General features: G+C 37.8%; 6 protein-coding genes across 16 annotated transcripts in view; 5 read left to right on the top strand and 1 right to left on the bottom strand.

Moving 5' to 3' along the window:
- LOC107596749 (tumor necrosis factor receptor superfamily member 16-like) overlaps positions 1-7486 on the top strand; it is a 23645-nt gene extending 16159 nt beyond the window's left edge. Inside the window, exons 5-6 of the mRNA XM_016287546.1 lie at positions 6840-7071; positions 7251-7486. Coding sequence (XP_016143032.1) covers positions 6840-7071; positions 7251-7422 — 404 coding nt within the window. The 3' untranslated portion in view covers positions 7423-7486. The remainder of the gene's footprint in view (positions 1-6839; positions 7072-7250) is intronic.
- Positions 7487-13412: 5926 nt separating this feature from the next.
- Positions 13413-38914, bottom strand: LOC107596709 (histone-lysine N-methyltransferase SETD2-like). Its single transcript, XM_016287507.1, has 20 exons — positions 38611-38914; positions 35414-35537; positions 34198-34219; positions 30119-34077; positions 29834-29965; positions 29047-29175; positions 28839-28962; positions 28668-28745; positions 28159-28256; positions 27905-28049; positions 27175-27309; positions 26928-27056; positions 25518-26681; positions 25091-25139; positions 24744-24990; positions 20980-21709; positions 19751-19876; positions 16391-16483; positions 16178-16279; positions 13413-14804 (listed from the first exon to the last, which is right to left on the bottom strand). The coding sequence occupies exons 2-20, from the start codon at positions 35440-35442 to the stop codon at positions 14643-14645; spliced, it is 7653 nt and encodes a 2550-aa protein (XP_016142993.1). The 5' UTR covers positions 35443-35537; positions 38611-38914; the 3' UTR covers positions 13413-14642.
- Positions 38915-38995: 81 nt separating this feature from the next.
- On the top strand, positions 38996-47414 carry rbm12bb (RNA binding motif protein 12Bb). Of its 2 annotated transcripts, XM_016287390.1 has the most exons (3): positions 38996-39317; positions 40622-40798; positions 45079-47414. In XM_016287390.1, the coding sequence occupies exons 2-3, from the start codon at positions 40788-40790 to the stop codon at positions 47006-47008; spliced, it is 1941 nt and encodes a 646-aa protein (XP_016142876.1). In that variant the 5' UTR covers positions 38996-39317; positions 40622-40787; the 3' UTR covers positions 47009-47414. The 2 variants fall into 2 exon arrangements, with proteins under 2 accessions (XP_016142876.1, XP_016142877.1); XM_016287391.1 differs by lacking the exons at positions 38996-39317; positions 40622-40798 and adding an exon at positions 42632-42703.
- Positions 42654-52166, top strand: LOC107596633 (uncharacterized protein C8orf88-like). Of its 10 annotated transcripts, XM_016287398.1 has the most exons (8): positions 47698-48026; positions 48230-48283; positions 50082-50158; positions 50287-50327; positions 50451-50526; positions 50659-50768; positions 50908-50963; positions 51095-52166. In XM_016287398.1, exons 3-8 carry the CDS (start codon positions 50086-50088, stop codon positions 51102-51104), a joined length of 366 nt encoding a protein of 121 aa, XP_016142884.1. In that variant the 5' UTR covers positions 47698-48026; positions 48230-48283; positions 50082-50085; the 3' UTR covers positions 51105-52166. The 10 variants fall into 10 exon arrangements, with proteins under 10 accessions (XP_016142890.1, XP_016142887.1, XP_016142884.1 ...); XM_016287404.1 differs by lacking the exons at positions 47698-48026; positions 48230-48283 and adding an exon at positions 42654-42703; XM_016287401.1 differs by lacking the exon at positions 48230-48283 and having other exon boundaries at positions 47697-48047.
- A 2028-nt stretch (positions 52167-54194) lies between these two features.
- Positions 54195-58781, top strand: upp1 (uridine phosphorylase 1). Its single transcript, XM_016287392.1, has 8 exons — positions 54195-54487; positions 54606-54656; positions 55031-55142; positions 55230-55388; positions 56190-56304; positions 56469-56678; positions 56754-56900; positions 58101-58781. Exons 2-8 carry the CDS (start codon positions 54619-54621, stop codon positions 58247-58249), a joined length of 930 nt encoding a protein of 309 aa, XP_016142878.1. The 5' UTR covers positions 54195-54487; positions 54606-54618; the 3' UTR covers positions 58250-58781.
- Positions 58782-68204: 9423 nt separating this feature from the next.
- The window catches only part of stmn2a (stathmin 2a), a 6368-nt gene continuing 2900 nt past the window's right edge, over positions 68205-71672 (top strand). Inside the window, exons 1-2 of the mRNA XM_016287389.1 lie at positions 68205-68455; positions 70605-70700. Of these exons, the coding sequence (XP_016142875.1) occupies positions 68437-68455; positions 70605-70700 (115 nt within the window). The 5' untranslated portion in view covers positions 68205-68436. The remainder of the gene's footprint in view (positions 68456-70604; positions 70701-71672) is intronic.

The raw sequence follows: 71672 nt of genomic DNA, 5'->3' as shown, positions 1-71672 counted from the left end.
GGGCTAGAGTGAGCAGAGGCGGCGGATTCGACGAAGGAGCGTCCGGAGGGCTTGCGGCAACCACATGTAACGACCCCAGGCTGGACTCTGCTTTGTCCACGGTGAAAGCCGATCCGGCGATCCACAGCGCAAAGTTGTTGTATTTCCTCAGCGACCAGCACGGATCAGCTCCAGGCATGACGAAGCAGATATCGTCCTCTTTTGGAAGGCCAAACAAAGTAGTTTCACTTTCACAAAGAAACACACAGCGCCTTCATGACGTGGCGGCGGCGGCAACAATACTACAGCGAGAATAAAAGTTAAGCCTTCTTTCTTTGCGTGAACATTTGGGCGGCGTTATGCAAATCTTGCGGGGGCGTGTTAGGAGGAGCCGTTTTAGGTAGGCGTGGCTGACTCTTAACTTTTATAAAGAATATCTCTTTGGATTTGAGACTTTAGTCTTTGCAACTTTACAGATCTTCTTTATGCACCAAGAGCTTGTAACACTCCAAAGGGAAAGGAACAATTTAAATCGCATCATATGACCCCTTTAAGACTGGTTTTGTGGTCCAGAGTCACACACACACACACACACACACACACACACACACATATATATATATATATATATATATAGAGAGAGAGAGAGAGAGAGAGAGAGAGAGAGAGAGAGCAATATGAATAATATATAGTTTACTATATACTTACTTGCTATATATATTGTATACTATATATACTAGTTTAAATTTGATTGATTTTAAAACATTTTTGAAAATAATTATGTGTGCTCTTACATGTATTCAAGGTGTAAATTGGAATTGTCATTATTTTCATTCATTAAATTTAAGCTTGTTAAAAATGGTATAAGTGTTTTAAAACCCATTTGAAAACAACATGAATAAAAAGCATGAATTTATTTCTAAGAACTTAGCCCATACTTGTTGAACTAGGTTTTGAAAAAAATTTAAAAGTAATATCCTGGACCCTTTTACTTGTCATTGATTTGACACACCTGTTAGTAAATACGGTTGTCAATTCCAAACACTGACTGTGTGAGCGTAACCCGAGATGCATGTGTGTCTTGGATGAAGATTGTGCCAAGCTATAAATAATAACATTTATGCATGTGTGTGTGTGTGTGTGGTTAGATTGTTAACATGTGGCAGACACTTGTGTTCAGTCAGAGAGTAGCTTGTGAGAAAATACAGCTCTCACTTTGACTTCAAATGTTCTTCTCATTCTTCAGCGAGCTTAGCAACAATCCAGTCATGATCAGATTAAGAAGACAAACACTTTACATAGATTTTGTCTGATCTCTAAACAATTAAATGTATCATTTTAAAACCGTTTTTAGTGTAAACTGTCATTTAAAAAGCACCACATCTTTAATTGATTGCATCTTAAACTTTGCCCTGAGGTGTGTTAAATGGGTTTGGAGGTTAACCAGATGGCCAGTGGGTCGCATCCCACGTTGCCCTCTGTTCTCTGTAGGGTGGCATCCCCAGTTAGAGCACTCGACCTGCCGAGGTCAGGGCAGCCACACAGAGTGTTTGATCCACACAGGCAGCCTGTGGGGTGTGTGAGAGAGTGAGTGGACAAAAGAATGCACGCATCTGTGTGATAGTGTGTGTGTGGGGTGGCCTGCATGGTCTATTTCAGGATGAAGGGTGGGGGGCATGAATCCTCTTGACCATTCCACACCGTTCAGCATTTCGATCTGGCATTTAGTCTGTCAGCTGTGCTGCGCCCACTGATGATGTGTTAATCAGACTCACAGCAGATGTGTGTCAGATGTGGGTTCATGTGAAAGCTAAAAAGAGCATTTCCTTTTTTTGCAGTCTAGGTGTTTAAGTGCTTCAGAGTGTACTTGAGTGTGTTTCAAATGTCTGGTCAGAACTAATGTGAGTCTAATGACTGAATTTATAAAGATAGCACAACTACTAGTATTAATTTTCAGATTCATATATATATATATATATATATATATATATCAGGGCTGTCAGTCGATTAAAATTTTGAATCTAATTAATTACAGGGTGCTGTGATTAATCTAATAGCGCTTTTCCACTGCATGGTATGACTCGGCTCGGCTCGGTTTGCGTTTCCACTGTGTGCTCGTTCAAAACAGTTGCGTTCGATCCTTTGCTGGCTGTGCTGATTTAAATCTAGCAGTTCTGTTGTGTTTGTGTCACAAGTTCAGTGACGCAGGTAGTGACGATTCTCTCCGACCAATCAGTGATCGGCAGAGTTTACACGTCATGTTTTGGTAACGGTACGGTTCACTTGGAACCTCAACCGAGGTGGTACTAAAAAAATTACCAGGTACCAGGTACTATACCCAGTGGAAAACCCCCAAAAGTGAACCGTGCCGTACCATGCAGTGGAAAAGCGCCATAATTAATCGCAAACTAAATTTGGCTGTGAAAATACCCTCAAAAGATCATTTTAAGCTATTATTGTGTTACATGTTTAAGCTACAACGGCCTAACATAGACTATGGAACATAAACGAAGATAATTTGAGAAACATATCAGAACTTTTTATTCATGCAATGAAAGTCACTGGTAAGCAAAACAGCTTTGTTACCAACAGTCTTCAAAATACCTTCTTTTATGTTGTGCAAAAGAAAGTAAGTCATTCAGGTTTGAAACAACATGAGGGTGAGTAAATGATGACAGAATTATTTATTACTTTATTTATTGATTTTTTTAATTAATTTTTTTAATAAATTAAATGATACTCTAAAGAAGAAACTAAAACTACCAACAGGTGGCGGTAAATGTCTTTATTAAAATTTGTAATATTTTAAATCATTGGTTCACACGATTCGTTCACGTGAATTCATTCAGAAACTAAACACTGCTGTGTTGCTCACAGACGCACAACAGTTCTGCTGTGGCTTTATAGGTAATATTTTCGTTGGCAATATTAAATAAAACAAATATAACACAATATAAACTTCTTGTTTACTGAACTGTTGTAATCTATATGTTTATATATGCAATCTCTATGTTGATATCGCTTATCATATGATATAATATGAGACAAAAACTCATTTTTGCCCCAGTATCTTGAATTTTAGGGCATAACTTCGTTTATGGGGTTGTTGCCCTGCATCATATTTGTCAACAGTCAACTGTATGAAATGTAAAATGATGTGCAGGTCTGGGGGCAGGGCCAGTGCGTGTATTTCCTCAGCGACCAGCACGGATCAGCTCCAGGCATGACGAAGCAGATATCGTCCTCTTTTGGAAGGCCAAACAAAGTAGTTTCACTTTCACAAAGAAACACACAGCGCCTTCATGACGTGGCGGCGGCGGCAACAATACTACAGCGAGAATAAAAGTTAAGCCTTCTTTCTTTGCGTGAACATTTGGGCGGCGTTATGCAAATCTTGCGGGGGCGTGTTAGGAGGAGCCGTTTTAGGTAGGCGTGGCTGACTCTTAACTTTTATAAAGAATATCTCTTTGGATTTGAGACTTTAGTCTTTGCAACTTTACAGATCTTCTTTATGCACCAAGAGCTTGTAACACTCCAAAGGGAAAGGAACAATTTAAATCGCATCATATGACCCCTTTAAGACTGGTTTTGTGGTCCAGAGTCACACACACACACACACACACACACACACACACACATATATATATATATATATATATATATAGAGAGAGAGAGAGAGAGAGAGAGAGAGAGAGAGAGAGCAATATGAATAATATATAGTTTACTATATACTTACTTGCTATATATATTGTATACTATATATACTAGTTTAAATTTGATTGATTTTAAAACATTTTTGAAAATAATTATGTGTGCTCTTACATGTATTCAAGGTGTAAATTGGAATTGTCATTATTTTCATTCATTAAATTTAAGCTTGTTAAAAATGGTATAAGTGTTTTAAAACCCATTTGAAAACAACATGAATAAAAAGCATGAATTTATTTCTAAGAACTTAGCCCATACTTGTTGAACTAGGTTTTGAAAAAAATTTAAAAGTAATATCCTGGACCCTTTTACTTGTCATTGATTTGACACACCTGTTAGTAAATACGGTTGTCAATTCCAAACACTGACTGTGTGAGCGTAACCCGAGATGCATGTGTGTCTTGGATGAAGATTGTGCCAAGCTATAAATAATAACATTTATGCATGTGTGTGTGTGTGTGTGGTTAGATTGTTAACATGTGGCAGACACTTGTGTTCAGTCAGAGAGTAGCTTGTGAGAAAATACAGCTCTCACTTTGACTTCAAATGTTCTTCTCATTCTTCAGCGAGCTTAGCAACAATCCAGTCATGATCAGATTAAGAAGACAAACACTTTACATAGATTTTGTCTGATCTCTAAACAATTAAATGTATCATTTTAAAACCGTTTTTAGTGTAAACTGTCATTTAAAAAGCACCACATCTTTAATTGATTGCATCTTAAACTTTGCCCTGAGGTGTGTTAAATGGGTTTGGAGGTTAACCAGATGGCCAGTGGGTCGCATCCCACGTTGCCCTCTGTTCTCTGTAGGGTGGCATCCCCAGTTAGAGCACTCGACCTGCCGAGGTCAGGGCAGCCACACAGAGTGTTTGATCCACACAGGCAGCCTGTGGGGTGTGTGAGAGAGTGAGTGGACAAAAGAATGCACGCATCTGTGTGATAGTGTGTGTGTGGGGTGGCCTGCATGGTCTATTTCAGGATGAAGGGTGGGGGGCATGAATCCTCTTGACCATTCCACACCGTTCAGCATTTCGATCTGGCATTTAGTCTGTCAGCTGTGCTGCGCCCACTGATGATGTGTTAATCAGACTCACAGCAGATGTGTGTCAGATGTGGGTTTCATGTGAAGGCTAAAAAGAGCATTTCCTTTTTTTGCAGTCTAGGTGTTTAAGTGCTTCAGAGTGTACTTGAGTGTGTTTCAAATGTCTGGTCAGAACTAATGTGAGTCTAATGACTGAATTTATAAAGATAGCACAACTACTAGTATTAATTTTCAGATTCATATATATATATATATATATATATATATATCAGGGCTGTCAGTCGATTAAAATTTTGAATCTAATTAATTACAGGGTGCTGTGATTAATCTAATAGCGCTTTTCCACTGCATGGTATGACTCGGCTCGGCTCGGTTTGCGTTTCCACTGTGTGCTCGTTCAAAACAGTTGCGTTCGATCCTTTGCTGGCTGTGCTGATTTAAATCTAGCGGTTCTGTTGTGTTTGTGTCACAAGTTCAGTGACGCAGGTAGTGACGATTCTCTCCGACCAATCAGTGATCGGCAGAGTTTACACGTCATGTTTTGGTAACGGTACGGTTCACTTGGAACCTCAACCGAGGTGGTACTAAAAAAATTACCAGGTACCAGGTACTATACCCAGTGGAAAACCCCCAAAAGTGAACCGTGCCGTACCATGCAGTGGAAAAGCGCCATAATTAATCGCAAACTAAATTTGGCTGTGAAAATACCCTCAAAAGATCATTTTAAGCTATTATTGTGTTACATGTTTAAGCTACAACGGCCTAACATAGACTATGGAACATAAACGAAGATAATTTGAGAAACATATCAGAACTTTTTATTCATGCAATGAAAGTCACTGGTAAGCAAAACAGCTTTGTTACCAACAGTCTTCAAAATACCTTCTTTTATGTTGTGCAAAAGAAAGTAAGTCATTCAGGTTTGAAACAACATGAGGGTGAGTAAATGATGACAGAATTATTTATTACTTTATTTATTGATTTTTTTAATTAATTTTTTTAATAAATTAAATGATACTCTAAAGAAGAAACTAAAACTACCAACAGGTGGCGGTAAATGTCTTTATTAAAATTTGTAATATTTTAAATCATTGGTTCACACGATTCGTTCACGTGAATTCATTCAGAAACTAAACACTGCTGTGTTGCTCACAGACGCACAACAGTTCTGCTGTGGCTTTATAGGTAATATTTTCGTTGGCAATATTAAATAAAACAAATATAACACAATATAAACTTCTTGTTTACTGAACTGTTGTAATCTATATGTTTATATATGCAATCTCTATGTTGATATCGCTTATCATATGATATAATATGAGACAAAAACTCATTTTTGCCCCAGTATCTTGAATTTTAGGGCATAACTTCGTTTATGGGGTTGTTGCCCTGCATCATATTTGTCAACAGTCAACTGTATGAAATGTAAAATGATGTGCAGGTCTGGGGGCAGGGCCAGTGCGTTAACTGCATTAAAATATTTTAATTGTGTTATTTTTCAGAACTAATTAAGTTAACGCATTAAACTAACATCCCTAATATATATATATATATATATATATATATATATAAATTGAATAAAGTTATCAAGCACTAAAATCTAAATTAAATATTGATGAATCGTTAAAGCTACAAAAGTGATTGATTTCCTCTTTTTTCTTTTGTTCTTTGATTAATAGACATCACAGCAGCTGGATTATTAGGTTATTTGACTGCTATCACATTAAGAGCTGCCACTGCTGAACGTGACGTGGATCTGACACGCATGCTCGTAGTTTCATTCGCGCTTTAATATGAAATGATACAGGCTACAGCGGGCACCTGTTGCTGAGATGAAGTTGGAGCGCGAGTCTGAAAAGTCTCCTGTTTAATGTGCTCATAAAGACGTTCTGCGTCTAAATAAATGCAATTCTTGTCAAGAAAAAAAGAGACAGAAGCAGCAGTTGTGAGTGGAGTGGCCAACCCTAGGCTAAAATATGTTTAACGCCGTTAAACTGGAAAAAATTAATCGCCTGTGTTAATACGCTAATTTTGACAGCACTAATATACATATATAATGTTTTTAAAGGCAGTTCAGAATGACCAAATGTGTGGGGGGTTTTTTTCCAGTAAAAGACCTTAACATCCTGTCCCGTCCATCTGGTTCTGATGGACCGCATGAATACCCCCGAAAGCCGACTCTGAATGAGGAAACGGAGAACAGGAGCAGCCCAGCACCAGGGTCTGGATCCCCTCGACTCACTCCACAGGACCAAGGGGGCAACAACAACAACATCTTGGTCTACGTGTCTGTACTGGCTGCGGTGGTGCTCGGCCTCCTGCTCTACGTCGCCTACAAATGGTGAGGTCATGCAGCAATTCAAAGAAGAAAAATACACTCTGCGAGGTTATGCACATGATTTACACAGAAATTCATTCAACTTGTATATGCTAGATTTAGAATACCATAACGTGTCTGTGAAGGGAAATATTATTCTTGTATTTACTTGATGATAAGCGTGTGATTTGGTGTGTGTCCAGCTGGAGGTCATGTCAGCAGAAGCAGGCTCTGGTGAAAGCACGGGTTGGCGAGTTGAATAATGTCGGGGAAGGAGAGAAGTTACATAGCGACAGTGGCGTGTTTCTGGATTCTCACAGCCTTCAGGAAAGCCAGCCTAGCAAAGGTATGAGAGAACAGCTTAAACAGAGATAGGGTTGGCAGTCCATACAGATTTCCTGATCATAATTTCTACTATTTATTCGTCTGTTTAAACAGTTCATAGCTCATAAGAGTCATGTGTTCTATTTCATTCATCTTTTGGAACTGTTTATTAAAAGAACTGGTTTATAAGAGTAATTTTGTCTATTCATTTTCTTTTTTAACCGTTCATTTGAAGAACTAATTCATTTGCCTTTTTTAACTCTTCATTAAAAAACTGGCTCCTAAGAGTCACTTGTTCTATTAATTCGTCTTTTTGAACGGTTCATTAAAAGTATCGACCCATACGAGTAACACAACCAAATAAAGAAACGCACTGCAAATGCTCACAACACAACCAAATAAAGAAACGTGCTGCAAATAGGCACAGACCACATCGGAAATGTTTAAGGGTACCGCAAAGTGACGAACATGGACATATTTATCAATGTTTGCTCTGAAAGGTGAGATTTTTGTTTATTTTAACATCCTGATTATTCGATTCCTTTGCTTCTTCTTCTTCTCGGCACTGTAGTCTACTCTCCCAGGATCAGGAAACAGTCCTCCATAAAATGCATTGCACACATCTGAATAGTTGGGTTGAACTGTTCTGGAACAGTGTTGTAAATACAACTTAACCACTGATTTCTAGTCATGTCCTCTTTTAGAAGGCAACGAAAAACACACAGTGTCTTCACAGCATGGCGGCGGTGGCAGCAACAATAAAGTTACACCTTCTTTCTTTGCGTGAACATTTGGGCGGTGTTATGCAAATCTTCCCACATCGTGACGTCACGATGTAATCAGTAAATTTCACATTACAGTAATTCAATGATACCACTGTGTCTGTAGCTACTATTCTCTCTAGTCTACAGGTGCATCTCAATCAATTAGAATGTCGTGGAAAAGTTCATTTATTTCAGTAATTTAACTCAAATTGTGAAACTCATGTATTAAATAAATTCAATGCACGGAAGTAGTTTAAGTCTTTGGTTCTTTCAATTGTGATGATTTTGGCTCACATTTAACAAAAACCCACCAATTCACTATCTCACCAAATTAGAATACTTCATAAGACCAATAAACATTTTTAACTTTTATTGAGATGCACCTGTACAGTACAATAATGAAACCTTAATCACACATTTTGTACAACTATATTTAATGATTGTACTAACAAATACACAGTGAAACTATGGGTATCTTGTGTGTGGGGGATCTAAAGTAATGTTCCTATGATATTTCATAATAAATTTGTTTGTTGAACCAATGCTTCTGCAAATGCAAGGCTTCTTTAAAGATATGGACGCAATATGCAACGTTTTGAACATTGGACAGCCTGTGTTACAAATATAATGACTGTTTTGAGTTTTGTGTCTAGAGTTTTGAAAAATGACATGAGGGTTCTGTTATTAGTGCAAAAATGATTTTATAAAGAATATCTCTTTGGGTTTGAGACTTTAGTCTTTGCAACTTTAGGGATCTTATCTATTCACGAACAGCTTGTAACACTCCAAAGAGAAAGGAAAACTTGAAATTGCATCATATGACCCCTTTCATTTGCTGGTGCTTTTTCTATTTGCATGTGTTTTCTGAAGTTGCAGCGCGTTGAGCTTTCTCGGCCACCGTACTATGACTTTAAAAAGACAAAACTAAGAATAATGCTTTAATTGAGAACTTACCATTCAGGCCAGAAACTTTAAGCAAACACGCGCTATTATCATCATTTAGCAAGAGAGACACCGGTTTTAAGATATTCACACTTACTATTCATGTTACACTATAGTAGCCTAATACTGTTTGTATGTACTAACAGAATTGTTTTGCACACAATTTTAAACATAAGTATGCCTAATTAAAATAAACGATCTGGGGTGCATTTCCCAAAAGCATAGTTAGCTAACTATGGTCGTTAATTCCATTGAACCCTATTGGTAACGACGGAACTTGCGACCATAGTTGCTTTTGGGAAACACACCCCTGAAACAATTAGCCTACACTTCTAACAATTACATTTGCAGAAAACACGAGTGATTCTAGAATTGCAGGTACATTTGGTGTCTGAAGTCATTACTTTTTTTTCAGCTTTTTTCAATTGGTTATATTTTTAATTATTTGAATGAATTACAAGATGTTACAGTCCATATAATATTTTTTGCAAAAAGTGTCTTAAATAGCTGAAAATCATGATTTCTTGTTGTCCGAATTAGTCAGTGCATTTTTTCCCATCATGTATCATTGTGTAATCAAAATATTTTATTGTACTTTTCTTTTTGTAATATTTCATTCATTTTATTTATAAAAGCCCTAAAGAGTAATTTACCTAATTCTACAACATTATTATATTTTTTTAAATAACATTTTTCTTATAAAAATGTGTGTCCGTAAATCTTGTCAACTCTGTTACCGTACCATACTTTGCCTTTAAATTAGTGGAATTATCTCCCACAACTATGTAAAATAAGGGAAATTATGTCACTTTCCCTCACTGTTAAGATCTGAAGCACTGAAAAGTCTATGTGCCCTCTCTAAGAAAATATTTTAATCTAAAAGTTCTTACACCAAGAGTTATTCTATAAAGTGTCAAATCTGTTACCACAATATCAAAAGGAAAACAGATTTTTTCATTGATCACACTTTGTGTTATTTAAAAGTCTTTTAATCATGATTTCATTAGTGCCATGTGCTCTTATCATTTATGCTAGCAAGTGGAGTTTTTGGCAAAAAATAAAGAATATTGTCAATTCTGTTACTGTCAAACTCTGTTACCAAGGTAGAGTAACAATGCGGTAACAGAACTGACAGTCCATCAGACAATTGTCAATTCTGTTACTTTACAATTCTGTTACATAAAGGGTCAACTCTGTTTATGAACTATTTTCACAAAAACAATACATTTGTTGTTTAAAATCCTAATAAACATGATTGATTTATTTTTGCACCCTTATAATATGTCAACAACATTTCTTTTTTTAAACTGGATATTGTATATAATACATTTTCAGATGAAAAATATTTGCTCCAAGTGGACGGTTCTGTGAAGACATAGGTATTTTTTTAATTTTAAAGGAATGCATAGGTGAAATATTATCTCAGTTTCAAGTGATGGAATGTAAGGACTGTTTGTCTAATGAAACAAGAAGGGTTTTTCCTGTTATGATTTATTGTTATTTCTACACATTGGCTAATTTGTCCGTAACAGAGTTGACAAACAATACCATAAAGACATCTGTTTTTTCATTCAAAGTAAAAAAGGAATTAACTTGTGTTTGGCAAGCACTGAATTATTAAAATTAAATATGTTTTCAATAAGACACTGAAAAAAAATCTGTTAGTGAAAAGGTTTTTTCCTGAACTTTCTGCAATGACCAATGTATCTCCAATTAGAATCACCCACATACTTTGTGTTCAAAATGTACCTAAGTGCAAAGTATTAAGCCAAGATGATGCATTTTCAAAAAGCACAAACACAAAATAACATTTGAAAATATAAAAAAAGGTTATAATTGCAGTATACAATATATTCAATTTTTTTATGACATTCTCATATTTTGTTATATTTTTGTAAAGTTATAATTTTGTTATAGTACTGTTATGCAATAGGCCTACTATTTACTATTTTTCATAGTGTGGTTTTGGTTAATTGTATTAAACGAGGGTTATTTTGATCTAATGGAACCACAAACAATTAAAAAACAAACATACAAAAATGTGTTGTCTCAGTTTTTTTTTTCACAGATAAGTGAGATTTGAGTAGTATTTTTTGACCATTGAACTGAGAAATGTTCCTGGTTTCCATTTCAGAAATCTGGTCACCTTAGTTGACACCGAGAATGCAAAGCCCTTCTAGCAATCAGGGATAAAACTCAAGAGCCATGCTTCTGAAAGACACTTCTGGATGTGGGCAGAAAGGACAATTGGCCCTGCTGTCACTGTACAACGTTTTGCAGCTCAGGTGTGTGGATTTCCTAGCGCTCTCTCTGTTCACGTCTCGCTGAAATATGTTAATGATTTCTGTGACTGCTCTGGTAAGTGAGAGCAGAGGGTTTGCAGGGACTTGGGCGGCTCTGCATGCCGTCACGTTCTCCAGACGGAGCTGCTTAACTGCGGTCTGGAGCAGCCCAGCGGAATGCCCTGGCCCTGGGAGAAGGGCTCTGCAGAGGGGAGGGGAAAACCAGCTCTGCTCAGATGGTTTCAGCACCATGTAGGCAGAGTCTGAGCCCTGGAAGAGCCTCTAATGAAAGCATTGCACAACTTTGATTATATGATTTAATACAGCCAGATCTGTGCTGTGGTGGCAGTCACCCCATAGGGTTTAAAGTCAACATGTATTTACTTTAATATACATTCTTAGTTATATTGTACATAACCCATCAGGGTACATTACTTAAAAAGAAAAAGAAATTCTGTTACGTAATTGTGATTTGTTGAAATGCTAATTACTTGCCCAGCCTCTGAAATGACATTCCTTTTTGGCTGACTTCACCTAGGACCGCCAAATATGATGATAAATTTGTGAGGGAACCACTTCCTAAAATATGAGGGCAACTAACTTTCATGAATTAATACAACCTACTGTATATTAAAATAGCATGTTTTTCAAAGTTAAATGGGCTTTTATATTGTCATTGTACTGAAGCCCCTTCCAAAAATACAAAGGTGTATTAGCATTTATGCATATTAAAATAAATAAGTGTGATATAAAACAATTGTTTCCAAATTGTGGCTTTTTTTAAACATTATACAGCCAAAAGAAGTGATTGATGTATTAATATATATATATTAGTGCTGTCAAACGATTAATCGCGATTAATCGTATCCAAACGTTTTTGTTTACATAACATATGTGTGTGTACGGTGTATATTTATTATGTATATCTAAATACACAAACACATATATTTAAGAAAAATATATATTTGTATATTAAATATATTTATATATACATGTAAATAAATACATGTGAATATTTTCAAAATATATACTGTATGAGTGTGTATTTATATAAATATACACAATACACACACATATTACGTAAACAAAAACTTTTATTTTGGAAGCAATTAATCGCGATTACTCGTTTGACTGCATTAAAGTAATGGCTGATGAAAATTCAGCTTTGCATCTCAGGAATAAATTGTGTTTTAAAGCAAATAATTTAATAGAAAACTGTTGTTTTAAATTGTAATACTATTTCACATTACTATTTTTGATCAAACAAATGCAGCCTTGATGAGCAAAAGATACTTCTTTAAAAAAAAAAAAATCTTGCTGATCCCAAACTTTTGAACAGCAGTATATCCAATCAACAACCAATGGAAGCTGATGAAAATTCAGCTTTGCATCTCAGGAATAAATTGTGTTTTAAAGCAAATAATTTAATAGAAAACTGTTGTTTTAAATTGTAATACTATTTCACATTACTATTTTTGATCAAACAAATGCAGCCTTGATGAGCAAAAGATACTTCTTTAAAAAAAAAAAATCTTGCTGATCCCAAACTTTTGAACAGCAGTATATCCAATCAACAACCAATGGATAGAACTAAGACTCTGCCCTACATTTTTTTTATTGAAATGTGCATCACAATATGGAGGATCTGTTGCTACTGTATATTTATCACAACTTAATTTTTTATTTTAATCAGCTTACTCATTTATTTATTTTTCTACTGTTTTTACTTCCAGACTCCCTTTGTGGATCCCAGTTTAAAAATACCCACTTTTAGGCTACTGTAGCAGTTAATGCATCCTCTCCAAAACCAAGGATGAACCCTGATGACCATCATTCTCCACGTCAAAGGATGAAAAAGCCTCTTTGGAAGCAGTAGGTGCCATTTTTGTGTGTTCGGCACCAGCACATTTAATCTCAGTCATCCAGGATTAAACACAGTAGTTTACGCCACACACAGGCATAAGGCGACAAGACAACCAAGACTTATTTTTAGAAAACAGTTTATTTTATCTTAAAATGTTTTTACACTCAGTATGACAATGTGCTTGCACAGTACTTACAGTGGAGTGGGGCGAGACTCCTATTTGTACATAAAAAAAAGACCCAAAGTCTTTCCACAGAGAGAGCAAAGGAAACGACACCCCCACCTTTAAAACCCAACCCAACATACGGAGCCGTGGGAGAGTGCGGAATTCTGCCTGATGTAGGAACACCGAAATCACGCCGACGGGACGGAGGACTCTGATCTAGTCGTATCCTTCCAATCCCGTTTTACCAGTCTGGCATAATTAGACATATTTACACAAGACATTGTGGACCCCCACAGTCATTTTACAAAGTCTCTGCTAATGGTCTCAAAAACTAACTCTCAATATATTCACATATAAAGCAATATAATACATGTTTGGAAAGAGATTTAATGCAGGTCAATAAGGTGGGGTGAGTTGATTAATGGCCAGAGTTTATGGGATAGTAAACCTGATTAATCCTTACGTGACGGCCACAAAAAAAAAAAAAGCTACAAACTGCCTGGAGGGCTTCACATTTGCCTTTGTGACATGAATAAAAAATGTTAATGTAAAAACAGTGTGAAAGACCTTGATAAAATATCATTGCTACATAGCCTTCCACCCAGTCGAGAGGAGAAACCAGACTAGGGCAAATGGGGTTAGATCACAGACCTGCACACTTCTATTTGAAAGTCTAAAATCCATAAAAACAATGCTGAGATGGGCGACCTATGTTCTGTGGGGTATTTTATCTGATATATAATCCTTAGCATCTGTCTTTCTCCTTCATTCTTTCTCGACTACTATCAGTGAGGGATTGGACCTTTAGCAGAGCAGGCAAGCTAACAAAAGCCCTTGGTAACAACTACAGTAATGGAGTGGGGTGACAAGGGAAAAGGATTTTAATGGTCCACTTATTCTTCACCCCCCCCGCCCCGCCCCCCCCCCATCTAGAACAGAGTTTAAGATGATCCTCTTCTCCCAAGTGATGAGACTTGCTTTAGAGATAATTGGAAAGAGTCTGAGTAGCACCCTTGGTTTGCGTCCTCCGCACTTCATACCGCAGCAGTTTATCTCATCATAAAAGCGTCCCCTGTGCGGGACAGCTCAGTCAACGCCCCCCTCCCAGAGCAGCATTTAGGACATGGTTAGAAGGTCAGTGGAACAAAACAACAGGACTCGAGCTTGAGCTGCCCTGTTCTGACACACCAAAACTGTTCAGGCCAGAGGTGTTCGGTTGGAAAGAGCTGCCAGGAGGTTCCTGGGTTTGCTAGTTAGTCCAGCTCTATGTCTTCCTTGGGCCGGTACACAGCGCCAAACTTCTGCATGTACTTCTTGATGTACTCCTTGGTCTTGTGTTTGACGTTCTCATTGCATTCAAGGTCTTCGGGGTTCTTGCAAGACTTCAGTTCCTTGTTCATCACCCCATGAGTCAGCTGTGAACAGATAGACAGACACGCATACCAAAGGTTTAGAGACGCAGCAACAACATCATAACGAAAGACTTCAGTGACCGCACTGTATTTCAAAAACAACGATTTCTCCAGTTTAAAGGGATACAGACTAGTGTTATTTTCCTTAACGAAAACTGACAAAAAACTTTTGTTGACTAGCTTTTTTCCCCCATGACTAAAGCAAGACTATGACAAGACGAGAATAAAGTCAATAAACGATAACTGTGACTATATCAACATTCAGTATCGTTGATGATAAAAGATGATACAAAAATGTATTTAAAAAAATAAAAACTATACCAAAATGTAATTTGTCAAAAAAATTTGACAAAATATTATTGCGGCCTGCTGTACTACTATGCCAGCTTGTGTGCGATATCAGATATCAAGAGTTCAAACCCCCAAATCAGAGCTTATCTATTAAAAGGACACATTTTCTGCTCGTTGTTTTGCTTAATTTTTGCAATTTGGCAACCATGTGCACACGCTCGCTTGTCATTGCGGAAGCACCTACGATGATCTGAAAACACCGACAAACAAGTAAGCTGAAGTTTAGCGATCTTCATGCGAGACGTTCGGCTTAAATGAAAGTGTCATTCAGGCAGTCTGTATTCTGTCACGAGATCTCGACTTGTGGTTGCAGAATAAATGCACTTAAATAACCGCTGTTGTTTTAAACAAAGCTTTCATTGACTAAAACTAGCCTGAACAAAAACAGGACACGGTTGACTAAATATGACAACTAAAAAGTACATTTGACACAGGACTAAGACTAATTTAAAAGGCTAACCCCCGGTTTCACAGACGAGGCTTAAGCCTAGTCCCAGACTAAAATGTAAGTCTGAGCTCTTTCAACTAAAAGAAACTTGCACTGACTGGTCTTAAAATATATCAGTGCCTTTGTTTTGTCTCAAGATGCACACCAGTAATGTTTTCTCTAAGGCACGTTTATAAAAATGACTTAAATGTCCTAATTGAACTATGGCCTAATCCTGGCTTAGTCTAAGCCCCGTCTGTGAAACCAAGCCTAAGACCAAGACTAAATTAAAAATGGCTGACAAAATGAACACAGACACAGACAGACAGATAATGCAAAGTGGAATGAACCAAGAAGACCCCATCCTATATTTTTTTTCTTTTCTTTTCATTAATCCATTTCACATCACAATACGGAAGAAAAGATCTGTCTCTGCTCCCGTTATATAGTTTTAAAAGACAAGGGGGAAAAAGAAAAACTGCATGATCCAAAGATGTCTGTCTGGGTGCATATGGCTGGCCTTATCTATTTATCTGAGCATTCAACAAGATTACATAAAACAATAACACAAGAATGCTCTTTGTCCATTTTTTGTTACCTTTCTAGCGAGATGTTTGAAGTCTTCTGTGTTACTGATGCGGCCCAGCATGCAGTCTGGCTTGCGGTACGGATTAAGGCATTGCACAATAAACTGTGACATCTGAAAAGATAACCAGGAAAAATTGTAAAGTTAGACGAGTCGGACAAACATGAGCTACTGCTATAATTATTTGGTAAACCCAAGTAAAACCCAAGAGAATCTAAAGCTCACCTCCTTGCGGAAGACTTCTTTGCTTTTTTTGGCCAGCTCACTGGACGTGTCTGCCTCGGCGGTCTTTGTAGAGAACTGTGCAAAGAGGACAAACAAAAAAGCAACACATTAAATTATATACTGACAGTTTATTTGACGTATTACTCATGCATGAGTATATAATCTAGACATTGTTTAAACATTCTTTTCCAAAACATACTTGGGAGTCTAAATTCTACAACAAATAACATTAAACACTGCAACTCCCAGAGTCCCCTTAGGCAGCCGATATGACATGAATGAGACTTTATGTTGAATCAATGCCAAGACTGTCAATACTCATTGTCACAAGGTCCCAGAAAGAAACCCAAAGGCCAAACCAGTGCACATCAGAGGAAATGCTAACATACTGACAACGGACAATAAAACCCTTTGGTAACAAAATCTGTTAAAAGCTTAATAGTTAAGATATTTTGAAGTCTAAAACGAAAGGGCGATTGTTGAAAAGACCAAAGAGATTCTGCACAGTTCCGACTTCCAAATGAGAAACCACATATAAATGAATACAGTTTCAACAGCTGGGTTTGATTAGCATCAAAGAGAGCCAGAGAAAACACCAGCAAAATCCTGAGAGAGAAAGAAAGAAAGGCGGAGTGGGTGATGGGGGAGGGAGGACAGCAGAGAACACAGATCAAGATGGTTATGACCTGTGAAATGACATGACTGTAAAACAATGTTTATTGTCACTTGCTCTTGACTTCATGTTTCAGTTTGGATTGGCCTGGTCAGACCTCTTATGTATTTGCATCATATGACGCATCTTAAAAGCCGATGCCTTTTAAACACCGAGGCAAATTTAAAAAGTGTTTTCCTCCGAACTCCCAATAGCTTTTCTCTATGTGGACGAGCACCAGCTGTGAACCATTCCATCGTAGATGGCTGGAACAACATCTTCAATTATCTAGAGAGGTTGGGACAGTCTCAGACCCTACATGTGTACACCAAAGTGAACTCTAGAATAGGGGTTGTTAAAATGACCAGTGCGCTTTGATACTTATTCAGTACTAAATCAATCAAAAACATAAAAATACCAGTCTTTTTCACATTATTTGGTACGTAATATGGTACCAACACTGTCTGAAAGGCTGCTTCAAACGCTCACACGTGTATGTTCATATGCTGCAAAGGTCACTTGTGCCTCGTGGTAATTTTGCTGCATGCAAGAATGATTAAATGCATGTCTTGGTCAAAATATCCGTCTTGGTAAGGTATTAATGTAAATACAGCTGGGTTTTGTAATAGGAAAGTAAACAGGAATGTGTCTATAACAGCAATATTGTTACAAAAAAACAACAACTATTCAACCTATCCCCCTAAAAAAAAAAACATTGCTTTTTTTTTAATCTAATTTATTTCTTTGTTTCTTACTACTGACAGTTTGTTTTCTTTATTTGGCATTTTTATATGAATAGAATTAATATTTAAAATTAAGAAGAGCATTCATTCCACACATTAGTATTATTTAACATTGTGAACTGCAGGGGGAAAAGGGAGTGATATTTCATATCTTAAAAACATTCCGTAGTCCTTTTGTGTGACCTTTATTGTTACTGTACCTTTAAGATATTTCTATTCAAACGATCGCTGTTCTTAAAGGGATAGTTCACCCAAAAATGAGAATTCTGTCATTATTCACCCTCATGTTGTTCCAAACCCTTAAGACCTTCATTCATCTTCGGAACACAAATTAAGATATTTTTGATGAAATCCAAAAGATTTCTGACCCTGCACAGACAGCAAGCAACTACCATGTTCAAGGCCCAGAAAGGTAGTAAGGACATTGTTAAAATAGTCCATGTGCCATCAGTGGTTCAACCTTTATTTTATGAAACAACGAGAATATTTTTTTGCATGAAGAAAACAAAAATAACGACTTTATTCAACAATTTCATCTCTCTTCCATGTCAGTCTTTGACGCGCATTCACAAGAGTACCACGGCGCATGCGTGTGATGCTCTTCTGGTGTAGAACCCGGATGTACTGCGCCTTGTTTTAAAGCTTAGCAATGTACACGAGGCGGAGACTGACATGGAAGAGAAGAAATTGTTGAATAAAGTCATTATTTTTGTTTTCTATGCGCACAAAATTATTCTCATAGCTTTCAGATTTCATCTAAAATATCTTAATTTGTGTTCCGAAGATGAACGAAGGTCTTACGGGAGTAATTAATGACAGAATTTTCATTTTTGGGTGAACTATCACTTTAACTTCTTTGCATATAAAATGAGGATTACAAATGTCCCAAAATGTAATCGCGGGCAGGCATACGTTAATATGATTAAGGTGGTGCCATCAACATGGTGACAATTTCTGAATTTTTTCGTTGATTTTCATGAATGGGCTGGGTGGACCAGGGTTGAAGCTGTTTTATTTAAGAAGTACTTCTACAGTACTTCAAAGTTAAGGTTGATGAAAATCCTATGATATTGCCCTAAGCCTGATCAAACTTACTTACCTGTGATTTTCTAATGATCCTGAAGACATTGATTAGCATGCTCAGGTGTGTTTGATTAGGGTTAGAGCTAAACTGGATCTCGTGGGCCAGATTTGAGGATCCCTGGTATAGGCCATGTGACCATATTAACTATGCCAATTAATAACATGTAGGTGCTGCATCAGATTTATGTGCATCACGCTGAAAGTGCACCAAACCTGAAACGGTTTACAACCTTATTAAATTTTGTTTCTGTCTTTCTACTAGGTTTGTGCATGAGTAAAGGCCCAATCACACCAATGCATGATAAGTGTGGTTGTGTGCACAGTTATGTCATCTGCCACTTTAAATGCCTGCACTCTTTAAAACAGGATGAATTCTTATTGGCTGTTTATGTTTTTATCAGTCATAAGCTGGAAAAAAATAAATAAATCACCTGATAGTGATTCCAAAGCTATTGTGTCATTATCATTATAGATGTGGTGTGGACTCTGCTATTCTTTTCAATTTAGAATGATTTTTAAAACAATATCTTTATCGTTATAATTATCGTGTGTTGGTGCAAACAGGCCTAATTTTTTTAATCTTTTCATTGATTTATTCATTCTTCAACAGAAATGCACAGCTTGTGAAAGTCAGCTTATTTTGTTTTTGGTGGGGGGAAAACATTTCGTATACATTTAAAAAAAAAAAAAATTAAATTGAACTAATTGATTATGTGTATGTATACACTATTCAACTATAAAATTACTTAAATTCAAATTCTAAAGTCCCAGCATTTCTTTATGAACAATTAGAGACAAAGGAATGCTTAAAAAAATAAAGATGGTGAGAACGAGAGAGAGAGTAACAGCACCCTCATCTGGTGAAAGGCCTGAGTTGCATACCTGTTGAACTGTCTGAGATGTGACAATGGTGGTGACCGTGCCGCCCTGCTGCACAACCACACCCTGCTGATGACCCGTGTACACCTGCTGCCCATGTAGGTAACTGGCAGCTGGCTCAGTGTATGTCTGCACACAAATACAAGCGTAATGCTTAGCAGCCATCGTTATACAACATTAGTATGAAGTGTTCACTCAAAAAAAACCACCACACTGAATACATTAACAGGTTATGTACGGAGCGATCATTGGGTGAAGATGCTGCTTGAGAGTCAGATACACTAGTGTGTGACAGCTATTACATTCATATCTCACAGCACTAGTCCCATTTGTGAAAACTGTTCTCATTAAATTTTCTTTCCAGTGAAGCCAATGTTTTGAGATCTTTTAGGATATTACCGTGCCTGATTTGTAAACCAGCATGTTTAAGGTCACAGTGAAGCAGACATAGCAACATATCTTTTCTTATGTTTTTAAATGCATATGTGAGTGGACTATTAAAAACAACACCACCAAAAAAAACAACAAAGTATGTAGCATGGGAACTTAATTTTATCTATTAGTAGTTGATTGGATTTTGAGATGTGGGCATTGCACTTGGAAATTAAGACCAAGTAAGAGTCGATTGTAAGAAAGGGGCAGGGTTTAAGAAGACTAAATGATTGGAGAAGTCCAGGCAAAAACGCACCAGAGAGAAATGTTATTTCATCAGAAGATCAGGTTATTTTAGGGGTAAAAAAGGTCAGCATGTTTTGTTTTTTTTAAAGAAACATGCTTGAATGGGTTATTCACAATAAGATCAATAACACTGATTTAGAAAGCAGATGGACTTTTGCAGAACTAGTTTTTCCAACTGCCTTTTCTTTGGTGGAAACACACTGTGATTCCAGAATGCACTGTGGTAGAAAAAATGCAAACAGACTGGCTAACAATGATAAACTGATTATTTTCATATTATGGCTATTAACTGTTTAATTATATAAACATTCTACTCCATTTGGGGGAAATTAACATAACTATATTATCTGCCAGTAATCAAAATGGTACAGATAATGTTGTGCATCCCTAACTTTTTTTGTTATTTGTAAATGTCTCATTTGCTATCATTTTATGAAACTGCATTGCATCATATTTTGTATTTACATATACCACTCTGCTCTCTACATATCTGCATGATATCAGCTGACCACTACGTGAGAATGAGGATTGAAAGGAAAGTATTGGTGTCCAACCTGTATGACAGGAGTGTTGGTTTGTGGGTAGCCTGCAGGAATGCTATAGATGGTCTGGCAGGGCTGGCCCTGATAGTAGATGGCAGTCTGAGGCTGTGCCGTGGTGGAGTACTGCTGGGTTGGCTGCGTCTGTACCGTTACCGCTTGCTGTGTGTTGGGGTCCCAGAGTGTGGTGTAACCCTGCTGACCCTGGATCTGTGGGCTGGCTATTTGCGTAGGCACCGACAGGATGGCCATGTTCGGGTCCTGTGCCGGCATAGCAGGCTGGACAAACTGCTGAGTCTGTGTGCCAGAGGAAAGCTCCAGAGGGATATGTGCCAAGCTGGAGGCAGGTCCGGCCTGGGTGGTGGTGGAAGAGGGTGAAGCTAGATTGAGCTCTGATACGATAGGCTGAGTTGGTGTTTGTTCGAATGTACCAGGAGCTGGGGTGACACAAAGAGGCTCTACAGCAGGTGTGGGCAAAAGCACTTTTCCTGCATTGGGATTGGTGGGATCCACGTAGGCCTGGATAGGGTATCCAGGCGGGTAGGCCATGAAGTTTGGACTGGAGGTGTAGGCCAGTGGGTTAAATGCAAGAGTCTGTAATTGCTGCTGCTGTTGTTGTTGTTGTTGTTTCTGAGCCTCCCGCTGAGCCACTTCCTGCTCAAAGAGCTTTCGTCGTTCCTCAGTAGACAGCTTGTTACGAGACTCTTTGGTGTGGAGTTTCTTCTTGCTGCTGGACTGCTCATAACTACAGAAATAATGCAGGAAGATCTAGGTGTCAGTAACCACACTTTGAACATGGAAATCTATGTGACCCATGCTGGCAAAACAAGTTGGAGTGCACACAGGCTAATTGTGAGCTACAGACAAAAAACAAAAAGTGCAAGATGTCGATTTTGGTCGAATTTCAGGTTTTCACAAAAATTAGTTCATTAAGTACTTGTCTAGTAATCCCAATGCTCCAAGTAGTAATTAAACATCTAAAATTATCTTTGTATGTTTTCTAAGAGGAGTACCTTTTTCTCTGCTCCCTTCTTGCGCTGCCGCTGACTGACATATGAATCGTGCCCATAAAGGCGCTTTCGCTAGCGAGCCATACCGATAAACATACACACAGCGTATACACAGAATTACAGTATTTAAGTAGGCTATTCGCACAAACATAATCTGTTGTCTTCAGTAAACGTTTGGGGAACTGTTGGGGAAAAACATCTGATGTGTAACATTATATTAGATCCGTGCAGTACAGGGGGCTGTTTCATAAAACAGGTTTACCAAACAAGCCAGGCTTATTTCAGTTAGTCGGACTTATTTTGAACCAAATCAACTGACAATAAGTCAGACTAACTGAAATAAACCTGGCTTATTTGGTAAACTTGTTTTATGAAACAGGCCCCGGAACTTACTATATAGGCCGTATGTCTCAATGTTAAACAATAAAAGAAAAGATCACTGCTCTTGATTGCTTTTGTGGTTTTAATAATCAATTTATTTGTAATGAACACACTGAAGTGATTTTTACATTTCATTATTCGTTTTTCTTATTTGAATGCTTTTGTTTAGATGTAAAATGAAAAAAGTAGTGCACTAGGCCTATTTGTTTGTTTCTTATATTTGTTCTACTGTTTTTTCTTTTTTGCATCTGTTCTTATTTTTAATAACAAAGAAAAAAAATGGCCATATTGTGATTATTAATATAGTAATTAATATTAATAAAGGAAGAGGAGGAAACAATGCAATGTTGTTGGGTGATTTTGCTTTGGAACGTTCAGAAAATTTCAATTTGATTTTTCTCAGAATTGACTTTGCTGACTTCACACAGCTCAGTCATTTTTCATCCGATTCCAACAAATCATATATAATTTTGAAGGTCTTTTAATGTGAAAATCAACTGACAATAAGTCAGACTAACTGAAATAAACCTGGCTTATTTGGTAAACTTGTTTTATGAAACAGGCCCCGGAACTTACTATATAGGCCGTATGTCTCAATGTTAAACAATAAAAGAAAAGATCACTGCTCTTGATTGCTTTTGTGGTTTTAATAATCAATTTATTTGTAATGAACACACTGAAGTGATTTTTACATTTCATTATTCGTTTTTCTTATTTGAATGCTTTTGTTTAGATGTAAAATGAAAAAAGTAGTGCACTAGGCCTATTTGTTTGTTTCTTATATTTGTTCTACTGTTTTTTTTTTTTGCATCTGTTCTTATTTTTAATAACAAAGAAAAAAAATGGCCATATTGTGATTATTAATATAGTAATTAATATTAAGAAAGGAAGAGGAGGAAACAATGCAATGTTGTTGGGTGATTTTGCTTTGGAACGTTCAGAAAACTTCAACTTGATTTTTCTCAGAATTGACTTTGCTGACTTCACACAGCTCAGTCATTTTTCATCCGATTCCAACAAATCATATATAATTTTGAAGGTCTTTTAATGTGAAAATAATAATTATTTTTGAAAATTTGCTCATTGTGACTCATTTTGCCAGCACCGGTCAACTATGAATGAAAATTAGTCCATGCTATTTCAAACACTTTCTCTAGTTTTCCATTAAAGGGATAGTTCACCCAAAAATGAAAATTATTTACTCACCCTCAAGCCATCCTAGGCGTATATGACTTCCTTCTTTCAGATGAATCCAATCAGAGTTATATTAAAAATTGACTTAACGGCAGTCAGCGGGTGTTGCAGTTCATCAGTCCAAAAGAAGTGAAATAAAGCGCATCCATCCATAATAAAAAGTGCCTCAGATGGCTCCGGGGGGTGAACACAGGCCTCCTGTAGCGAATTGATGCGTTTTTGTAAGAAAAATATCCATATTCAAAACGTAATAATCACTTTAATGTAGCTTGTGCCAACAGTTGTACACGGAAGCAGCTCCGGGCGGATGACGTAAGATGTCGGCGTTGTGCATGCGCCGGTGAGTCTCATGAAAACCAACGTTTGTTTACAGGAGCAAAGTTTCCTTATTTTAGCAAAGGAAAACCAGTCTCCTCTTGGCTTATATCGAAATCCTACGACATTCTTCTTCACAAATCTTCATTTAGTACTTCTAATTCTTGACTGTTCTTTTGTTTTGATCTCTCCCCTGCGCTGCCGCATTCATCATTTCTGAGCTGCGCATGCGCAACGCCGACATCACACGTCATCCACCCGAAGCTGCTTCCCTGTACAACTGTGAGCGCAAGCTAGATTAAATTGATTATTACGTTTTATATATGGTTATTTTTCGTACAAAAACACATCGATTCGCTACAGGAGGCCTTTGTTCACCCACCGGAGCCGTGTGAGGCACTTTTTATTATGGATGGATGCGCTTTATTTCACTTCTTTTGGAATGATGAACTGCAACACCCACTGACTGCCATTAAACAGCTTGGAAGATCAAAGTAAATTTTTAATATCGCTCCGACTGGATTCGTCTGAAAGAAGAAAGTCATATACACCTAGGATGCCTTGAGGGCAAGTAATTCATGGGCTAATTTTCATTTTTGGGTGAACTAACCCTTTAAGCTTGTATGATTTTGGAACAACATAAGTGATTAAATAATTACAGAGTTTTAAGTATTTGAATTATTGTGTCTTGTTGACGCCGATAGCCTTGTGAGCAGCACGCCAACATAAAGCACCGTTGTGCTACGTTCCGAGTTCAAATCTTGGCTCAAGGACCTTTCCCGATCCCGCCCCCCCCTCTCTCTCCCATTTCACTTCCAGTCTCCTCAACACTGTCCTATCACAATGAAGGCAAAAAAAAAATTGCATCTAAAATCTTACCGGTCATCATTTCTGCGGCCCCTCTCATAGGCTGAAGGCGGTAGAGGGGAGGTGGAGCCTCGTCGTCTTTTTCTATCTGCACTGCGAAGAGACGATCTCTCTCCATCCCTCTCCCGGTCCCGCTCACGCTCCCGGTCTCTGTCCCGGTCTCGATCCCGATCGCGCTCCTTATCTCTTTCTCGCTCTCTCTCTCGACTGCTCGAAGGTGTGCGAGGGGTCATCAGGGCTTCTCGATCACGACTGCGATCTATTTGAGGAAAACAAAGGATGGATTAGAGGTTATTACAAAAAACATATGAAGTGGTTAAAATTAAGCTAGGTCGAAGTATGATGCGTTCTTGACATACCACTTGACTCTTTTTCAACCTGGCTCTTCTTTGGTATCCTGTAAACTTCCTGAGAGGGAAAAAAAAATCACCTTGTTTATTTGTGATCCAACATGATCAAGTACACAATTATTTTTAAGAAGTGATACACAGATCTAGTTAAGCCTAAAGCATACTCTGGTTTTTATGTGTATGCTTAGCATATGCATAAGGCTGAACAAATAGACTTTCAAGTATACTCCATTTGATAAATTGTGCGAAAACAGGTGGTCGACACATGCATTAGAAGTTTATGTATATGTATGAGGTATTTCTATTCTGAAATTATGATCAGAAAGATTGCAGTTATGTACGCATACCCTAACATACACAAAAACGAAGTATGTTTTTTGGGCTTAGTATAGACTAAGTAGGGTGCATTCCCACTTTTAACAAATCTTAGTCTTGCCTTTAAGTCTTTCCAACTGTCCAGCAGCCGGGCAGCCATGTCACTGATATCAGAAGCCTGAACTTGTGGCTCCTGACTGCGCTCGCTCTCCACATCAGAGACACCTTCCTCCTCATCTTGAGAGGGCGTCCCCACTGCAGCACCCTCTGCTGGAACAGCAACAATAGCCAGGGCCGTCGCATCAGCAGAACCAGCAGCTACGACAGCCTCTGATGATACGTTTTCAGTAGAAACAGCAGCAGATTCAGGTGGAGTGGTTTCCACAGAGGCAGACGGAGATTCTGTGGGTGCGCTCTCTATGGCAACAGCTGTAGATTCAGAGGATACACTCTCCATTATAGTTTCCGATGGTTGTGTGGGTGTGATTTCTGCAGTGCTGCAACTTTCATTCCCTTCGGAGCTGCATTGTTCAGAAGATGCGTTTTCCACCTGTGTCTCAGCCATGGGAGTTTCCACTTCAGCAACTACATCATTACTAATGTCCGCTGCAGATGTGGTGTCCGTGACTGAAGGGGCATCTTCAACTGTTGTTGACTCCATCTGGGACTCTGATGGCTCCTCACTCTTGGTCTCCTCAATGATCTTTTCATCCTCCAGTTGTTCTTCAGGCTTAACGATGGGTTTTTCTTCAGGTTCTTGTGTTTCAAGTGTCTCTCCCTCACTGCCAGTGGCCTCTGGTGTTGAATGTGTGACTTCTTCGGTTTCAGGGGGCTCCTGTTTCAATTCGGGCTCAAGCTCAGCTTGACTCTCAGAAGGCGCTTCACTGTTTTCTACTTTAACCTCCCTTTCAATTGTGGCTTCCAACTGTGAAGTCTCATCCTCCATCTCTTCCTCTTCCTCATCCTCCTCTTCTTTCCCATCCGAAGCTTTACTAGCATCGGACATGGCACTGTCCAGACTGTTTTCACTGATGATCTTCAACCTACGGTAGACTGCTCGCTTGGGAGTGTCCCCATCCAGCTCAGAAGCCAGCTTGGCTGGTGGACCATCAGGGGTGTTGAGGGGCGTTTGGGCACGTGAGGTGCTCTCACTGGAGTAGCCATCCTGTTCTGCTGGTTGGCTGAGTGGCCGGCTTTGAGCCCAGCGCTGGATAAACTGCAGCACTAGGCTTTCCTCCAGCATATTCTTCGTTGAGATGGGAAGCACTGCCAGAGCCTTCATTATCTAAGAATTTAGCCAAAAAAAACAAACCAAAACAAAAAAAAGTTTAGCTTAGGAGACAGCACCCTAAATTGTAGCTCAAAACTACATACAGCCTTACCATAATTAAGCTACATTTACAAAAATATCAGACCACTATGAATTTCTGGGTTTTGCTTGAGGAAAATGGCAGAAATAGCTAGCAGCCCACTAATTTGCTTTGGGATCTGCTCTTAAATTCCCCTAAATGTGTGTGTTTTGAACTCTTACCTCCAGCTGTAGTTTAATGTTGTTTACAGAGTTGCTCTTAGCCTCAGAAAGTTCAACCATAAATATCCACAGCAGCGAGAGGCCATGGTGATCCAAAAACTGCTTCAGGCACAAGGGATTCTGGGTATTCTGCAAAGACATGCAAAAAACTCATCTGACCAGTTGTCAGTCATTTTTAAATGCTTAACGCAAAACTATGCTGTGCAATAAATCAAACACATCTTAACGTGACGGTTTTGCTGTATACCTGAATGAGTTTAAGGCAGGTGAGTCGCTGCTCCATTGTCTCCACTCGCACCATGAGCCTGCAGAGTGAGATCACATCTTTCTCTCCGCACAAGCCTTCTCCATTCTCCTGCAGAGCCTCCAGCTCTTCATCCAACTGCAGAATAATTTCAACCAATTAGACAGCAGCAGCAACACAGGAGAAATCATTCTTTGATCTTGATCAAACTGTGACCATGGCAAAAGCTCACTTCTAATTTCAAGTCACTCAATTTTATGTATCAGGAGGATGTTTCTACATTTTGCTTGCTTTCTTAGTGCAGGTCTGTGCCAGAGATGAAGAGTGCTAGTTCAAACAAGCCATAAAAACCTTAAGATGCAATTAGCTTGAATGCATGCAGAATATATTAGCCGTGTTATTTGTAGACTGAAACAAGCCTTGAAAGTCTCAAAGCAATTAACATGCAAGCAAGAACAAAGCTGACCCAGATCAATGCTTTAGTACTGCTGGTTTAAGATAACACTTTGCAACAACAGTTTGAAAAACTGGCAGGCCATGTGTTATTTGTGTCTAGCGTTAACACACAATTGTTCAAGCGCAAATGTTGACTAAATTTAATCACTGAAACATGATATCAGAGTCATGAACTTGACATGTAAAACACTTCCCGTCACTGCATGGGTTTATTCTGCCTTTCTCTTGTCATTTCCAATAGCTGGATGCAACACAATAATTGAGTCCTCTTGCTCACCGTGGTAAGTGCACTGTCAGTGTCTTTCTTCCGTGAGCGGTCCCTCTGTTTCTTCCCACCTGCTGCTCGGACACTAACCCGAGTCTCTCCACCTATTAAACCTCGACAGCTAGGAGCTCCACAAAAACACTTCTGGGCCTCTTTACTGGTGGACAAAAGAAGCAAGATATGATACATTATGATAAACATGTATGTTGAGTTTCATTTTAAGAAAAACAAAACTATACATGAAAGGAAATGACCGGATCTTTTACCCATATCTTTGGAACTGATAATCAAAAGTGAGTTCTGCCCCAGCCGTCACAGCTTTGGTGGTGAAGAAGCCAACTCGAAGCTGGCCATTTACAGTCCACTGCAAAGGGTGTGATGGATTAGAAATGCTAAACAAAGATTTTTCATGGAAATCAAAGGCTCTAAGTTCCAGAAGCATCTATTCCTACATAGGCAACAAATGCATAGAGATGTGGCTAAATAACCTTTTACTAGATAAGTAGTTGACCTCAGTAATTGACTGTTTGGTTGCTAGACAGAAGAGTTTGCCATTTTGACCCACTCTCCTTGATAGTATCCCACTAACAATCACATTTACATTTTCTATCGACAGCCTGCTTCTCATCCTTTCTGAACAACATACTGGAACTGGAAGAACTGTGCAGATATACTGTACAACAATCCAGATCTCGCTCTTATGATAATGAGGAGGAGTAGGATTTGTGTGGGGGGGGTACAAAAATCTGACACCATGAAAATCGAATGCACTTACTTTCTGAGTTTCACAATTGGGTTCACAGCTGTGATTCATGAAACGGGAACAGTTTCCTTTCAAAGTCGCATCAATAATCTGCAGACAAAATAGAGACATAGGCTCATGTGTCTTAATTCACGAAAGTCAAACACTTCAAATTCTTATTTTTGCACTAATTCCACAGCTCACCTCATTATTTTTCAAAGCCATGAAATAATAGTGAATGTTCTTGTTTCGTGCATACTCCTTCACCCGTGCCTTAAATTCCCGATGATCCAAAACTTCTCCACAGTACTCTAAAACAAAGGTGTTCCTGCAAAAAAAAAAAGGTAACTTAACATAAAAGACAAAGAACATATCTAATAAGCACATGTTAGCTGAAGCAAATAGTACTTACGGCTGTAGGTCTTTGGCTGCTCGTAGGCCCCAGCCTTTGGTCTCAGTCAAAATTACCTCAAAGTCTGCATGCTGCTTCATTTGAAAGCGCCTGTTGGAGCAGTATGCCCCATTTAAACACCGAGAAGAGCTTGAAAGAGCAGAAAAAGAGAAACAAATTAGAAAAATTTTGCCATCAATGTTCTTACCGTAACTAACCTCAATCTGCCAGTAACATAAAATCAGCAAGTAACATAAACATAGGGCTGCACGATTAATCGAATGCGATTGTCATGCGCATCTTGTCAGTAAAGCCGGTTCTGTAATCAGTAGTAAATCTCCATCCGAAGGCCAGAGGGCGCTCTCGTGTGGACTGACTTTATGGAGTGAGTTTGGAGTAAAAAATGTTTAAATGTGGTATTTTCATGTGCTTTCAGATGGAGCAGCATTTACTACATATAGCCGTAGTTCACTGACAAGCTATGCAAAAAAACTAACAAAAAAAAAAAGCTCCATCTAAAAGCACGTGAAAATACCACATTTAATAACATGTTTTTACGCCAAACTCACTTCATAACATCAGTCCACGCGAGAGTGCCCTCTGGCCTTCGGATGGAAATTTACTACTCATCACAGAACCGTGCTTCACTGACAAGATGCACATGCACAGCTTTTGCCTAATCGCAATTGTGATTTCATTGCAATTTATCGTGCAGCCCTACATAAACATGATATATTAATTACAGTCTCTCACTACAGATACTCTCTACTATAAAGCAAACATTATGATGTAGCAGCAAGACATTTACCACTCAATCATCAGCAAGCGATTGAGGCAATCCTCCCCACAAGCCATCATTCCTTGGGCACGCTCTTCCCTTGAGAGGATAGCACACTCACACTGCATATGCTTGATGTCACGATGGGACTTATTCTTCTTGCTGTAAGGACAGAGAACAGATTTCATGAGCTTTATGAAAGATCAAATTAAATGAACAAACAAACATTTAATTCAAACAGTGGAGCATGGCGCTGCCAACACCAGGAACATGAATTTAATTGCCAGGGATAAAAAGGGAAAAATATATACTTACCGTTCAGTCAGATATACATTATCTTCAATGAGGTCGAAGTAGGGTGGCATTTTTTTCTGCTTTGCCTTTTCCCTCCAAACAGCTGGATCCACAAAGTTTTTCAGTCTGAGCAGTGGGCGCACCACCTCTTGAATTTGGTGAAAAGATTCCTTACCATCTTTCACAACCCTTGAGCTCTCATCCAAACACTCCCTTTTACTGCTCAGACCAGCCTCTGCCTCATTATCCGATTCAGATTCAAACTCTTGACGTCTCTTCTTAGGTGGACCCCTTCCTCGATGAGGCTTTTGGTTGTCTTCTCTAGGGGCTTCCGAGATGTTCTGACTTTCTGTGGTAAAGCTGCAATTGCTGCTTATCTCATGGGCTTGAACAAATGGGGATGATCCTGGAAGATCAGCAGACAGGACAGATCCTTGTTTGATCCCTACTACCCTGTCTTCATCGTGATCATTGGTCAAAGAGTCTGGATGGATCTGGTTAACTGAATCATGATACTGAAAAGGCACATGCGCGTTTACTGGTCTGTTGGTTTTAGAGATGGGAGGCTGAGTCCATGGACCTTGTCTGTGACCGCTATCAAACAGAGCAATTCCTGGTTGAGGCGGGTGTTCAGTGCCATGACTGCTGTCCGGTTGCTGAAATGTGCTGCTGGGCTGTTCTGACTGGTTAAAGTCCCAGGCTAAACCATAACCCTTCCCAGTGTGGAAGTCAGTGGATTCCCCATAGTGCTGCTTTCCTCCTTTCCTACCATTCCAGCTATCTGGTCTATCATGGTTTTGATGGTGATCCGATTCAGGTCGCAAAGTCTTTTCAAAACTCTGAAGTGATGCTTGGTTTATCTGGACACTATTTGGTCTTACTTGGGCACTCCAGTTCTTGTACACATGTGCAATGGTAGCCTCCGAATGGCTGGTGCTGTCAACCATGTTGCTCTGCGATTGGTAGGAGACACGTTTAATATCTGGATTTAGCATTGCAGCTTGTGCACTGGCCTTAAAAAGTGCAGCTGATGATTCCTCAAGCTTTGACTGATTGCTAAAGCCATAAGCAAATTCTCTATTAATGCTTTCATGTGTATCAGTCTGTTGCTGTCCAGAAAACACTAAGCACCCGGGAGACGGTTCAGTCAAGTCATTTGTCTCAAGAGCAATGGTTGAATTTTTTGGCACAACCACCACCGAGTGCAACCGCTTTAAAGAAACACGCCCATCATCTGAATCCGAGTCTGATTCTTCACTCTCACTGTCATCACTGTGGCATTTACCATCGTGGTTTAAGGAATCGGGGTCTTGAGTTTCAGGCTTAGGTTTGTCTACATTGATTTTCTCTTTACTGCCAGAACTGCAATTAAGGGGAAGATCACTAACAACAGGGGCACTTGTTGATTGAGGATCTTCAACGATCTGTTTTATAAGTTCACCATGAGTATGTTGGGTTTCAAGGTCAGACGCATAAGAACTTACTTTCTGATGAGATTCAGCTGAGGTTGTGTCTTGTATTTGTTCTTCTACAGATTTTTTAGATGGTACTTCAGAGTCCTGTTTCTGTGTACAAGATTCTTCAGGGGTAGTATCATTGTTCAACTCTATTCTTTTTACCGAAATGACCTTTTCCACATCTGGATTCACTATTTGATATTCTGAAGTGACTTGACCAACAATGTCCCATCTGGATTTTTTAGCACTACCATCCATTTTCAAAATCCCACTACTGGGTTGTTCAGGATTCACATAATGCTGCTCAGAATCCTTTTCACAGAGTTGAGCACTCGGTGTGATGTGCGATGGCCCATCTAATTTAGTGTTAAATTTCAAGCATCCTCCAGGTGGTAATTCTTTCACAGAAAGAGGGTCTGCCAGTGATCCTACTGAATCCTGATTGGGAGTGTGGCCTACACAAAATGAGTCAGTCGGTCCTTCTGCCAGAGCTCTACTTTGGATTGGAATCTCATTTTTCATTCCAGGTTCATCAGTGGAACTTCTAACTTCAAGACTTCTACTTGTCGTGGAAGTGGATTCCTTCAATCTTTCAGTTGTCTTGTGACTCTCAGGAACATTTGTGCACTTTCCCAAACTACTATGTTCTTGGTTTGGAGCTTGTTGCTCAGTTTGTTGTTTTGTTTTGAACAAATTAACTTTGTGCGTAGCTTCATGCATCTGTTGAGAAATGCATTTAGATTTAGGCAGAGTAGAGTTGTCATCAATTTTGCTGCATTCCTTCTGAGGAGTAACTGGGCTGAGGGCTAACTGTGACTGCTTTGTGTTATTACTTGATCTGTCTTTTGATTGTCTCTCTGTTTCAGAAACATTATTTAAAGTCTTGTGATCCATTGAGTCTGTTTTTTTGGAAGATGAAGTCCCAGACACAGATGACCTGTCTGATCCTTGTGACTGACGTTTTTTTCTGTGCTCCTCATCAGAGTCAGAACTGTTTTTATGAACCTTTTTCTCAGATGTTCGGGATGAGGTAGCTGGGTTAGAATTTGAGGTTTTAGCATTAATCTCAGATTTTGAGTGGGCACTGGATTTCCTGTGAACCATTTCTGCATCAGGAGAGCTCCTTCTATTGGATTCAGAGTCACCAGCTTTTAAATGAGATCGCTCTGACTTTGAATGCTGGGTTCTTTTGTCTGACTCGGATGATCGAGAACAATCTGTGGGTTTTGAGTCCCTGTGGGATCTGGAGTGAGTGGATAATTTTGAGTCTTTTTGCGAGCTAGAGTAAGTGGAGGATCGACTTGAGTCACTACCTCGAGTCCTTGTCCGCCGGTGGTCATCCTCTGAGTCAGAGCTGTCACGAGACCTGCCATCGGTTCGTGAACGTGAGCCTCTCCTTTCACGATGAGGAGAACTTCTATGAAACCTCCACTCAGAATCATGGTAATGTGACCTATCTGACCTTGACTGTCTCTCACTCCTGGATCTTTCAGACCTGGAATAGGAACTAGTTCGACAGCCTCGAGATCTAGACCGTGACCGACTTTTGGTCCTTCTTCTGTCTCTGTCAGAACGAGAAGATCTTGACGATGTGTGCCTAGAGTCGCGCTCAGATTTTGAACGACTTGACCCCTTTTCATCTTCTTTCCTATCATGCCTGGATTTTTCTGACTCCTCAGTTTTGGAATTAGAGGATCTTTTTGCTTCGTTACTCGGACATTCAGATTTTATCTTATTTCTGCGGTCACTAGACTTCTGGCTAGATGATGTTTTGATTGAATCCCCATCAGATTCTGAACCTGGAAGCGTGCAATCTGATCGAGGTTGTGACTTTCTGTTTTCCTCATGCTCAGAAATAATGGAAGTATCCTTATCTCCCTTCCCAATATGGGAAGAAACAGGACCTTTAAGGCATGAGTCTACTTTCTCCTGAGGGTTTTCCTCTTTGAGAACTTTTTCAGAGGAACTATCAATGACAGAGTTCTTGTGAGACTGTTGCAATGAGGTTTCAGTTTCAACCTTGGCTGAAGATCTAATTTTGTCTGACTCAGATGGGACTACTGGCTCTGAAATCTCTGCTGAGGCAGTGCTGACAATGGAGTTATCCTCAACAACAGTAACGCTGAGAATCTGTTTCTTAAAATGCATCTTTCCAAGAACAGGTTTTGATTTGAGAGGGAAGGATAATGGGGTGGGTGTTGTCTGGGTCTCCCCAACTGCTGGAGTATTTGTATCCACATTCTTGGTTTCATCACTCTGTCCTGCTAGATCTGGAGTAGGTACAGGTCCAGCTTGCAGTGCAGAAGAATGTTCACTTGCCGATTTCTCCGGACTTGGTGGGGCTAGAAATACATTTTGACGTGGTTTCTTTGTCTGTGCGAAGCTGAAGGAGACCTTTTGTCGACCCTGTTCCTCAAGGTTTACCTTCGCCTTGGTTCCTTTAGGCAGGAGATGGTTTGTCAATATGACCCTAGGTGCAAGGCCTTTGAATATGACTTGCTTCGGGAAGTTTTCAACCTTGATCTAGTGATATAAAAAAATTAAATAAAATGAGTATTTTATGCACATGTACATAACATGTTTCTTGTTGTTTATGTACATTTAACAAACAAAAATTGCAAAATATCTGAATTATACACCTACCGAACAATCTTTCACATCTTCCCTGTTGTCATAAAAGAACAGCAGGAAAGAAAAAAAGGAGAACATTAGTCCAGTCAATTTAAAATCTCATTACAAGGAAAATTAAAAACCTGCTGTGAAAATAACACCACTCTTTTATCCAAAAGCCAAGGACTAATTGTTAAAAAAAGTATATGAAACACAATGTAGCCCTATATAGTTCATTCACATCACTTCCTATTTTTGAAGTCACTTCATGTAATAAACAACTGACACAATTTCGACAACAAATAAGCTGACTGTTTTCTAGTTCTCATAAAACCTATATGAAGCTACACAGCAACAACTAGGTTACATGTTCCTCTGAGACTCCTTTTATCCATCTGACCTTCATAATGGAGTCACCCTACAATGATAGTAGTAGTAATGGGAGGGGATTCTCATGCCATTCATATCTGTCAGATAGGCAATATTTTAATCTACCATGACCCTATTTATCTATCTAAGTATATAATAGAATTTTGATGTGACCCACTTTAGCCATTCTAATGCAACAGTGATATCTCTAAAATGATATCCCTAATGACACTCACTAGTAGCATAAAATAAACTCAAATATCAAGCATGCAAAATAACATTTAATGCAAAGGCTCAAATACTGAACACTGCATAAAAAACACATTTGTCCAAGTTCAAGCAAGTCCAGCACATTAACATGAATAACTAAAGAACTGTTTATTCTGACCACAAATTCTTGGTTGAAAACTTGGTCTGAATACAAATTTTCCTCGAATAACAAATTATATTGTGACAAAATGTTGTGGTATCTCAGTTTTATTTTAAAATAACTTTAAACTGCAGAGTGCAAGGTGAAACGCAAAAAGGTTTTAAAATCTTTTAAGCCTACATATAATATATGCAAGCACTTGGTTATCTAAAATCCCTCAATAGTGCAAAACCAAATTTAGCCCGGGACTGGAGAAGCAGGATTAGCATGGCAGGGAAGCATGGTTTAACATTCTTGCATAACGTCCGTTGACATAAAGAGCTAAAGATGTATTGGCCCATAACAAATTGGACATTAAATTCTGCAATTCAAGTTATGAAGAACACTACTGCATAGACTCTGTTACAACAACAGCCAAAAGTGAAAGTCGTTTAAATTAACATTCTGCTGGCAGTTTAAGCAAATGCTATTGCACCATATTCCACTCAATAGCCACACTTGAGAGAGTACCTGAGCTCTTGATTCAACAGAGCATCCATTTTGAGTCAGAGCTGATGCTGAGCAGCTTGAAGAAAGCTACAACACTTCGGGCAAACCAACTCAGAGTAGTATGCTCTCTGATACGGTGTCGCACCTATGGAGAAGAGACAGCATAACTGCATTCAGGCAATGTCGATTCCATGACACAAATATATTTGTCCACTGTATTTGTAATTATTTGTCTATAGATGAAGACTTCAGGTTTCTCATTGCTAAAAGTTAACAATTTTGTAGAATCTCACAGATACACCACTGGAAGTGTTACATTTATTTTTATAAGAACGTTACTGTGTTTTTGCTGTCTAGGCCAGTGGCTCTCAACTTGTGGGTCACAAAAACAGGTAACAAGTTTGTTTTGATCTGGGGTGCGTTTCCCAAAAACAACTATGGTCGCAAGTTCCATCATTGCCAATAGAGTTCAATGGAACTAATGACCATAGTAGCTAACAAGGCTTTTGGGAAAAGCAGCACAGGTCGAGGACAATATTAAAGTTGAAGTGAAACAGAGGTAGTGAAGATTTTCCCCCCTATATTGCAACATCTAAGTGTAACAGATCATTGAAAAAGAAAAAGAAAATGAAGCAGGGAACCTGGTTCCATAAATTGATTGTTGATTGGATTTTGCACTGTAAAATGGAGGCAGATGAATTCAAGCTTGCAGGGGTGGGTTTAAGTGCAACTGATTAGAGAAGTCCTGCATATGCTACCAGAGAGAAGTCTGTCATTTTCACCAGAAGATCCAGTTACAACATTTTGATTAAAATTGTGAAGTCTAAAAAAAATTATGGATGAATTGTTTATAATAAGGTCTGTAATATGCATTTAGAAAATAAAGAATTTTCATGCTGACTTTTAGATGCAACTAATTATATAATTTTGCATGATGGAGGCTATAAAAGAAATAAGCTTATAAACATTTTAAAAGGGAAACTTTTCATTTTCCTGGTGATGTCAAAGCAAACTTTACAGTATTCTGCTGTACATTCATCTGTCGGGTGAATATTAAAGGGTTAGTTCACCCAAAAATGAAAATTAGGCTGCGTTTTACTCACCCCCCGAGGCATCCTAGGTGTATATGACTTTCTTCTTTCAGACGAATCCAGTCGGAGTTATATTAAAAATGGTCTTTGATCTTTCAAGCTCTTTCATTGCAGTCAGCGGGTGTTGTATTGCTTCAGTCCAAAATAAGTTAAATAAAAAGTGCCCATGCATAAAAAACAGTGTCTCAAGAGAGATCAAAACAAAACAATGGCCAAGAATTAGAAGTACAAAACGAGGATTTGTAAAGAAGAATGTCAGAGGATTTCGATATAAGCCAAGAGGAGACTGGTTTTCCTTTGCTAAAGTAAGGAAACTTTGCTTCCTTTGCTCCTGTAAACAAACGCTGGTTTTCACCAGACTCACCGGCGCATACGCAGCGCTGACCTCAGAGGTCATCCGCCCGGAACTGCTTCTGTGTACAACTGCTGGCGCAAGCTACATTAAAGTGATTATTACATTTTGAATATGGATATTTTTCTTACAAAAAAGCATCGATTCACTAAAGGAGGCCTTTGTTCACCCCCCGGAGCCGTGTGAGACACTTTTTTTTTTTTTCTCGCATGGGCACTTTTTATTTAACTTCTTTTGGACTGAAGCAATGCAACACCCGCTGAGTGCAATGATCAAGCTTGAAAGATCAAAGATTTTTTTATATAACTCCGACTGGATTCGTCTGAAAGAAGAAAGTCATATACACCTAGGATGCCTCGGGGGTGAGTAAAACACAGCCTAAATTTCATTTTTGGGTGAACTAACCCTTAAATGACTAATAGTAATACAATATTTGGCCTAGTATTTGCCCCGTGTTTCAGGCTGGTCAATTGTATATTATATGCATTTACAAAATTATATTCAGCTCATATTCAGTTATATTAATCATTTAGCATTTAACTGGGCTTATGCAGTTGAAGGCAATATTAATTCATTCCAATGTTTGTTTTTTTGGAACATAGTTTTTTATTATTCAAAATCTCTTGATAATAGTACTACTAATAACAACAACAATAAGCCATACATTTGCTGTGCTTTTCAAAACGACAATTTTGTTGAAATGGTTATCTGTAACATTACGCTTACAGCAACATACAGAAGTAAAGTGGAGGGAAGAGCACTTATCTGCCTCAGCAGGACAAACTGTCTTTTGTCTGGAATGCGAAAGGTAAACTGCGTGCCCTGGACGCACAAAATCAATAAGCACGCTTGGTGTTCTGACATAAATGGGTAACATTGGATTACCTAGTCTATTATGTTCAATAGTAAAAACGTATTCATTGATCTTATAATAAAACGATGTTTAAGATCGATATGGTTTGGCAAAGTGGACGAACAAAATGCTTGAGCACTGCAGATGAGCTATCACGCGCATGTGGGTGACATTTTTGCACAACATAGCAATATTTTGTCTACAGATGTCTCGGTTGTTATTGACGTGGATGACAATAACAACACAACGTCAAAAACTCAGGTTCTCTAACAGTATAGCCTTCGGTTAGTCACCAGTAGCTCCAACACGGACTGCTTGGTACATAATGGCAACGCGTAGATCCTCTGACCCTGAACCGCGGGCAGCTAAAAAATGTACCTCCTGGATTTGAGGCCTGCATGGAGGCCTCGCTGCATCTGTTTTCCCTTGTGTTTCCAGAACATATAACACGATATACATTGACATAACATTATTGCCTAATACCATTTTAGACACATTGTGATTTTCTAACAGCAAAGAATATCACATTTTATTTAAATTAACCTTATTTCCATTTATTGATGGCTCCCTGCTTGTAGTAGTACCCTCAGCTCGTTGGCTAACTGCAAAGTGAACTGTCGTTCTGGTCACCTTTTGAGACGTATACAATTGTTTATTTTTTCATATCCTAACCTATTTGTTGAGCTCAACTGATTATCTACAATATCTTTTTCTCTAAAATATAATTTTAGGGTTTGACTTGTGATGCATGCTCTGAAACCGTGAAAACGGGTCACTGTGACCAGTGGGTTAGCAGGTTAGCAGCAAAAGGACTAACTAGGTAGCTCAATGGCTAACTGGTTCAAATGTGTAGTGCATGTAGGTTCTCATTAGGTATGTTCTGTGTGCCACAACAAACGCATAGCAACTGTAAAGTACTCACTTCTTATACTTCTCCAGTTCGGTTAAGCACTCCATCTTGTAGGACAATGATGGCAACCTCTTTCACTTGATTTTTCCTCAACGTCCAGCAGAACACAGACGTCAAATCCACACGGGGCAACAAACCGCTCTCGAAAACACAATTCGCCTGGTGCTAGATAGCATACAGCTAACGTTACATCCAAATGCTTGCATTTAATGCTCGGTCCAAGGCGATCAAATAAATAGTCATTAGACGAATCCTCTGTACTGTTTTATCAGTACGAAGCAGGCTGTGTTTCATGGTGTAGTAGGGCAGCCTCAGATGATCTGGTGGAGTCGATATGCGATGCACCGGTTGCGGCTCCTCCTCTCTCTGCAAGCCACAGCTCATGCCGTGAAGAAGGAGGTCGACATGCGCTGCTGTCCAGAGGGACTGATGACGATCCGACCGTTTGGGGGTCTTTGTTACGCTACGAAATCTTCCATAGCAAGAAAACGCGGAATAGAAATGTTTAATGCCAACGGTAACGCTCGACGGAGGCAGCTAAAGGCTATTTTTTAATGCGTTTGGTCAGACAATGTGGAAACCGGATGGGCCTTCAATGGTGTGGGATCCCCACCAAAGAAATCAATTCAGCATCCGCAACTATTATCTGGGGTTAAACCTCAGTGTGGGTTAAACTGGAAATGTGAAAGGCGGAAGAATTCGGAAAATGGGCAGTTTGTGTATGGCAAGCCGTTTTAACTTTTATTCCTATAAAACTAACTTGTATCTATTTTAATGCTATTAGTCTTAGTAGTAGGCTAAGTAATCCAGTAGTGACTGGTAGGCCTATCTGTTAATTTCACTAGAAACTATTCATTGAGGTATTATTGCTTTTGTTACTAGTCACTTTCCCAATAGTGACAGATGACTATTCAGTTTTGGTCATAAATAACAAACTGCTCATTTTTGCCATTGAATTAAATGTTGCTGATACTTGTTCCACTTTATAGCAACTATTCTTTTTTTATGTACTACTAGTAGGCCTACTTATCTCTTTGTAACTATTCCAGTAGTTTTGAAGATCTGTTTCATACTGACAAGTAACAAAGGAATATTAGTTTCTAATGAATACAGTGAAAAATTTAACAGGTACTAGTTGCTGTTGTATAACTTATTACTAGTAATTTAAAAATAAGCGCTAGTAACAAAATACAGCAATAAATGAAAAAAATACATAAAATACTAGTTAATTTGAAGAAATAATGTTAAACAGCTTGTGGTTTATGTGGAGACTGAAGTGCATATCATGACCTGTTATAAACGTTGTATGACTTTTCTCTGAATAATAATAATAATTATTATTAACAGACATATCTCAATCTGTTGTATTCAGAGGTATCTTAATAAAAGCTAGATTTAATTTATATACTGATGTGTGTGTAGTTTTATGAAAAGCCCTTTGAATTAATTCAGTATTAACCATTAAACCTGCATTGTTTTTCATTGTTCATATAAAGTGTTTTAAAAGACATTTCATGTCAATAAATTGTTAAATGCTTTGCACAGTGATGCCACAGATACCACTGAAATATAGGTAATTTTTAACTAAATGTTTAATGCATGATAGTAGTTGTGTTTGATGTTTTCCGTGGTAGACAATGCAGTCAGTTTGTTTAGTTACTAATCATATACTTGATGGCAGGTATTCTAACTAATAACTAACAGACATCTCAAGCCACAGGTACGGTCATTGGCTTTTCTAATATAAACATGTCTTAAACAATTGAATGATCTACACTCTGTCTCTTCTGTAGTCTATTCATTTCACAACATGGTTAACTTGCAACAGTGTGTGTTGAGAGTGAGCCTATAGAAAAAAAACAAACAAACCAATAATTTACTTTATTGGCAATTTCAGCTGAATTATAATAGCATTTTTACTTTATAATCACGTTTGTTGTGTAGTGTTTATGCACAAGTACTTGAACCTTGTTGATCAGGGTATGATGTGTCAGTTATTGCTCATCTTTATCTCACTGTTCAGTCGACAGGTCCTCTCAGCTTCATGAAGAAATTTGTGATGAGTTTCCAGTAGGAAACATCCTGACAGTTCCAGGTGGTGCCCCGTAGTGGACCGAGCCCTCTACAAAACTATTAACACCCGCTGAGCACAGCTGCACCTCTTCCTTTCCTCAAAAGACCCACATTGGATGAACTATTTGTAAATCTTTATATTTTCTCGCTTCTACAGGTCTGATGTTGTGTTGCTATCTTCAAATGGCCTTTTCTGTCTAAACATAGTTTGTTTCGAGTTCACAGCGAGAACACTTCCAAATTCACCACAGGTCCCACCTAATGACAGACCTGTATGTTTGGATACAATTAGGGCATTTACTGTATTTTCTTTCTACTTATGTATTTTATTCATGCTTCCCTTTTCACTGTTTTCTGAACTTTTATTTGTGAATATAGTACCTCAGTGCTCTGCACAGTATAATTATTAGGCAGGGTTGGCAGCTAGCCATAGTAACCAGGACAACTCCTTTATCATGTCTAAAGCCCCACAGAGGTTAAAAGGAGAGCATCATTGTGTTCACTGAATCAGTAACCCTTTGTTGTATCTCAGTTTACAGGGATCTGCTCAGAGGACCGTTCTGAAATCAGGTTGTTCGTAAATAGCCAGATAACAAGTGTGATTTGGTTGTTATTGCCCTAACCGTGAAACGAGTATCTAAGCAGGGCTGTAACCATCATAGACATTGAGGGGGGCAAATCCCCTACAATAATTTGATATAGTCAAACTATAAGAATGTTTTTCTACAAAAAAATACAGGCCTATGGTTACTGTATTGTAAATGATGTCACAGTTAGCCTTATATTAAGTTTTAAATGAACACTAGCAACATACCATTTGGGTCTTGGCCATCTTACTCCAATTTGACCTTTTCGCTGTGTGTGTATATATATATATATATGTGTGTGTGTGTGTATATATATATATATATATATATATATATATACACACACCACAAATCTCACGAGTGTTGAAATACAGATTAAAACCAGCATAATCATTCTTTAAATGTTTTGAGATTAGATTTTGTGCCATCATGGTTAAGAGAAGAAATTATAGCTGTATATTATTATTTGCAAATTGTTTGAATTGTTTACTTTACAATAATTTGTAGTTTTTACTATTCTTCTTTATTTTTCCCACAAATCCTTTCAAATAAGTAAAATAAGTTACTAGTTAATAGTAAAGTAAATAAATAAATACTAGTTAACAGGTAGTAATACTAAGCAGGACCTGCATGGAACATACATGACACTGAAAAGAGAATTTCCATTGACATCAAAGCAGATTTTTAAAAATATGTATTTTAAATATTGTAATAATATAGAAAAATAAAGAATTAATAATATAGTAAAAAAAATCCTAGCTTGTGTAAATGTCCAGAGATTTGAAAGAAAGAATCTCAAAAAGGCTCAAATTCTTGGGGTGGGGAAAAAAAGAAATATTGGCCCAATGTTTGGCATAATGTTTCATTATTTCTTTTTTTTTTTAAATTTTTTATTAAAGTGAAGCACATTTGTTTCAAAATTATATTTACTACATTGGAAATCTTTTTTAAAAGATGGTGTAGCTAGTGTAACCATGATGAATGAAGCCATTTTGTTATGCAACAAGAAAACCAAATTAGAGATATGTCTCGAGGTCTTTGACCAGTACTGTTTAGGTCACATTAAGCGTTTTTACTTGGTTACGCCACGTGACACATTTAGATCTATTAAATCAAGATATTTGAAGTGTGTAGTGTATTTTGTAAACATTTTTAATTGTATACTTTATTCATAGGAAACGGCACGAGACTGGTCAGACGTACAGGCGTCCATTGTGTGTTTCGAGTGTTCTGTTCAGCGCCTCCGGGTTTCCGTAGTTCTGCAGATGGCGGTGGAGGAGATGCGGATGCTCTAGTTTTTCTTGCGAATCGTCCTTGCTTCAGATATCACAACAGCGAAATTGTTGCTTAGTCACTGTGGGAATCGGACAGACGACACCGCAGAGCGCAATTGAATTTCTCATTCTTTTATATTTGGAAAGGATTTATAGCTCCCTTTGTTTTGTGTAAGTTTGATCAATACTGCGCGTCACATTCTGGGCCTCAGGTTTAGCATGACTGGTAACGTTACTACCGAAGACAGCTGCACTCTGTTTTCAGATATTGCGGAGTTGACGGTGGTTTTTAAGTCGAGTACCGTATGTTCATAGTGTATCAGCGACAGCGTATGGTGTGCTGGTTAAAACTGCTGGTTTGTTGGTTTGGCAAAAATTGAGGATGATCGTGAATGCTAACTTAGCTTTGGCGCAGTTTTGCTTCAGAAAGCAGATAGCTCGCGGTTCACCGCAACTAGCAAGTACGCGAGGTTCTGCAGAGGTGTATATGTCGAAAACAAGTTTGTAATAGTCGACAGTGTTGTGATTAAACCGCTTGAAATAAGTGATACGTGCAGAACGGATTATGGTTTGGCTCCATGGCAAAGCGGGAGACGCAGGTTCTGTGTGCTGGAAAGGAGAGCTCAGTCGTGCATTGGTTACATAAAAAATGCAGCAAAATGGGATATTTCTTTGTAAAGTCGATGGAAGACGCCTTTCTTTTACTTCCTAAGTGTTTTGCAACTGAAAATACGCCTTATTTAATGTTCCTAGTGGATGGTCATTGGGGCCCACTCGGACACCCCCAATGTATAAATTAAATTTATGTATTTAGCAGACGCTTTGGACTTACAGTGCATTCAGGCTATACATTTTTTTTACTAGTATGTGTGTTCTCTGGGAATTGAACTCAACCTTTGCGCTGCTAACACAATGCTCTGCCACTGAGCCACAGGAATCTGGATAAGACTTTGATTTTTTTTTTAATGTAAAAATGTCTACAAGAGAAGTTTATAGAAAATAATTCTCATTTATTTAATCCTAGACCGTTCGGATGTACATTTGGTGTGAGTTTTGTGTGTATTAATTTGCAGTAAAATGGAAGGTTTGCTCGAGGGTAAACTGTATTTCTGAGTCTCATTGTTTGCATTTAAAGCAGTGGTTCCCACCCTTTTTACTCCAAGGCCTCACATTGTCCAAGAGAATATATTTATTTTAGTACTTATACTGTATGACTTAACCATGATTAAATACGATTCATTAAAATGTTAAGTAGGATTAATTTTATTTTAGAAGTTTAGATGTCCCAGCTCGTGTTCCTTTTCCAGTCTTGTTCCCTGCTCACCTTCCTCATTCTTTCCTGTCTCTATCCTTCACTGTGCTGTCTAAGGCCATATCCACACGTACACGGGTATTTTTATAAACTGAGTTTTTCCTCCGTCTACATGAAAACGCAAACGCATGCTATGAAGCACTGTCAAGAGCATGCCTAACCAACAGGTGGTGATATAATCTCAACCGTAAAGCCATGTTGGCCAATCAGAAGCCTGAAAAAGTTTCCAGTAGGCAGAAATAACAGCGCAGGCTCTGATGTCACAAGCCAAAAACTCCGGTTTCGTTGTCTACACGATAACTCAGCAACCGGAATTTTTTAAAATCTTCACCCTGGCAGACGTTTTCAAAAATGTTCGGTTTCAGTGAACTGCTGCTGCCTTTGCGTGTGGACGAACGGCCAAACCGCGTAGAAAAAGCTGCGGTTTTAAAAAGAACCGCGTTCGTGTGGACAGGGCCTAAAAAAGGCAAAAACATATAACATTTTAATAATTATAGATTGTTTTGCAAAACTGAGTATGCTGAGGCCCCCTTCTTGAGAACCACTGATTTAAAAGCATTTATAGTTCAGATGTTGCACTGACGTGAGGTGGAATTGTGTGTTCGGTGTATTGAACTGTTGTTTTATTATTTGGTTTGATAGCTGTGCAGTTTGTAAGTGGCTGTTGAGCTTCATGTTAAGAGCCTTGTTATTTTAAATACTTAATGAGTTGATGTACTCTATTGTCGGCTGTTGATAAGTTTCTATTGGAAACCGCATGTTCTAAAATTATAACGAACAGAGTTGAATCATATTTGCAATATGTGACTTTTAGCTGTACGGATGCTAGTAGCGATATCTGTAAATTCTTGAAACTGATACAGAGTTTCTCTCTGATAGTGTGGTCAGATGATAAGTTTTAATTGTGAATGGAGTTCATATCATATTACTTGCACATTTGCATGTGGAAACTGAAAGAATGATGTTGAAGGTTGTAAAACTAGCCTTTCCTGTTAATCAGAATCTTGTGAAACAAAGTTGTTTTTCTGGATCCGAAGACGTTATTATTTGCTGCAGACTGGCTGTTATTGTTGTTGGCTCTTTTTCTGGGGGCTGTGAGAAGTCCGTTTCACTTAACTTTGCAGTTTAACCTTGGTTTGAAAATGAAAGTTGGGATCTCTTTTGAATATTGTTATACGGAGGCAATAGTTGAGTCAGCGATAACGCTATTATATGTGCCCCTTTTTGTCTGCAGGTCCTGTTGTGTGTGCTCCATCATGGCTGTGGTCATCCGATTACAGGGACTCAGAATCACGGCTGGTTCTGAGGACATTCGCAATTTCTTCACTGGGCTCAGAATCCCTGATGGTGGGGTTCATATAGTTGGTGGGGAGCTTGAGGAAGCTTTCATAATATTTGCATCTGATGAAGATGCGAGACGTGCGATGACGCGCTCGGGGGGCTGCATGAAGGGCTCTCCTGTCAACTTGCTCCTGAGTAGCAAGTCAGAAATGCAGAGTGTTCTCGAGGAAAGCACTAGAAGGTCTGAGTTAAAAAGCAGGGGCATGTACAAGGAGGTTGTCAAAAGTCCTTCTGCGGAACGAGGTCCTCTACCATTCAATAAGGACCCGAGAGCAGACATACAAAGGCCGGATCATCAAGAGATAAGGAACAGGCCTTCTCTATCGTCATTCAGTGAGACACGACACCAGAGAGAAGGAAGCATGTCAGAGAGGGATGAGGTTTATCTGAAATTGACAGGTATGCCATTCTCTGCGACAAAGGACAACGTCTATAACTTTTTCAATGGGTTACAGATTGAAGACCTTATGTTTTTGAGAAACCCCAGAGGACAGTTCAACGGCCAGAGTATTGTGCGCTTTGCTACCAAACAGGATGCAGTCGAAGGTCTGAAGAGGGATCGAGAATACATTGGACCACGGTATATCCAAGTAACAAGATGCTCCGAGGAGCAGTGGCTGGCAGAAGGAGGTCTCGTTAAACCGGACAGTCGGAAAAGAGCGTCCTTGGAGCGAGCGAGATCTCGATCTCCCATTTCCTACAAGTCAAGATCACGATCGCCCTCTCATGAAGAATATTGCGTCATGTTTGAGAACTTGCCTAACATGGTTGAAAAGAGAGATTTGAGGGTGTTACTTCATCCGGTTTCTTTGAAAGATGATCAGATTATTATCTTTGCCCAAAAAAAGGATGATAAGACCAGAACGGCTGTTGTGGTGTTTAGAAGTCTCACCGACTATTGTGCTGGTTTGGCTCATAATAAGGAAATGTTGATGAACAAGGTAGTGTATGTGTCACCCATCTCCAAGGAGAAAATGGTCACCTTGTTGGAATCGTCTGTTGACTCGAGAGACGAGGGAAAAGGGTCGAGACGTTCAGCAGAAGCGCCTCAGTCTCAACGAAACAATCCTGACTCGCAGTTGAGGTGTCTCTATGTGCGCAATCTCCCATTTGATGTTCGTAAGGTGGAGATCATGGACTTCTTTCATGGATATCCGCTCTCAGAGGATAGGGTTGTCTTGTTGCGGGACGAAAGAGGAGCTGGGCTCGGTGAGGCTTTGGTGATCTTCCAATCTGAGAAGGAAGCCATGACGGCACAGTCCCTAAACGGACAGAGGTTTCTTGGATCCGAAGTCATGCTTAAGTGCATAACGATTGGCCAGATGCAGAAGTTTGGCGTCAATGACCAGTTGATGGATAGCCCACAAGAAAGGAACTTCCAGAGAACAGAAGTTTTCAATGATGGTCCTCATTTTTCTAACACCCCGATGCCCCGAGATGATTGTGAGATGCAGCCTAATTTGCACCAGGGTTATGGAGGTCATGATCGCTTTGAGCCTAATTTTGGCCACAATGATGCATTTGGGCCGGGACCGGATGGTAATGGACGTCAGTGTTACGGATCACCTGACCAACAATTTGACAGTCCGACTTGTCTTAAATTGGTCAATCTTCCCTCTCAGATAAGGATCGATGAGATTTATGACTTCTTCTATGGATACAAAGTGATTCCAGGTTCTGCCTCATTGCTGCATGATAGAAATGGAGCTCCCAAACGTTCAGCAACGGTAGCTTTCGAAACCCACAGAGAGGCGCTCACTGCTCTTCAAGAATTAAATGGTCGACCAATTGGCACCAGGAAAATTCAGATTTTGTTTGTGTAGATATGCTTTTAGACTACAATCTTGATGTTTTTCTTACTTTTATTTCCGTTTTTAAAGTTGTATGTGCTTTTTCAATGATTAACAAATGAAGACTTTTTTTTGCTTGCTTTTCATAAATCTGCAGATGAAACACCGCTTTAATTTAGATTCATACTTTATATCTTGACTGTTTGAAAATAGTGCGTTTGTACGCATGTCAGTGACAGTATCTAGACTCAGTATTATTTGTGCTGTTGAATGTTTTCCCCCAGAGTAATGACTACAATTTTATATTTCACTAAATATGTCACCAGTATATTTTGTTTTCAGATAAAATCAGATCTAAAAGAATCTTCTTAACATTGTGAAATTGTAAATTTCATTCTACAACCAGATAAACTGTCAGTTCATGTTTAATGCTATTAAAGGCATCGGCTTGTTCTTCTGATTTCTTTCTGACAGGGTTTTTTTTTTTTAATGAATTTTTTTTTTTTTTTTTTGCAGTGGTTTGCAAACTGGTTTCTTGCCCAGTTGATACGGTTTCATTTGCAGTTCAATAATGATATTGTGACGCATTTTCAACATGTCTGTCTTAATAATTGCTATGTATGTATGTATGTATATATATATATATATATATATATATATATATAGCGCATACTTATGTTGCACATTTTTATGTAGATTTTATACAGTATGTAGTTGATGCTTGTTCCATGCTGTCAACTACAGCATGCTGTTCAGTGTAGATAGTTTATCAGCATTCAGGTCTTTTTCTTTTTGCTTAACAGACTGTTCTGCAATGTGCTCAGCTCATTGTCATGGGATCATTTTCCAGGTGATTCAAACCACAATATTTAACAGCAGTCAGTCAAATACACTGGTAGGCTACTCACAACAACGGCTTTTAACAATAATGCGCTCGACTGAGAAAGAAACCACTTGAGGTCACTGCAGTACAATGGATCAAGTGCAAAAAAATTAAAAAACTGCCTTGGGGGAAGTGTGGGCCTGACACTTAAAAAAGCACCGGAAGAAGGTCATACGAATTCTGGAGATGGTTAGTATTGTAATTATGTAGAAGTAACTGGGCAGTTTGGCACTCCATGCTTTGTGAAGAGAAAAATAAAAAAAAATGTAATGCATCAGAAAATGATAATTCTGCCAAGAGTGCCAAAAAGAGATAAATTATAGAAGTTAATCTGGGAGATTCAATAATGCTAGTATGCACTTTTTTTGTAGCAATGTTATTTACTATCATCAGGCAGGATACAAGAGTGCAGTAACAAAGAGCAGGTAAGTGAGGTCATGGGTCAGAATGGCCAGTGCAAAGGTTTTGTGTAGTCAAGTAAACCCAAAGCAAAGGTTTGGGTAAGAAGTTGTACACAGCAGTTTAAAAAGGGGCAACAATAAGCCTTTGTTTTGTTCAGCAGGTTGGTAGTCAAAGCCTTGGACTTCTAAAGTAAATACACTAGCACTCAAATAAATGTAGAGCCTTTGTTATGAACAACGCGTAATTCTTAGCAGATTTCACAAGGTGAAGAATCAGGTAATTTCCGTAAAGCACCTAACTTCAGGAGAGTAACTACCAGTAGCCCACCTTTAAAAAAACATTTCAATGTTTAGTGAATGCTTACATTTATCTCGTGAGCAAATCATAACTGAAAACATTTCCCTGGTGAACTTTTGACATATGAAGCACGAGGAAACATCTATTTGTTATACTCCCCCCACACAGTAACATAGACTCATCACATCGGTGGATACAGAGCATTTTATGCATTTATCATAATGATAATGTTGGTTCTAGGAGATCTGACCTGTTAATTTAGAGAGAGAAAATGCATGACAAATAAACATTTTCCCCTCAAAAACTAGCTAACAGTGAAAGATGTGAATAATTCTATTTTAAATATAATTTTGTGTGTATGTGAGACTGAGTTGATCCACAGTGAAAATGAAGGCACAGAAGAGAGTCACGAGCAGAGACAGCGCGGTGACTGAGGCTGGACGCTTTGTCAGTGAGAACTTGTAAATTGCCACTGTATTATAATTTGGCGTTTATTTTGGATGAATTGTGTTGTGACATAATTCTGAGTTAAATGTTGTCTGTCGTGAAGATGTTATGTGGTAAGAACTAGATTACCAAGGGAAAAGTTCGCAGTCATCGTGGCTAGCAGCTAGCACCGTTGATGCCGATTGAGTCAAATGATAAAGTTCACGCCACCTTTATTTCCAGTATTTGAACCGTATTTAACATTGGTATGTGCCGTTCTTTGTTTTTGCAGTTCAGCTGGACGTGTTTGATGGTTTTCACAAAGTACATTTACCTGACTCATTCGTCGTGTGAAATATTAACACTGAACTGATTGCTGATGTGGTGTTAGGGAAGCTGCCAATATCCCTCATCTATCATCATAGTTTTCGGGGGTTTTCTTCTTATATTTCTGAATATAAACAGAACAGTTCTGAGTGCATCCCCTGCCTTAGATTGGTGACCATCTGCCTCAGTTATAATGCACAGTTTATTTGTTTGATGTTAGAGTAAAACAGGATTATATTGTACACCATCCAGTTCAACTGTGATGAGGTCCAGAAACACCAGTTGCTGAGCTATAAACGACCAATATTTACTTAAACTGAAATATGGCCTCTTGGAAAATTGATGTTAATGTAATCTACCAATGCATGCAATCAAAATGACTAATGTTAACAGATATACCTGACTCCATAATGGCATGGATAGGATATCATGATGTTCTGATATTAGTCCGCAACCTAGTTTATGTGCTTATTTTTTCCCCCGCTTTTACTCAGAATTGAGCAATAAATGTTGGGGGAAGGAACGCTTGACTTCTGAATGCTCAAGCAAATATTCAACATTTTATTACTAATTTTATGGCTTTTAGACATGGAATGATTTAATTAGAAAAAAAAGTGTGTCTGATTCTAATGGATCGTGTCCTTCCATATATTGCCCTGTTGCTTGCCAATAAAATTAAAATAGGTGAAAATATAAAAGAAAACACATGCATTTATTACATTATGAATGCTGGCCACACAATGATATACTAAAATGTTTGTCCTTGAGCAGAAAAATGGATGTGTCTAAAAGGATCATCAGAAATCTGGAACCAGCGAGACCACTGCGCCGTTTGAACATAAATCAAGGTACAAAATGGGAATGTTCACACTGGTTTTGATCTTTATAAATGCAAATTAATATATTTCAGTTGATGCCAGTTTGATTATGTTTTTCTGTGTGTGTTGGTGTGTTTCTTTGGACATCTCAATTATAGTGCCTAAAAGTTATGCTGAAATTAAGCCGGTAGAAAAGCCAGTAAGACCAATTTTAATATTTTCATGCTTTGGAATTGCAGATGCTGGCATCTTTTTTTAAACTGATCTTTTTCCTCTGAGTGTTTTTGTTTTGTCCAGTAACTTTTCTTTTTACTGTGAACAGGACAACATTATTAAAGTGGAGCATTTCTATGAAATCCTGCATCTTCAAAGCACCAGCACCCAACCAAAGAAGAAAGGCAAGTCTGTTTCGGTATTAATTCCTTAAAAGTATCACGGAGATAATTATACCTGGAATTAGAAGAAAAAAAAATGCACTGATAATATAGAGTTACGGTAATACTTTTTGTTGTTGTTGTTGTAACCTGTAGCCGAAAGAATTTGCTACACTCGGGACTTCCTCATCAAGTTGGCAAGTTGTCCAATGGCTAAGAAGAAACCTGAGTTTTTACCAGAACATCCAATCGTTTTGGAGAATGGAGTGAGTTATCCACAGATTTGATTGGATTTTTTTTTCACTCTGATTTTTAAAGCACTTTCTGAATATGGTTTCTAAAGGTGTGTGATAATGAACATGCATTGCAGAAGTTTTCCAATTATCATCTTTTCACCCAATCTAGAGAACAAATGATGTGCCTGAGTACTTCATCAGCAACTACAACAACAATGAGGACTTGTAAGTGTATTCATCAAACTAACATCACAACCAGTGCAAGAGCCCGAGTTGACATTATTATTTTATGTTACATATTAATGTATTTCCTAATGGATGCTTAACAGTTTATCCATTTATACTTCTTTTCATAGGGCTGCTTAACGTGGGGAATTTCTTAGTCTTTTTTAAAAAATTTTAATTGACCTAAAACTGCACTGCATGCGGACCAAGTGGAAAGGATCACAGGTTAAATTGATCACTTTTATGGGTATGAAGGGTACAAAAACATTTCATCTTAAGCTTTTCAATGAAAACAGAAGTTATGTAAAGACAAACATTAATACAGTTAAGAAATTGTAAAAACTTCTAACAGGTGTTGCAATGCTTGTTCCTAACCAGTCCACAGTACAGAGAGTTAAATGATACTGACAGCACTGATGCCTTGATCCTCGCACAAAATTCCACATCCTAATTTGTCGTGGTAAACTCGTTCTCCTTTCTTGACCATACACTTTCGTTTTACCTTATCAAACTCAGGCTTTTGATCCTTGCCTAATGTAGGTTGTGTTACTACACTGCTCTAAAACAGTTGTTCTAGATTCATGGTCTGTGGTGTTAAAATTTGGTTTTTGTGGATATTTGGTCTTGAAGTGTTTACGATTGAAGTGCACCTTAAATTATAGACTGACTTCTGGCAAGTTCATATGCCTGAGTTACACTTTAGAGAGTCAGATTGGAAATGTTTTCACTTTGCTTAACTGTATCAAGAAGACTGGACATTATAGAGAGAATGAGACTGGCAAGCAAAACTCTCATTATCATTTGACAATTATTGAGCCTGTGGATGGGTAATAATAAGCTTTTTTTTTTTTAAAGTGAAGTTGGCTATTTTCATTTTTTGCAAGCATCACACTTGAAAATAGATTTCTTTATTTATATGCATACGTCTTAAATTTATTTAATTCATTGCTGTGAAGTGGATTGGAGCACCAAATATGTGTTTGTCACAGTACTGTAGCCTTTTCAGTATTATATTATTATCTTATTAAAGGTTATTAGAAAAAATGTTTAAAAAAATCGACCAATCTGGATCTTATGCAAGGATTTTTTTTTATTTCCCCTGATTTGCACATCTGGGCAGAGGCAATATTTGCTTTTTGTATCACACTGTAATTTGTCAACTCATTGTCTCCACTTGAAATTGGATTTTAGTCCACTAAATACACTCAGTAAAGACACTTCTCTTTTACATGCTGCTTAATTGTTTTTTTTGTTTTTTTTACATGTGTACATTCGAGCTAAATGCATAGTTTATTTTATATTGATTTTTTTTTTTTAAAGTGAAGTTGGCTATTTTCATTTTTTGCAAGCATCACACTTGAAAATAGATTTCTTTATTTATATGCATACGTCTTAAATTTATTTAATTCATTGCTGTGAAGTGGATTGGAGCACCAAATATGTGTTTGTCACAGTACTGTAGCCTTTTCAGTATTATATTATTATCTTATTAAAGGTTATTAGAAAAAATGTTTAAAAAAATCGACCAATCTGGATCTTATGCAAGGATTTTTTTTTATTTCCCCTGATTTGCACATCTGGGCAGAGGCAATATTTGCTTTTTGTATCACACTGTAATTTGTCAACTCATTGTCTCAACTTGAAATTGGATTTTAGTCCACTAAATACACTCAGTAAAGAAACTTCTCTTTTACATGCTGCTTAATTGTTTTTTTTACATGCGTACATTCGAGCTAAATGCATAGTTTATTTTATATTGAAGAAAAAAATCCCAACACCTGTCCATGTGTTGCAGAACTGCTTTAGTTCAACCACACTGGTGGGTTTTTGAGCATGAATTGCCAGTTTAAGAGCCTGCTTCTCAATTGGGTTCAAGTCAGAATTTTGACTAGGCCTCTCCAACACTTTAGCTTGCTTTTTTTTGTTGAGCCATTCAGATGTTGACTTACTCTTATGCATTGGATCATCTTCTTGCTGTGTGATCCTGTTGGGCATGAGCTTCAATTTACAGACTGAAGACCGATTTCTCTCAATTATTTGTAAGTGTTCCAGGCCCTGATGCATCCCCACACCAGTACATTGCCAAAATGTTTTTTTATGTGATAAATTCAGAACATTTCCCACAAAATTCAAATCAGCCTTAATGGGTTAGCAGTGCTTTTTCCTTGCCACTCTTCCATGGATGCCATTTTTTGGCCAATGTCTTTCTGATAATTAAGTCATGAACAGTGACCTTTATCCATGCAAGAGAGGCCTGCAGTTCCTTCAGTCTTTTGTGACTTCCTGTATAAGTCATTGCTGTGGTCTTGGAAGAATTTTGGAAGGTTGGACACTTCTGGGACGGTTTGCTACTGTGCCAAGTTTTTCCATTCGGATATAAAGGCTCTTTGGAGTCCAAGAGCCTTTGTAACCCTTACAGATAGATGTATTTCAATCAGCCCCTTCCTCATCATTTTCGGTATCTCTTTTGCCTTTGGCATAGTGCGCTACTGGGTAAGACCTTTAACTTGGTCTTACCCAGTAGCACACTAAATACAACTTAACCTTTAAGTTGTATTTAAGCGTTAATTTAAATGAACAGGGCTGGTATTAAATAAGCCTGGTTGTGTCTAGTCCAGCTGAACCATATTATGCATGCAGATTTGGGCATTAGTAACTTCATGGGCAGATACATGTTCACACAGGGCCAGTTGGTAGTATTCGTTAACATTTGTGCCCCCCCCCCCCAGATATCATTCAGATATCTGTGTTTTAGATTGTGTATATTCAAAAATTTAGTACGAGATATATAAACAGAACAAATCAAGATGGTGGCAAACATTTTCCGCATCATTGTTAACATATTGCATGAGAGATATCAACTAAAATGTAGAGTTCAAAATGAATACAACGATATTACTTAAAAATAACGCTAATTATCAAACGTTGGTGGAACATATCTATAGTTAATTTGATGTGATTTCAGGTAATTTAAGAAACTTGGGATGGTCATCTCAATGTCAAAAAGAAGTCCATTTTTGTGTGGATTGTCTATGACAGTGGTTTTCAAACCTCTCCATGAAGCCAGCACTGCACATTTTGTATGTCTCCCTGTATCTTATCCACCCACTTCAGGTCTTGCAGTCTCCACTAATGAGCTGATGAGTTGAATCAGGTGTAATAGATGAGGGAGACATACAAAACGTGCAGGGCTTGGGGGTACTCCTCCAGGACAGGTTTGAGAGCCACTGGTCTATGACGGCACACCAGCCTGCAGACGCGAGGCCCCGCCTCCATCCTGATCGTTGCTATGAAGGAATTCTCAACTGTCCAATCCGTTGCTCCAACTAGCCCGTCCTGCCGCAGGAGGCGGGACTTGCGGGAAAAAACACACGATGCTCGTGAGATACCGTCACGTACACCAGCGGCACGGCCGGATGTTTGACAGCAGCAGCAGCAGCAACTGACCGAAACCCACGGTATTTCATCAAGTGACCTCGCCGGCGGACAGTGCTTCTGGAGGCGTTCTAAACATCCACCTCACGGTAACGAACATTGAGCTTTGTCAAGAGACTTGTTTAATGAATACTGTTATTGTTAGGCAAAGTTGCTTATTCTGCATAGGCTTAGTTTTAAACAAGACGATTTGTGTGTCCATCTCAGGAAAAAGCTGAAAATGCCGCTGGGTGAAGAGAAGAACGGGGCTTGCGATAGGTACGAATGAAACAATCTTGTCTTCATTATATTTCCTTATTCTTTATATGTACGTGGGCTTTCAGCCCTTCTGTTTCATATGTCATTTAGTTATGTATGTAAGGGGTTTATATTTGTTTCTCAAGCACTGGAGAAATGGCATTCATTCGCTGGAAACAAATGTTGTTCCTTAAGGAAAAGTTTCATGTAGTTCTATGAGAAGCGCTACAAAACGGAAATCATGTTTATGAGTCATGAGTTACATAGTCCTGACTTTTATTACGTTATATTGTGTGGTTAAAGTGTTACTTTAAACAGGTCTCCAAACAGTAGGAACAATAACCAGCAGCTGTCCCGTTTGATATAACTGCTCAACTTATATTTTCCCTGCATAGGTCCATATATGTGAACAATCCTCATTTAGACTCCATGACCGATGACTTCCTTTACCATTTTAACCTGGGAACATCCACTCACGACTTGCCAGCCATGTTTGGAGATGTCAAAGTAAACTTCAGTTCTTTTCCATACTAAAATACTCCTTTAGAATGATCCAGGTCTGTCTAACTCACTTGGTTGTACGTTTTGTGTCAGTTTGTGTGTGTAGGAGGAAGTCCATGGAGGATGAAGTCTTTCATTGAATACATTGCCAAAGAACTGGGGCTATCAGAGCCTAATGCTGATTACCCAAATATATGTGCAGGAACCGATCGCTATGCCATGTACAAAGTCGGACCTGTGCTGTCTGTCAGTGTGAGTGAACTCAAACTCGTTCACATGTACACTTCCATTCAAAAATTTGGGGTCAGCAAGTGTGGTTTTTTTTTTTCATAAGAAATGAATACTTTTATTCAGCAAGGATGCGTTTTATTGATTAAAGGTGACAATAAAGGCACTTATAATGTTACAAAAGATGTCTAATTAAAATAAACGCTTTTCTTTTTAACTTTTTTTTTTTTATTATTCATCAAAGAATCCTAAAGAAATCTATCACGGTTCTAATATTTGTTTACATGTGCATTACATGTTTGCAAGGAAAACTTAAGCGCATACACAGTGCCCAGTCACTGTAATCTGTATGTTAGAATAGCTTTTTAAGCAAATATTTAGTAAATATTCAGAGATGTAAACAATCATATGCACATTTGGGTCAACATCACCCCTTTCAGTTTGAAATTTCATTCGGATCAAGCTCAGCCAGATTGATTAAAGCATGAAGATTTTTTTAGTCCAATAGAGCCATCAGTCAATTAAAAACATTATTGGGCGTGCATGTAAACATAGCTAGTGATACTGGAGTAATAACTGCTGAGAATTCAGCTTTTCCATCAGAGGAATTAGTTACTTTTTAAAATATTTTCAAGTAGAAGACTGTTTATTGTTTTAACTGTATTTTTGATTGAATAAATCTTACTGACCTCAAACTTTTGAATAGAGTTGTAGCATTTTTGGGTATCAGTGGCCATCAAACACCTTTAATTACAGTGCCTTTGTATTTTTAAATGCATTATTGCAAGTAAAGATAGTTAACATTGAATTTTCCTTGTGTTCTAGCATGGCATGGGCATCCCATCTATCTCTATAATGTTGCATGAGCTTATCAAGCTCCTGTATCATGCCCGTTGCACTGATGTCACCGTAGTGCGCATTGGAACGTCAGGTGGAATAGGTACACTGCTTTCACCATTAAACTGTTTAATCAAAAGGGTGTTTCCATGCTTTCGAAATCAGCCCCAACCTCACCCTGATGTTGTAAACCATGGGTTTTGTGAAGCATTTCCTGACTATTTGTTTTCTGACTGAGTTGTTTTTATTCTGTCTGTCTTTTGTCAGGATTAAAGCCAGGGACTGTGGTGGTTACCAAACAGTCAGTGGATTCTGTGTTCCAGCCTTGTCTTGAGCAGATCATCCTAGGTAAACCAGTGGTCAGGAGCACAGAACTCGATGGGGAACTCGCAGAGGAGCTGCTTCAGTGTAGCAAAGACCTTGCAGAGTTTGAGACTGTCATTGGTAACACAATGTGCACCCTTGACTTCTATGAAGGTATAAATATTTATATTTATTATTTTTTTTGCATGGTTGGGGTTTGCTGCTTTTGAACGCTCTGTCTTGGAACAGGTCAAGCTCGGCTGGATGGGGCCTTTTGCTCATACAGCAAAGAAGATAAACAGAGCTATCTTGCCGAAGCCTATGCCGCTGGAGTTCGTAACATTGAAATGGAGTCATCGGTGTTTGCGGCCATGTGCAAACTGAGCAATCTTCGAGGCATGTCATTTTAATACAACATTTCTTTAAGTTAATGAGTAATACTTGCGCAAGATTGTGATATTTCATTGGTTGTTTAGGTTAATACAGAAAAGCCTTTATGCATGGGAAATGGGTGCTAGAGGTTTATGATCTTGGTAACACTTTAGAATAATGGTCCGTTGTTAACAAGTAAATATACAGGAAGTAATAGGTAGTACTACATTAACACTTAACTTAATACTATTAACTAATAGAGAAGCAAGATTAACTAAGCAGTAAGTAGTAGCAAATTTAGGACAAAGGTAGTTCCTTATTAGATATTTGATAATTATTAAATAAAAATATCCTCATTGAGAACTACTTGTGAACTATGACCAGTTAATAAAGAATAACCAATTAATTACTAATCACAACAGTAATGTCTTAAAAGTGAACAATTGGGTTCTTTGTGGTAATTTGTGGAAACTAATGAACAGTGTCTGGTAAAATATCACTAGTGCCTCACACAAATGTATGTGTCAGATATAAAATATGTTAAATAACTTATTAATTTACTTGTGAGTAATTACTAAGTAATTTAACCTTTAGTGACAGTAGGCAGTATAGGTCTTTTGGAGTCAGAGACATACTGAACTGACACAAACTAGCTCATAATTGTGAACTAATTCAATCACTTCCTAATTATTAACATTTTTAAATGAATTATTTTTATTATTATTTTATGTTTTTGTTTGAAATAAACAGAGAACATCCATCTTTTGGTAAGAGTAGTAGTCACAATTTCAACCTGTAGCCGAATTATTTGGGGGATATCATATTCATAAATTAGTTTCCACAAAGAACCCAATTTTTCACTTTTAAGACGTTGCTGTTGTTATTAGTAATTAATTGGTTATTCTTTATTAATTGGTCATAGTTCCCAAGTAGTTCTCAATGAGGATATATATTTTTTTAGTAATTATCAAATATCTAATAAGGAACTACCTTTGTCCTAAATTTGCTACTACTTACTGCTTAGTTAATCTTGCTTCTCTATTAGTTAATAGTATTAAGTTAATACTGCATAGTTACTTGTTAACAACGGACCATTATTCTAAAGTGTTACCATGATCTTTTATTGCAGTTTGTTTGAGTCATTTTGCCTCTTGTCACACATTAAACCTGCTGATGGGTTAAGGTTATGAGATGATATTGAAGAATTTTTTCCTGTTTCTTCAGCTGCGGTTGTGTGTGTAGCACTGTTGGACAGACTGAAAGGAGACCAGCTGACCAGCTCTCATGACGTCCTGAATAACTACCAGCAGCGACCTCAGGTCTTGGTTGGACATTACATCAAAAAGAAGCTGAATGCCTCTAAGAAAAGCTAGTTAGTTTGAAAAGCTCTTCAATAAAACTTTGAGAACAGTCCCAGGTGAAGGTAGGAAAAAATATAGTGAAGTTTTGATCAGGACAATGATTTTTTGAATATACTGTATGGCAAAGCAGCTCGATCAAGATAACAGAAATACCTTTGAATTTTTCTAACATGCTCATGCAAACTCATTCCTTGAATGTAATACCTTAATTTCCTTGTTTTAAATTGGTAATAAGCACATTATGTTCTAGACGATTTGATTTGTCTTAAATACCAGATATTTATTATTGTTTTAAAAGGCACTATATTAAAACTACTCCTGATGAAGTAGTTGTGTAAAAGAGAAAGATGTTATAAAAAAGAGAGAACTAAGCGGTTTTAGCACTAGTTACATTAAAAGGGTACAGAGAGCATTTAAAAAAAACGGTAGACCTCAGTTTGTTGGTCTATGTTACAAACAATTTGTTTGTAAAGTTGTACTGTAATGTTCACAAATGTCTTAAATTAAATGTTCACCAATTAATTATTACATAATATTTCTCCTTCACATGGATAGTATTATTTTATTCCTGTAACTGAATGCTTTGTTATACATTCTTAAAAATAAAACACAAAGATGAAATAATTGAATAAATGAAATTGTATTATTAATTTATTTTTATTCAGCATTCAATTAAAAAAAACTGACCCTTATGACTGGTTTTGCGGTCCAGGGCCATAATTAATAACATTAGAATATTAAAATAAGCATATGTAATATAGAATATTAAAGGAATAATTCACCCCAAAATGGGAAATATACTAAAAAATGTACTCAACCTCACACCATCCAAGATGTAGGTTACTTTGTTTCTTCATCTGAACAGATTTGGAGAAATGTAACGTTACATCACTTACTCCCCAACAGATCCACTGCAGGGAATTGGTGTCATTAGAATGAGAGTATATAAACAGCTGATTAAAAACAATAATCCACAAGTGATGTAAGTAATCATCAAGTTGAGTGTAATAAAACTTTTTGTTTTGTTTTTTACCTCAAACCATTGCTTTCAGTTAAATAAGAGTCCTCTGTCCTGCTTTCTCCAGTGAAAAAGTTGTGAAATATGCACAGACCAAGCACTGTTTACAAGCGGTGGGAAAAACAGTTCAAAGCTGTTCTAAACAAATATTTCAGTGGATTTTGATGTGAGGAAAATTTTTCTACTGGAGGAAACGTTATGAATTATGGACTGGTATTTTGGCCATATGCTACGATTTGAAGTAAAAACTCCTTAACGATGGATTTGTTTCTTACAAACACAGCTTTTCACTTCACAAGGTGTTTTGTGATAGACTGGAGTCGTGTGGATTATTGTGATGTTTTTATCAGCTGTTTGGACTCTCGTTCTGACGACACCCATTCACTGCAGAGGATCCATTAGTAATACAATGCTAGATTTCTCCACATCTATTCACATTAATAAACAAACTCATCGTGAAGGTGAGTACATTTTTATTTTTGAGTGAACTATTCCTTTATTAGAAACGTGAGTCTCAGAGCCTACTAAGTTGCCTTGACAGCGTTTATGTTAGTATTCATGTGACATTTAAAAAAAAAATTAGAATGGTGTTTTTGATATTTATGATTGTATTCAGTTATCATCAAATCATACAATGTCATAATTTTAAAGGGGTGGTTGATTGCGATTTCACTTTTTAATGTTAGTTAGTGTGTAATGTTGCTGTTTGATCATAAACAATATCTGCAAAGTTACAAAGCTGAAAGTTCAATGCAAACAGAGATATCGTCTTTTAAAGTTCTGGCAGTTTAATGCCTACAAAAACGGCTGGTAAGGGACTACAAGGGTGTCCGCGGGTCCTTAAAAAGTCTTAAATTCGGATTCAATGGGTCTTAATTATTTTTGGTCTCATTACCGCTAAAATATCTTCAGTCTGACGGACCTAATGACTTTACACTAGGCTTGTTTGAGATGCGCCTCGCCTTGCCTGAAATGCTGGTGAGAGTAGGCGGCTGCAGTGAGGAGAGGAGTGAAATAAGTGCAGTCAAGACAGACAGTTCTGCCCTCTCGAAGTGGAACAGATACCAACGAGATCAAAGACAGATATCGCGTTATTCTCACTCGCGCGGTGTGTTGCCTTTTTTTTTCTTTTCGCATTTTAAGCATCATAACAGAACAAAATAGGCTAACATAACCACAACTGTAAGTCCTCACAGACTGAGACATTCATATTAATCATACTATAACAGAGAAATAAACCATCATACAAGACATTAATCCAAATAAAATAAAATATATTCATGCAACCATAAACAACGTAGGGGATTAAACAAAATCACACTTATTCAACAAATCAAATCATTTCTTGGCTTTATCACTTCTCATAATTTTCAGGACCTCTGTATACATGGCAAGCTCCGTTTTAAAGACATTCAACTGGGGTGCTGTTTTCAAAACTTTACATTTGTGAATAAAGTATTTTAATATGAGGAGTAAACAATTTACAACGAAGTGTACACTTTTGTCCTCCAAAAGAACTCCAAATTTCAACATGTCCCAAGTAATAGATGGAAAAATAGATATTCTTTGTTTAATCCAATTACGTGCTGTGTTGCTTATAAACATGATATAATTTCAGTTCTGATACTTTTATATGAAAATAAATATGAACAAGACACTCAAAGTGCTTGCTATTTAATTCCATACGAAAGGTGTATTTATCATCCATTTTTACTTTAATACATGTACTTTAGATTTTTATAGAAATATGACAACAATCACATTATCTCACACAAGCTGTCATAGTGTTTGGGAACATTCATGCATAATTTAAATACATAATCATATGAAATCAGATAAAAATAAAACATTTTAGAAGAGAACGGCAGCGTCACACTTGTCTGAACCAATGAGCATTAATCTGTGTCGTCAGTCAGTCGTTTCCCATCATGCTTTTGGTCAGCGCAGTCCAACTGGGCTCGACTGCACAATCCGACACGGCCGCCTCGCCGTCGCGAGTGTTTTTTTTGCACACGTCAGCATGACATCAGAGCAAGTCGGAGGTAACCGGCATGCATCTCGCGGTGATCGATTCTGCGCAGAATTTGCTCATCTCAAACAAGGCCAATCATTGGACAGACCGACCCGCGGTAAGTTACTGTGTCTTCAGAGAGAACTGCAGTAAGTTAGCAGAACACAAGCTCGCGCTGAGACTCACTCTGTTTGTCTCGAGACTTCAGAACAAATGAGCGTGACAGCACACGTAAACTCAGAAGAAACACACTGAGGTAAAAATTCTAAATGTTTCGTTTATTCATAACATGATATAGTTAAATAACACCATGACAAGTGAGCTGTTTTACTCAATATTCTCACGACGCAAAAAACAACAACATTCAAAACACCTACAGAGCGCACGCATTACGTGAAGTCTAGCGCTCTGCCTGATCACGGCATGATTCAGTCTATTAAAATATATTCTGAATGATCACAAATTCAAGACATGGGGCAGAAAATGTGTATATTTATACTCAAGTTCACAGGGAAGAGTGCCTTTTTTTCTCCAAAAATTACCATATACAAATGTAATATTGATTTTTTTTTACAACAGTTCAATAAACTAGAAGTTTTATTAAGAGACTTGCGTTGTAGACACCATATTGCCTGTTTTTGCACTATTTCGCCAACAAAAATCATTCCAAACAAAGCCACAGTGCTGTTTTGTCCCCTTGTCCAAATACCCACACTTGTGGTCTTGGCCACCTGAGAGCACGTGCGCGCGACTGTCCCATATGAAGAATATCAAAAACTTTAGGAGTCAGCTGTCCATGAAAGTGCTTAAGATAGCAGCATGATAACACGCTCAATCAGTTGAATGCATGACTCAATACTCACTCATTCAGTGAGTGACTTACCGTCACTTACTGGTAGTTCAGTTGAGAAGTATGTTGAAAAGTATGCATTTTTCCCCTCAACATTTCTTATTTGTATATTCATAAATGCATTTTAAACATTAATCTCATAACATTATTTATTGCAGTTGTAATTATTGTTATTTGCAGTGTAAATTATTTAATCTGACTGGTAGCAGCCCTGTAGTGTATATTGAATTTATTGATAAATTGTAATAATTTGACATGTAAGATGATGCATACATCTAAAAAGGTTAAAAATAGGCCTTTGTAAAGGTAAATATGCAGATTTAAGTATGTAAAAGCTGATAGAACACTGATGAAAATAATGCTTCAGAATAAATGTACTTATTTTGCAGGGATATTTTGTATGGAATATTGTCTGCTGACATGAAAAGTTCACTGTATATCATAGTAATAAATACCATTTATTACAGCATTGATATTTTGTTTTCTTTTTAATTTATACACATTAAATATTACATATATGTATGTAATAAAATGTGTATTTCCATAGGCTTAGGTCTTAAATTTCATATAAGGTGGTATTAAAAAGGTCTTAAAAAGTCTTCAATTTAACTTGTTCAAGTCTGCAGAAACCTTGTTCCCAGGTCCATTACGTCACGAACCCAGAATTTTACATAAACCCCGCCTCCGGGAACACGCAGCAAAGGGGGCGAGGCCATGCTGCACTGCTTTAGAGAAGAGGAAGAGAAAACTACAGGCGCATGTAAAAAATCTATTCATATATGAATCGCGATTCTGTCTTCTAACGATTCTAATGGATTCACAAGTTTCAAAATCAATGTTCTAAAGCAGCGTTCTCATCCTGTTCCTGGCCTCGCCCTGCTCTGCACACGGTCTGCATCTCTTTCTCTCTTTCTCTCATTCAGATCATCAGCTCAGTGAATACACTTATTTCCACATACTATAGTTATGAGAAGCGTTATCGCATGTGTGGTTGCCAAACTGTATTAAAGCTTTAATCAGAATAAAACCGTATATTAAAAGCTAACAGAAGCAGTAGCATTTACAAATAACAGCGTATCTAAAAGTATGAGACAACAACAAACAAAAATCTTAGGCCTACCATCAAAAGCCGTGCTTGCACAGGTTCTGCGCGATCCTCTTCAATAATATCCTCTGCGTCTCAGTCGGGCTCAAATTGTATCTTTGAATTCAGTGATGTCATCATCCAGCTCAGTTCAGTTTAAATAGTGTCTGTGCAATCAAGTCAATGATATCGCTGGAAATGAAGTGTCCCCAACTAAGCAAGCCAGAGGCAACAGCAGCAAGGAACCAAAACTCCATCGGTGACAGAATGGAGAAAAAAACCTTGGGAGAAACCAGGCTCAGTCGGGGGGCCAGTTCTCTGACCAGACGAAACCAGCAGTTCAATTCCAGGCTGCAGCAAGGTCACATTGTGCAGAGGACTCAACTGTTTCCGGTGGTCTTGTCCCGGTGGCTGTCTAGGAGACAAAGTCCTCACTGGGGATCTGTCTCTGGGGCTCATCTAGTTGTCCTGATCTCCGCTGACATTCAGGGCTGTAGAGGTCCTCTCTAGGTGCTGATCCACCATCTGGTCTGAATACGTACTGGATCCGGGTGACTGCAGTGACCATCTGATCTGGATACAGACTGGATCTGGTGGCTACGGTGACCTCGGAATGTTCGACTCATGGCCCTAAAGGTCTGTAAGAATTTTGAAAGAAATCGGCCTCTAGATGGCGCTAACGAGTTTTATGGCTCTGTAATCACGTGGTGCTTCACACATCCACACAATATGCATATCATTTGATAGATCTCCTGATAATGAGCAACTTTGCCTCAAGAACCATTGCTGTCAATCAAATTGTTCATTAAATATTCTCAATTATGTTAAAAACCTGCTTTTGTGAACTAGTCCTAGGTTTTTTGCTCAATCTCGATCAAACCACTGCAGCACAATTCTCTGAACTCTCTAGATCAATAATTATCACAAAAAAAAAAATTTTGTCCTTTGGTTAGCTATAACGTGGTCATTTTAAAAAGGGGCGTGGCCAAATATACCAAAAAGCCTATAAAACCTAAAAGAAAACTCAAAACTTTACGAAACTTTGTGGAAACATGTGACAGAAAACACTTAACAAGCATGCAAAGTTTCATAGAGATCGGACCATAGGTGGTGCTATAACAGTTAAAACAAAGTATTTCAAAAACAGTATATCTGTAGTAAATGACCTCAAATTGCAATAAAATGTTCATATATTCACTTATATGCTATATCATATGATAGATCTCCTCATTCTGAACAACTTTGCCTCTAGGACCAATGCTGTCAATCAAACTGTTCTTTAAGTATTTTTGATTATTCAAAAAAACTACTTTTGTGAACTAGTCCTCGGTTTTTAACTCCAAATCAATAAAACCAGTGTAGTTCTATTCTCTAGACTCTCTAGCTCAAAAATTATCAACAAAAAAAGTTGAACATTTGCATTTGGACAACTATAAACTGGTCATTTTATAATATATTATTTGCATAGTGTACCCAAAGGCCTATAAATCCTAAAAGAAAGCCCACAACTTCTCAAAACTATGTAAAATGATGCATAATTTCATTCTAAACAAGCATGCAAAATTTAAGAGAGATTTGGCAAAAAATAACTATAATAGTTATAAGGGTTAAAAACAGAGTGTTGTATGAGAAATTGCAATTATAACCACTAGATGGCAGTGGTAGACCACTGATGGGCTCATTAAACGCACTAAAACAGTACTGTTCATAGGTTTGCTTATGGATTCATGTTTAGACATTATAAAATCACTGTTATAACATTTAAAATCACATTGAGTCAAAGTTTACCATTTTGTTCATACAGACATATCATCAGTTTTTACAATGACAGAGTGTCTATATACACTAAGTGCAAATAGCCCGCCTTGTTGGCAGAGGCTATTTACATTAACTCCGCCCACCAACGTGTGATTAGTCAACATTACAAAAGACAGTCAACAATCATCAGCTCCAGTGGTGCAGATGGTAAACTGTATATGGCGTATTCATTTTGACACGAAAATGAATCCGCCTTTTGGCAAACTTTTTTCTCCTTTTTCAAATTTCAAATCACATCAGAAAAGCATTTATTTTCAATGAAAATGAAGGAAATAATCAAAAAGTTGAAAATAAAGCATCGGGTAGGGTTAGGGTAGGTGTAGGGAGGGCTTTATTGTCCCAATTAAAATTTACACTCAAGTTATTATTGCATACTTTTTTTATAATGTACTGCAATATTGAGGTGCAGATAATTGCCACTATTTGCAATAAGTAGTTTAAATAGCAGAAAATCCTGCTATTTTAACATAGTATAAATAGAATCTATAGCTATTTGCACTTAGTGTAAATATCATCCATCGTTATTTGCACTTAGTGTAAATAGCATCTATTGTGCAAATATTTTATAAGTGCAAATAGCCGCTGCCTTACAATTATGCCAGATTATGATTACAGTGAAACCTGAAAATGACATATAAACTCTTAAAAAGAGAAGACTTGCAATACGTTTTGTGTCACCTATCATTTATTTAAAATATATCTGCAACAAAATGTGTGTGCATGTATGTATGTATGTCTGTCTGTGTGTGTGTGTGTGTGTGTGTGTGTGTGTAAGCATGCTTATTGAGTATTAATATACTAGTTTAATCATTTCATTTCAGTGTTTGTGTGTGTGTGTGTGTGTGTGTGTTTGTCTGTCTGTCTGTCTGTGTCTGTGAGCCTATTCTCCATTTTGGATGTGTTTTATTGTCAGCCATACATCCAGGTTGGCCTAGAGTCTAGACCCTAAAAGCACACCACCTTAAAGTGCTTGAACCCCGGTAATCGCTGCTTGCAGCTATATTGTTGATTGCTTTCACCAATCTAAACTATTCAAGCCTGTAACTAAAACAATTATAAGAAAAATTGCTCAAGCATATCTCTCTTAAAGCAACATTTGGCTTGTCCTTACAGTGAGTGACAGCCTAATAAAAAAATAAGTTGATGGTAGCCATTGACTTCCATAGTATTTTTTTCCATACTATGGAAGTCAAAGGATACCATTAACTGTCTGGCTACCAACATCCTTTTAAAATATCATCTTTTGTACTCAACAGAAGAACGAAACTAATACAGGGACAACTTGAGGGTGAGTAAATGATAACAGAATTAATGTTTTTGGGTGAATTATCCATTTAAATCTGCAACCATGTTACCCATTCTGGCATATTTTGTTTTTTAATGACAAATTGTCTATTCAATGTTTATTTAAGGTTTAGACAATTACAAAATGACACAAATCATAATTGCAAACATTTGCAACAGGGTTGTAAAAACTGCAACTATTTAGCATATTAAACAGGTCCAGGGGCGGATTTAGGGATTTGGGGGCCCCAGGCAAAATACAGGAATGGGGCCCTATACAATTTCACACATTTACAACCTTGAGGTTGCTTTCACTGTTGCTCGCTGCTGCACGATCGTGTCCCATCGTTGTGTCTAATCTTTTAGATTTTTCATGTACATGTTATAAATAAAGGATTTCTTTAATGTTGTAAATCCCTTGTTCACATTTAAACAGGTTATAATAGTATTAGTATTAGAGTAAACTTTAAAATATACATTTATTTTTATTTATTTTAATTGCACATTTAAATTAAACTGAAGGAAATTATAAATTGATATGCTTAAGGATTATTTCAACCAAGTGACTGTGCATGGTCCTTCTTGGGTCTTTCACAAAAACGAGTGAGCGCCGTTTAAAAAAATTAAAATAGGCCCTATATAATATGCACTGTTGCTTAGTATTAAAATTATAGGTTTATAGGCATGATATTTGTAGGGCCCTATGAAATCCGTTTTATTCTTCCCAAATTAGCCTAAGTTTTATTTTTTCCAAAATCTTTTTTTTCCGTAAAAATTTTTCTGGATTCAAATTTTTTTTTTCCCGTTTTAATTTTTCTGGATGATTATATTACATTTGAACAAAAAACGTGTCTAATTAATTAAAATCACAAAGCAATTTAGGCCTATTAAAAGTTTAACAAAAATTACATTCAGGGCCCAAATTGTGCGCTTTCTTTTTTCTGTATTCCATTTGAATGGTTTAATCAAAAACATATCTAATTAATTGAATTCATAAAAACTACTTAATTTATTTATTTGTATACAATAATAGGGCCCTATGACATTTTAATTGTATTTACTTCTTTATTAGAAATTCTGTGTTGTGTATTTCAATTTTTCTGGTAATCAAATGAAGGCGAAAACATTCATCTATCTTTTATTCCAATGAAAATTAAACAAAGCCTTTAATTTTTGTACATTCAAAATGCTACACAACAGAAGTTTACTGTGTAACGAGCAATGGCACGGAATTCGTCAAATATTGAATGAATAAATCAAATGCAATTCAGTGCACTTCAATCAAACAGCGATATGGACTAGTGTATGTGAATATTAAATGGCAAAAAATACTATTTAGCTACTACAGACGACAACAGCGAGCGTTGCGCGTGCTTAAATAGCAAACGAAACGCGCGTCTGCGCCGTTCATTCCGTCACATTCCGCGTTACACAGTAAATTCCGTTTTTATGAATAGATTCCGGGATTCCGTCCCCATTTTCTACATCGCCCTACTTTTGCTAAGAAGCATGTTAAACGCGGACGCACAGACGGCTGTCGTGGTAATGAACACCACAGCAACCACTTGTGCGTCCGCACTGAACGCGCATCTCGCATTTAAAAAGCATTTTAGGGGGCCCTTGGCTTTTGGGGGCCCAAGGCGGCCGCCTACCTTTGCCTAATGGTTAAGTCCGCCTCTGAACAGGTCATATACATGAGGTTTAACCTCTCGAGGTCGGTTATCAGCATTTTCAGAAGATCAAGCACATAATTTATCTGCCCATTTGTTGAAAAAAAAGTGAATTCGAGGCTCTATTTTGTACCCTATTCATAGAAATGTTCAGGTATTGTTTATAAACCAATGCAATCATATATGCCTTAAGTATTTAAACCCACATACGACGCTCGATTAGATGCAGGCCTGATTTTTCCCTCCTTCCTTCCACGCGTCAGGGAAGTGAAGTGCTGCCGGTGGCCAATCTGCTGTTGCGCGGACTGGATCATAACTTGTCAGCCGCTCCCATTCCTCACATCCCTCCGCGCTCCTCATTGTGCTCTGCTGACTCAGTGCCTTAAGCATCATCCGCTCTCAACGCCACTGGCACAAACCTCGACCATTGTGGAAATATTAATACGGATCCAAGAAGGGACACCATGGCCAAAACAGCTATCGGTAGGTGCTGCGCATTTTTGCGCTTGTCATCTTAATCCATTGTTGCGTTTGTAAACGTGTTAATGGAGACCGAGTCTGTCTGTGCAAAGCGTTATAACCTACCATGTCATTGTCAAGATGTATAATGCTTACAGAATATATACAATGCTATATTAATATGTTTCTTATATTATTAATAGCCTATTTGTGCGTACAGTACATTAGGGTATATATACACCTAAGTAAATGCGACTAGAATCTGCGTTATTGGAGGCACTCTACCATGGTAGATTTCGCGTTTTTTCCAATTAATGTAGTTTATAGCCTAAACGAAGTGAATGTCATTCCTATTATGAATTAGAATAAACATTATACGTAAAATAGTCAGTAGTGACATGTATGTATGATGACTGGCGATGGCGCACCTGCTCCTGCCGCCTCGCATCATAATGCAGAAAGACCGCACCCAAGAAACAGCCCAGACTATCTAGCCATAAAACCCCCACGAACACCTCCTCATGGAGCTTTTCCCTCAAAAACTCATATTTAACCAGCGATTCTTGCTTTATATGTAATAATTAGACAATTAGAGCAGCTTTTTGTTGTGGATGTCATCGTCCTTGTTATATAGACACCAAGTCTGAGTGCTGCATCACGGATACCAAGCTGACAGATTATTATTCACACTCCATTTTATTTTTAATGAACCTTGTTATGCATTCAGAAACCAACTAATAAGGCTCATGTGAGATACAACACACAGGCCTAGCTCGTTCATCACATGCATAGTACTGTTTTAATATAACAGCATCAATAAAACAGAGTGCTTTGAGTCATTTAAAAGAGATTAAGAATACCATTTCTGACCTATTCTGACCCAGCTTTATTTGAATGTGGAGACATTTCATGACCAGATGGCATGGGTGGATTTCACTGTTGTTATTTATTTTTATTTGTTTTCGGACTTTGTGTAGCCTGCAAAATTGCTGAAGCTGTAAAGTCAGCTTTCCGAATCTTATCGTGGACTTGTTGTGTCAGGGTTTATTGATCAGTGTAAGGCTCCCGAGCTGTGGGCCTGGTTGTTGAGATTGATAAGAATAGCAGAGGAGTTGCAGGAGGCCAAACGGACGCAGACTGGGAGACCGGCCAGCCCTGCAGCAGTGGGATGCTGCTGGCCTTTGCAGCACCGGACACACAAGTATTGACACTGCGTGGACACCAGTAGGTGACCCTGGCAAGAAAAATGTTCCTGTGTGTGATTTGAACATTGGAAGCATGGGATTTTTTTGTCTCATCTTAGCATATAACTAATTGATGACTATCATACTTCATTTTAAAAAAAATTTAGTTACACTTGTGTAGTGTGTCCTAGTCTGCACGGTGTCCGACGGTAATTCTTTAGCTAATGGGCTGTTAGATGTGCTTGCAATCTGTAAAACGCTACAGAGGGCAGGAAATGGGAAGTTTCATTAGTGTGCCTCCTGCATTTTTCATGAGTCTGCAAGCTCCATTTGTTTGAATGTAGAAAAGTCTCTCCGTAGACTCCATTTGTGCCAGTTTTTATGCTAATATGAGTTTTCCAGGGATTTGCCTAGCTGTATTCCAGCTGGTTTCTTGTGTTATGCATTTCATTTGTTATCCACTGAGGGAAAAATATGCACTGATTTTTCAAAGTCGGAAGTAAAAGATTTGGAAATAGTATTTCAGTCTTTCAGCTTTAAAATTCCATGTGTGTGAAGTTTAATGGCAAGTTCTGAGTAATAATTGTTTCAAACTAAATTCTACAACTTTTTTTTCAGTGTATTGTGATAGTGTTGGGAAATGCCCCACGTTTTAATCTTGTGCACTTAATTCCTGCTGATATTCAACTATTCAAATCCATTTTTTTTCATTGTTCACCGCTGTAATGATAATCATAGCCTTTTAAAAACTAGCTAATGTTGCTAAAGTAGCAGAGTTGATCAGTCACTCAGTTGAAGCATCATAGAGACAGACAATCAGAGATGAAGAGTATAAAGGGAAGTGGAGGGTATGTTATAGGCCCCAGTTGAATCCTCTGAAGAGCTGTAGAGACCGGGCAATATGCTCTGGCCTGTAAACTTCAGCACATTTGTGCTAGAGTAGTGGATGTGTGTACGACTAACAAGGGGCCTATTCTGTGTTGTTCCAGCATACAAGGAGAAGATGAAGGAGCTGTCCATGCTCTCGCTCATTTGCTCCTGCTTCAGCCCACAGACACGCAACAACCTTGTCTGTGAGTTTGAAGGTAAGTGAGAGAACTAATCAGTTTGGTTTGAAGCAGTAGAAAACTATATTAAAAAACAGAGGTGCTGTAACTTGATATTTTATCTAATTAATATGTTGTTACATAATAAATTAAATGAATATAACATTTTTATATAATACATATAAATAAATAGAGCTTAAACAAAAGAACATTTAAAATGTTGATTGTCTTGTTTCAGTTTTTTTGACCGATTATACTCTTAAATTTATGAAAACGTTGATTTTTTTAAAACATGAATTATATTTGGAAGACCATATCTGCTACATAAGAAAACAAATTCATGCTTTAATAAATCATAATTATGTAAAAAAGTCAAAACTGAGATAAAAAAGAAATAAATTCTGATATACAAAGCTGAAATTATGACATAAAATGTCAAATAGTGAAATAATAATTCATAATTAAAGTCAAAACGATAACATACTAAGTCATAATTATGAGATAAAGTCTAAATTATTAAATGAAAAGTCATAATAATGATATAAAAATTGACTTTTCTGATTCAACGTCATGTCATAATTATAACTTAGTATGTCACAATTGTGACATTTTATGTCAATTTCAACTTTTTATGACAATAATGGCAAAAACATATTTAAAATGTTGATCATGTCCTGCAGAATCTTGATTAATTATGCTGTTAAATTTTATGAAAACATTTAACATGAATAATCTATGGAAGCCCAATTTTTGCCACACACAAGAAAAAAATAAATCATGATTTGGTAAACTATAATTATGACATAAAGAGTCAAAATTAAACCAAAATTTAAAATTGAGATAAAAAATCTATAATTAAATAAAAGTCAAAATTATAACACAAGTCAGATTATGACATACTAGGTCATAATTGAGATAAATGTCAAATTAAGTTAGTAAGATTATGCGAGCAAGTTGAAATGATGACAAAGTCATAATAATGACATAAGAAGTCATAATTATGACATGTCA

This window comes from Sinocyclocheilus grahami, unplaced genomic scaffold (genome assembly GCF_001515645.1).
Source record: "Sinocyclocheilus grahami isolate Dianchi unplaced genomic scaffold, SAMN03320097.WGS_v1.1 scaffold222.1, whole genome shotgun sequence".
Classification (NCBI taxonomy): domain Eukaryota; kingdom Metazoa; phylum Chordata; class Actinopteri; order Cypriniformes; family Cyprinidae; genus Sinocyclocheilus; species Sinocyclocheilus grahami.
The sequence above is the reverse complement of the archived record's forward strand: the minus strand, read 5'-3'. Positions and strand labels throughout refer to the sequence as shown.

Coding starts and splice junctions, on each gene's coding strand:
- LOC107596633 (XM_016287393.1), top strand. CDS start 48,945: ATGAAGGCACAGAAGAGAGTCACGAGCAGAGACAGCGCGGTGACTGAG. Junction 49,019..50,081: donor CGCTTTGTCAGTGAGAACTT/GTAAATTGCCAC, acceptor GTCCTTGAGCAG/AAAAATGGATGTGTCTAAAA. Junction 50,159..50,286: donor CCGTTTGAACATAAATCAAG/GTACAAAATGGG, acceptor TCTCAATTATAG/TGCCTAAAAGTTATGCTGAA.
- LOC107596709 (XM_016287507.1), bottom strand. CDS start 35,442: ATGGATGCTCTGTTGAATCAAGAGCTCAG. Junction 26,682..26,927: donor ACATTAAACTACAGCTGGAG/GTAAGAGTTCAA, acceptor CTAAATTCTTAG/ATAATGAAGGCTCTGGCAGT. Junction 24,991..25,090: donor GGTTGAAAAAGAGTCAAGTG/GTATGTCAAGAA, acceptor TTCCTCAAATAG/ATCGCAGTCGTGATCGAGAA.
- upp1 (XM_016287392.1), top strand. CDS start 54,619: ATGCCGCTGGGTGAAGAGAAGAACGGGGCTTGCGATAG. Junction 55,143..55,229: donor CCATGTTTGGAGATGTCAAA/GTAAACTTCAGT, acceptor GTTTTGTGTCAG/TTTGTGTGTGTAGGAGGAAG. Junction 55,389..56,189: donor GACCTGTGCTGTCTGTCAGT/GTGAGTGAACTC, acceptor CTTGTGTTCTAG/CATGGCATGGGCATCCCATC.